The sequence below is a fragment of the Melozone crissalis genome, unplaced genomic scaffold, assembly GCF_028551555.1.
Source record: "Melozone crissalis strain CALT ecotype California unplaced genomic scaffold, PUWL_Pcris_2 ptg000027l_1, whole genome shotgun sequence".
Lineage (NCBI taxonomy): Eukaryota > Metazoa > Chordata > Aves > Passeriformes > Passerellidae > Melozone > Melozone crissalis.
In genome coordinates, this window is record NW_026535805.1 from 11,918,872 (window position 1) to 11,979,819 (window position 60,948).

At 40.3% G+C, this 60,948-nt stretch overlaps 1 protein-coding gene across 2 annotated transcripts; it reads left to right on the forward strand.

Moving 5' to 3' along the window:
* The first annotated feature begins 33,389 nt into the window (after positions 1-33,389).
* On the forward strand, positions 33,390-60,219 carry MOCS1 (molybdenum cofactor synthesis 1). Of its 2 annotated transcripts, none has more exons than XM_054279754.1 (11): positions 33,390-33,463; positions 41,235-41,367; positions 41,992-42,159; positions 47,069-47,233; positions 51,511-51,572; positions 51,818-51,929; positions 52,221-52,333; positions 52,968-53,078; positions 53,874-53,994; positions 55,257-55,304; positions 59,256-60,219. In XM_054279754.1, exons 2-11 carry the CDS (start codon positions 41,301-41,303, stop codon positions 60,122-60,124), a joined length of 1,836 nt encoding a protein of 611 aa, XP_054135729.1. In that variant the 5' UTR covers positions 33,390-33,463; positions 41,235-41,300; the 3' UTR covers positions 60,125-60,219. The 2 variants fall into 2 exon arrangements, with proteins under 2 accessions (XP_054135729.1, XP_054135730.1); XM_054279755.1 differs by lacking the exon at positions 59,256-60,219 and adding an exon at positions 58,863-59,249 and having other exon boundaries at positions 33,409-33,463; positions 55,257-55,319.
* The last annotated feature ends 729 nt before the right edge of the window (positions 60,220-60,948 follow it).

The following is a 60,948-nucleotide window of genomic DNA, read 5'->3' on the forward strand; positions in this document are numbered from 1 at the left end:
AAACCTATAAACGTCTCCTTAATTTGATAGTGCAAATATTCATGGCTCCGATAAGGGTATATACATGCTGATGTCTTTTATCTGTATTATTTCTTTCCTAGGCTATACAAGTGGCTCCCTGTGTCTCATCCTTCAATCCTTGAACCATATTTATGCACTGGGCTTTTTTATCATTTTTTACCTATTAGCCGTTCCCTAATTATCACCTTTTTTGGGGGGGTTTGTGGGTTGTTTTTTTTGGGGGGGGTGGTTCTTTTGGGGGGGGTTTTTGTTGGTTTTTTTTTTTTCCTTCTTTCTGCACTTCTTTCTTCCTGACAAGCCACCTAAATCTCTGGCTCTCAAATCACTATTCAGTTTGACCACTCAGATGTACCTGCCCCTCTAAGCCAGACCCACTGTGATCATCACAAAACCTGAGAGTTCATCTTTCTTGACCACTGAATCATCACCTTCATTGCTGAAACTGACAACAGGGGTGACAATTAGTGTGAATTACAGTAAACACTTGCTTGGGAAAAAAAATAGTATCTAGAAGATCTGAGAAGAAATTTTCAATCAAAATTGGCAACCAAAAAAAGCGGTATTGGGAAAACTGCAATGTGTGTAGATCATGAGAGAAAACAGATGTGCAAGACATTCTCCTCCCACTGTAGAAAATGCCTTCATCACTACAGCACCCAAAGGAAAGACAATGTAATGAAGGACACATTTGAGTCATTGCAACACAGTGTTCAGATTTAGAAATGTTGAGGATTCTCGTTCCTAGAGAGAACTGAAAATGAAACACTATGCTACATCTGAATTAAAAATGCAATGAAGTTTTGGTCATGTGGAAAAAGTTGAGATTTTCACCTTTTATAAATTCAGTGACACAAGGAATACAGGAATTTAATACAGGACTGAAGCTCTGATTCTTGCTTGGAGCTCTCCTGCCTTGACTAAGTACCTCCCAGAAACTCAATTCACAGAATAATTGCACAGGCATTAGATTAGCATGCCAGCTCTCCGCTGGCCTAAACTGAGAATCTGTGATGGAGAAGCATTCTGAAAATTTGCTTTTGTACTGATCATCTTGGAAGATGTTCTGGACTTTCGATTAATACAGGGAAACTGTCTTATCAAAAAATGACACACAATGCATTAAAGGCTGTAACTTCTTGCAGAAAGACATTTTAAAGGAAATTAAAGTGAATCTATGAAATCTGCTACACTGTGAAAATCTGTGAAACCAAGATTGTATCATCACTGAAGAAAGAATTGGGTATTTATATAGATGATGAGGACATTTGTATGCTTGATAACCAGACATGATAACCTACATAAGTTAAGAGGCACAGAAATCTTCACGTCTTTATTACCAGATCCGAATAGGAACGATGCTGTCCTTAGAGATGTGTTGTTTTCAAATCTCCATCCTTCAGACATTTGCATTACTCACTGCAGAATCCCATTTGACAGGTAACAGTGTTGAATGGACTGCCAAAATGATCAGGCCATGGTCATCCTCCATTCAGAGACATCTGGCTGGCTTGCCTCTGGATGGAGTGTGAGGACTTTCCTAATGGGTCACTTTGCTCTTACCTATCAAATGACTGTGAAGTTCTGTGTATGAAGACCAGATTCAGCCATCTGTAATGTCAAGTAGCAGAGAGTAGCTAGAAAGATTGCTATGCTCTCCTTACACCCACAGCAGCCCTCTTCTCTTCCTGGTACCAAAGGGAACATTAAAGAGAAGACATCTAGAAACCACAGATGATGACGACAGATGAGTCTCTTCAATTGAGGCATGCTGAATTGTGATTTGCCTCTCTGCACTGCAGCATGGATCCACCCTGCTGCAGAGAGTAGAATCACAAGCTTTCTCCTGGCTGACACCTCTGGTTAATGCAGAAATATATTTGTGTCTACTCAACAAGTATTTTAAAGCTTCCAGGGGGATCAGTGCAACTAACCCACCACAAGCTACTCTCTAGAGGTTTATTCTGCAGAGCCCTACATCTTTTTGACAGTGACTTTCTGGAAGGATTGCTGTGTAATTATCACTCTTGAAAAAACTGTTGTGAGTGCAGTCTGTAAACACTAGAGTGAAGCCCCTCATATGCATCACTTGGGCACTGGATTCACTTTTGTGAAGTTCTCAAAAAGGCAAAAAAGGAGTAGCCAGTGTTTCTGCTCTTCATTTGGCAATGATTTTGTGAGGGCTGCACAGAGTTAGGACATTCAGTAGTCTGCAGCTTTAGGCCCCAAGATGCGCTTGGAGACTCTGCTGAATCCTCATTTCACCAGACAGGAGGTATTTCTGGTCCTCATTCTAAATATTCTTTATCAAGATGTTTCCTGGGTATCACCCAAACAGTGCCTTTCTTTTTTGCCTGCTCTGTACTGCAGCCTGCAGATCTGCTTTACAGCACTATGTCAGGGGAGAGAGATATAGGGAGCAAGAAAGGAAAGATAGGGTAAATTAATTTAGTTTCAGGCAGGATCAGCACATACTGCACATTTTATAGGGGGTCCATTTTTCCACAGAACTGCTCAGATGGCATTGTGAAGGAAGAAGCTAAATCATACATGTTAGGATACATAGACAGAGAGATGAGAACATCCATTTAGCCCATGCAGTCTAATTTACAGTAACTTAATTCTAAAGCTCTGTATCATCTGCTGGCATTCCAAAAAACAAAAGAGTAAAACAAACCTAAGAACCACTGTACTTACCAGAGGCTCTTACTAAATCCATTTAGTAAACAGCCTGTATGATTTTCGGTGACTTGTGTTGCAACAGGAAATAGGCAGCAACAGGAACTGCCAAGATAGATTTAGGCTGTAACAAAGTGAAATTGACTGTTTTCATGATATTTAAAGTACATAGCAAGCCATCATAAATCCTGCTCTCTGTGTATATATATTGCCATGCCCAGCAGCCCACCAGCATCCCATATTTTAAAGAGCTCCAAAATTGGCCTATTTGTAATTTTTTTTTTATTTATTGACTGTATCACTGATTTTTTTTTTTTTTTGTTACCATGTAGGTAGGAAGCAATGCTGCTCAGTCCACAAGGAGCCTGAAACAGAGGAGTTCTGTGGCAGAGTGGGTATATCTAAACAGTGTGTCCTTAAAGCTGTGGGGTCTGCTGCAGAAGGTTTATGTAAAACCAAGCCTGCCACAGAGAAGCAAGAAATGTTTAGTGAGATTGTTTGATTGTTTTTAACTCCCTCTCGCATCCTTCTCCTCTGTCAGTCAAGAACATTAAAAGGGAATTTAAAATGGAAGTTCAGAATGGACAATAGCTAGTGGAAAAGGGTGGGAGAAATCTGACAAATTAAAAATTAACCTACATGCTGGAAAATAATTTTCCCTATAAGCCATAATTGCTGTTTCCCTTGTTTCTCTAGTAAATGAACTGTAAATATTTAACCAGAGAACTGGCATCACAATGCCTGCAGCATGTGCCATCCCCTGCCCAGGAGAGGCAGAGCAAATGTTGCAGAACTGAAGCATCCCTGCTGCTCTCCCTCCATGGGGCTGCCTGGCTCTGCAGTGCACCCAGCCCTTCCACTCGTGGCAGCTCTACTATCCCCAGGCAGCTGCAGGGAGTGCTTCCAATGCCATAGAGATGAGCCAGGAGGTACCAGGTGCTTCTGTTGATGCACTTCACATCAGATATGAGCAAAAGCCAGTGGGACAGCAGCCCTTCACAAAGAGTACCGTGGTCTACTACAGCCAGGTAAAGACATGAATCATCTGCGTGTTAAAAGACTAAAAAAATCCAGCAGCTCTTTCATGAACACAAAATTGGGAATGAAATCATTGGCAACCTGTTATTTTTCCAAAGAATTTAACACCCACAAGTCTTGCTAAAGCCAGTGTTAGAAATAGCCATGTGAAGCATTTAGGAAATGAGACCACAAACCAGGTAACAGCCAGGCTCCCTCCAAAGACAGCATGGCTCCTTGGGGTGTACTCAGTAACACTCTGTCCAGTCTGCTTTTTTAGATGGTATATGTAGCAGAGCCTCCATCACAGCCCTTGGTAACTGTCCCATAACCTAACAGCTCTATTTCCTTGCTGTTCTGCTAAAGTGTTCCCCCTTAACAGATTTATCCTCATGCTACTCTCTTGTACTCACTTTAAAATCACTTTGTGAGACTATTTGGACCTACACTTCTAGATACTCCAAGACTGCTTTTCCTACACTTGTTTAAAGATTAATTGCTTCCCTTTTGTAGGGACACTAGAAAGAGACACTGTAACACTCTCTCTTCTGTGCCTTTGGCACACAGTAGAGATCACGGCTGTGCTATGCTTGGCTAAGGAACAGGCATGGATAAGATGCTTTATGCAGGATATATTACTGTGGATATTAAAAGTGCATAAAAGCAGTGCATTATACTCCTTTTTCCAGGTAAGGAGTTCTGCTCAGTGATTCTCAACCAACATAAAAGCTTGGACTCTGTCCTCATATTTATTGATATCAGACTTACCAAGTCATCCTTAAGAAGCATAGGCAGCTGAGAAAGGCTTCTACCTGACCAGACCTCAGCCAGGGGACACAACACACCACACTCTAGGATGAGCTGAATGCCAACAGCTGAAGCCTGAGTGGAGCCTTTAAAATGAAAATCAAATCACAAGATGACAGCTTACTCTGATTCCAGCATTGCCTCACATTGGAGCAGAAGCCCAGACCTTCTGGGGCACAGAAAGCCACACAGAGTAACTATTACAGCTCATTCTGATATTAATACCTATGAGTCTCTAAGGATTCATCTCCTTCTCTGAAAGTGAAAATCTATAAATATTGACAACTCATTTCACAAGGAAGGAGCTATAATAAAAAAACCAAACCTTTTCTTCCTAGTGATAAAGAGCATATAACTAAATTTGCCTCTCTTTTGCTTCTAGTAGCTTGGTTTTTTGATGCAGGAAAAACACTCTGTCTCTGCAATAACCCCCTTTTTGCTTTTCTCTTACAAAAGGTGTCTGTAGTCAAATGAAATGCCAGAGAAGGAACACCTGAGTTCATAGGGTCTCTGCTCATCAGAGCCACTAGACAATCTATGGGGTCCTCCACAAGCAGCAATTGGTTTTGCAAAGTGTTTTTTTGAGAATGGCAATATGATTTTCTACAGTGCCATGTGAGTGAAGGGGGGACAGGAAAAAGGTGAGTTTTTATTTGATTTTCTTGGTTAGAATGCTAAGATTTTACTGCAGTGATTCTAATCAGAGGTAATTCTTTAAATAAAAGGTAGAGAGAGTTTGGGACTTCATTTGTGGCATTTGCTGATGGTTCCACTTACAGAACAGTGCCTTCTCTAGGATGCTGATATTTGAGCATGAATTTGCTCTGCCTTGTAGCTCCCTTAAACTTCTGTGGGAGGTGTATAATTTAGAAAGAAAAACAGCAACAACAACACAAACAAAACAAAAACCAAATAATCAAAAAACAACAACAACAAAAAAAAAGTGAGCAGACCAGTAGAGGTGGTGGGGAAAATTAAGGGGATGGGAGGAAGGGTTGTGAACAGTTTTGTCTAAATTCTTTAGTGTGAGGAAATTACTATGGCCAAAGAAGAGGACCAAAGTCAGTGAAGGGCTCAGAAAACAGGATTTATGAGAAATAGCTGAGAGAACTGGGGTGGTTTATTCTGGAGAAAAGACGGTTCAGGGGAGAACTTATCATGCTATACAGCTACCAGAAAGGTGGTTTTGGCAGTGGTAAGTTTATGGTTGGACTCAATAATCTTGAGGGTCTTTTCCAACCTAAACAATTCTATAGAAAAAGAGTTTGTCCAGTCTCTGTATGTGACAAGTATAAGGCCTCATCCTAGCCAGATTATCAGTGCATTCATACCCAGAATGAAGAATTCTTTAGGAAATAGATAATATCTCTGCACCCAAAGCAACTTCTAAATTAGCTAATCACTCTCTGGAAGTTCAGTTCCAATGTAACACTTCTCAAAGAGACAGTAAATTCTGACAGAAAAACCACACTCTTCAGGTCACCAAGCTGCTTTTGCCCTCATCCTCAGAAAGGTCAGACTTTGAGAAGAATCCAGGTGGGTGGAAGCCTAATGTATAAACTCACAATATAAGCCTGATTACAGTGATTATACAATATTGTACCCAGCTGAGTTTCTTCTCTTTTAGCTAATTCAGAAAACCACTTCGGATTTATTGTTGAAGTCTCCTAGAAAAGTGAGAAAAGTCTCCCTGAAGCTGCAGCCTGGAGCAAATACATGCTAATTTCAGAAAAAAAAAGAGAGAGGAGAAGAGGTGGTGCCTTAAAGCTTGGCACACATAAGTCTATTTCATCATTCTTTTTTGAAAAGGAGACAAAGTTTCTTCCTATAATATGATGATTGCTTTTGCAGAAACAAGGAATAAGTGTTCCATTGAGAACCGTTATACCTATTTTATCAGAAGAGTTTTCTTGTGTAGTGAAGATCCCCCAAGCTGTTTCACAGAGCTCTTCAGAGAATTCAGAGAATAAAATGAGGCAATCTTTTGGAGGAGTACTAATTTAGCAGGGTCATGTAGCACTCAAAGCGAAAAGTTAAGGACTCCTGAGGGTTTTGCTGGTTTTCCACCTCTGCTATTGATTTGCTGGGTATCTTTGGGCAGCAGAATTGATCACTGCAGGACCCACTTCTAAAAAAAAATGGGTCACTCAACATTCTCTTACTATGTGGAAACTGCTGAAATGGGTTGGGTAGAAGCACCTATATTGTGAAAGATAAATGCTCCTTCATTAAACAGAGTGCCCAGATCATGAGAAAGCTAAGAGAAGTTAAGGGAACTCTGTCAGCTCACGGTACTTCAGACAGAATCCTCTAACCTAGGACATATGAAAAATACAAATGAAAAATACTCATCTACCATCTTTAAATCTCTTGAGAAATTGCAGGCTTCAGATCCTTACCTCACTAAAATCTATCCCAAAGTGGCCATTGTGTAGACTGAGGATGAATTAATGTTTAAAAAAAGTGTATCTATAACTCAGTTCTGTCTCAGCAGCAGGACAAGCATGCTGTATGGTAGCTACTGATCACCTCTGCTGGCAGGGCAGGCTCAGTGAATCACAGCCCCTCCACCCTCTGTGCTGCTGTGTGACGGAGAGCTTGGCCACACCACAGAGAAGCTTATCCTTGTTAAAGTAGGGGGGTGCCCTGCCTCAGTCAGCAAGGGTCTCCCTGCACAGAATTAAAGGCCAGCATGTACCTAAGTGCTCCACGCCTTGAGGGTTTAAGCTCTTATCCAGCACAAGTCTAGTACTTCAAGAGTCATATTCTGCTTTCATTTAACACTGATGTAAGCATGAATAACTTCACTGAGATTAGTGGCATTACTTTAGCTTATACCACTGTGCAATAATACCAGAATTTTACTGTATTAACTCTTTCTTACTGTGCTTGGCTCTTCTGAGGATACTTTTGCCAGAAATTCTGCTGAACTGTCTATTATTTGGGGCAATTGAGAGATTTCCATCTCTGTAATATTAATTTCTTGGCTTCTTTCAGCATGGCCCTAGGGAGCCATCCAGCTTCTTTCAAGAGAGATATTGATAAATTCCCTAAGACGTATACTGCTTTCCTTTTCAGTGCTTGAACTGAATAGATTTATAAGGCAGATATTACTTTAATCTGGAAAATATTCCCCACCAGTGAACATGCTATTGTTCTGATGGCTTAGCTGAGATGCTAATGTTCCTTTCTTTGCCCTAGTAACAGCTTTGGCTGTTGATACAAATGTTGAATCAAAGAGATCTCCGGGCATCTAGTGGTTCACAGGGAAAACTGCATCTGCATGCCAGAGGCTCGGGGATGAACTGAGAGCAGGGAGAAGGAGATGAGGAATTCTGCAGGGGAACGTTGCCACCTGTTCCGAGCCCGGCCAGCCCTTGGGACTCAGGCACACAAGTTCAGTGTCTCTGCATGCATCGCTTCCCAACCCTCATTATCACCATTAGATGACGCTGATAGGAACCAGGCAGGCTGGGGAATGCAGGGATGTGATTGTTTGCTCTATTCATCCATTCACAAACAGTGATAAATCAGATCTTTCCTAATGGAGCAGCAAAAATGAGGACTACCCTTGTGATTAATGGAATACAAAGCCAAGAATGGGATACAAAGACATGCCTCCATTTTCCTTGTATTAATGGCACATATTAAAAATTGAGTGTTTACAATATGGAAATGCTGCTCACTCCCACAAAAACTGTCCCTCTCAGTACAGCAGCACAGGAGATTAAGTGCAGCTATCACAGTCACACGCATATCATTTAAATCCTTATTTTTGTCCATATAAGTGTAAATAGCTTGGCTAACCGTGATCATTTTGCAGGCTATTATCCACTTTTTTAAGGGTAATGTTTGGCCTAGAGCTAGACTACAAGGGGCTTCTTTCTAAACTCTGCATCTTGCAGGTAACAGTTAAAATTTAAATTTCCAGAGGGCTCAGCTGAGATCAGAGCTTTGTGCCAAGCATTGAGTAAATATATGAAAGAGAGCCCTGGGTACAAATTAAAATTCTGAGAGAAACTGAGGTGAAAGGAAAGGCAGTTCATGTGTAGAAACAGACGTTTTAGTGCAAGGAAATAGAACAGAGATGAGCAGGGAGGACAAGTAAATGGAAACCAATTGTCACTTCTATGTCCATCATCCTAAGATCTCCCCCCAGCCTTGAAGTGTTGCCTTATGTTTTAATGTAGTACAAAATAAAGCACAGGCTCTCTGATTTCAATGCCACAACTGAGAAAGCAACAAGTACATTTCTCCCTTGATTGTAAATTAGATCTCTACACTATAAGAAGTGAAAAACATTTTATTTGAGCTGTAACTTCACAGTGTGGAATTAGAAAGTGACAAAATAGTTGAGATACGCAGAATTTTGGTTCAGTCCTCTTGTGTCTCTATTACACCACACTTCAGTTTCTTGATTATATGCTATTTTTCTCAGTAGCCCCCTGACATATATTGCAGGCCTGGGCTGAACTGATCATCAAAATAATGCATAGCAACTAGCAGGGAAGCTGTCAGCTACTGGAGAGATTTACAACGAATTCAGTAACACCAGCAAAAATGAGATGCCTGTAGTTCACCTGAACAAGGTTAGAGTTCCAATCCATGTATATGCAGAATTTTCCAAAATTGCATTTGTGTGTCAGAAGTTCTCTAAAACTAACAGGAAAGACAAGTGCATGATCAATGTGCTTATCAGACAGTGAACAGCTTAATATGTAAATATGTTTGGAGGCCCTTAGCAAATGCATCATGCAGTGGCAGAACACATTTCCACATAAAGGAAGTCATGGTTGGTGTAATTTGGGTTCAAGCTACCACATAGAATGCTGCTGGCCATTGCTTTCCGGCAACATACAAATACTCTGCTATTTGGTGGTTGCAAAAGTAAAAATATCTAAATGGTGGTCCTGGGACAAGGTATATCATAGATGAATAGCCTGGAAAAAGAAAGCAGATTAAAGATGAGTAGCGATGGCTAATTCTGCCAGACCCACTTTATTAAAAGCAATTAGTACAACTTTTCTCAAGAGCAATTTGTTCTTGGAGAAGATAAATCAGTGATGTGATCTTTCTTTGAAATAATACACATCAAGACAGATGTCCTTGAATTCCCAAGGTGATGGTAGATTTGCATTTTCAGTCCAGGTTGATGCCAAGTAACTCAAAGACACTCAGTGCAATGTGAACCAGAGTGCTTGAGGTAATTTCAAAGTGGAAGTATTCAGGGCATTAAGAATGCTTAAAAGGATGAAGAAAAATAAATCCAAACATTCACCTAAAAGAAAGAAAGTTATTCTAGCTGTGCAGTGTTTAGTAATTCAATCACAGGAAAACTACTTGAGGAAAACAGAGATTTAAAATAGTGACAGATGTAATATAGAATGAGATCATTCAGAATTATTATGAAGAATAGCACTATTAAGAGGTGTGCTTTAATGCTGAATGTTCCTGCCAGGATGAAAACAGAGACAAAGGTTTGTGTCCTTGCTCCAAAATACTTAACAAAATTGTTTTTAAAAAAGCCCTTATAAGATCACTGAACAAGAATACTCATGTATGAGTACTCCTACCTATCCTACCCACAACTATTCATGCCTATTTAGCAGTTATCTTAGGAAGGCTTGTACATATCCTTAATATTGATATATTTTAGTGTCCTCTTCTTGTAACTCCAACTTGAATACTCTGCTAATCAGTTTCCAATAATTTTAGATAAAAACCAGCTCCCTGACAGAGCTGTTTGAGGAGTTCTGAAAAATGTGTCTGTGAAGGTTTGAATAGGTGCTCTGTAGGGCAATTTCTTAGCTCTTGGATGAAAAAAGAAAGTTGTTTGCACAGAGGTGTATCTACTTTTCCATAAAATTAAGGAAACAGACACTGGAGAAAAAGAACCTCACAATGGTTCTATTAGGAAAGGTAAGCAAGACCCATTTCTTTATTAAAACTGTGTTGTTTTCTCTCTTGTAAAAATGTAAACTGCATTATGCTGTTTATATTAAGCTTCTGGTATTTTTTTTCTGGAGTATATGAAACTCCTGATAGTAGCACGGGGAAAATGGAATTGTAGGAAAGGGACCATAATGCTGTACAACAGCATCAAAAGAGATTGCTTTAGAAGGCCCTCACAGCACAGGTTAGATGGATGCCATTGTTTCTTGATGACAGTCTTGTCAGGGGAATGAACTGACTCCAAAAATATGTCCTACTTGCTTCAGGTGAAGAACAGAGTCCTACATCATCCATTAGGGAAATCATGTAGATTGTTTTCTTTTTTTAATTTTCTTCTTTTTTTTTTTTTCTTTTTCCCTTTTTTTTCTTTTAGCTCTACAGCCTTAATGACATTCAGGGTAGCAGTCTGACTTAATCCATGATGCAAGACCCTGTCCAGTTCCTCTCTGTAACCTCATGCCAAAAATCTAACCAGTTCATCCCCTTCATCTTTTTTAAGACAAAAATCATCAAAACTGGTGAAAGGGAGAGAGCTGTGCAGCAGACCTGAGTGTCAAAACTGTTTTATTCTCTCTGATCGTGCTCTGATTTGCTGTGGTACCTTTAAAATAAGGTGGTTGGATCTCTCCTTGCCTCTCTTGCTTGAGCTCTGTGAAATGGAGGTAATTAACACCTGCCTCAGGGAATGCCTTACATTGATACTTAATGGATTAACATTTGTAAAGCTCTTTGAAAGCCTCAGATGCCGGTCTATATGGAAATTCAAAGCATTGTTATCTTGTGGGATAAACAGGCCAATTTCTCAAGGCCAATCCGGCTTAATGTGAGAGACAACAAACTGTGAGGGTAGATACACCAACATAATTCAGACAAAGCAAAGCCAGCTGGTTTGCCTGTGCATGTAATAATATCATCCTGTCTTCAGTATCATCTGCTTATATATTAGCCTGAAAGCCCCTGTGCATGTACGGGTAACTGGTATCTATGACAAAAGTCCATGGATTTTTAAAATTCCACGATAGGTGTTGGGAAAAGGCATATCCTGGTCAGAATCCAGAACAAATATGCTACAACTTCATGTAGTGAACAAGCTAAGAGAGAAGAAACTCTATCAGACTTTATCCACATGGCTGTGGAAGGATATCAATCCTTCTAACTACAAGTGACGCCCTCTCCTAGTCCCTGGTGTTATGAACAAAAATTCGGTTAATATTTTTTTTTGTGAGAAAAAGTTACAAAAAGGCAGCCAGATCACTGTCCCTGCCCAAGTTCTGCGTGGTTTGTTATTGCAATCACGGGTCGTTGAGGCTAATCGCTCCTTTTGTATTAGCAGAGCCTTGCCCGAGGCTAAGGTGTACTTTCCCAGAATAGTGAAGACACCTGAGAGGGTGAGGGGGGTTATGCAAAGTGACTCCAAGACCAGCATTCTTTGTGGGACCCCTACTCCAAACGCACGGAGAAAACCCCAAAAACAACAAGCCAAATAAGAGTTGAGAGACTGGAGTGATGTCTGGACCTGAGGAGCCGAGTGCTGAGCCTGCAGAGATGCGGAACACCTTCGGAGCCTCTCACCCTGAACACAGGAGTCGTCCCCAGCGGTGAGACCAAGCCGATTGAGGCAGGAGGGGTAACAACTGGAAGGGATCACCCCGCCCTAAAGGCTCCCACGAGGAGCTGATTCCCCGGCTCTGCCCCTAGTGCACAAAGCTGTGCATATCCTCCTCCTCTGAGTCGCCATGGGAGAGGCGACGGGGACTGCAGCTCTGCCGAGCTGCCCAATCCTGAGCTGATCGCTTTTCATAAAGGTATTAAAAAGGAGAAGAGGTCTCGTGGCCCTGTTTATTTCACCTGGCACCAAGGTAACTTTGATAACCAAAGTTAAAAGTTATCTCTTATTTCTAACAGCAAGGGCCTGTACACTTTAGAGATAATGGGAAAAAAGGTTTAATTCTAGTTTTTACTTGTTTTGTAGCAGGTTTGTCTGCGAAGGAGAGGCCTTCCTTCATAAAATCTCTCCAGTGTGTAATGGAGTTCATCTAGCAGGTCAAATATGTAAATAGCTCATCCAAGGTCTTCAGCACACATCAGATTACAGAACTGCAAAAAGAGATGGATACTGCATTGTCAGACCATAGCAATATATGCATTCCCCATATCTTGAGGGAAGTGAAAGCAACTGAGATTAAAATCAGGTTATCCTTTACATGTGTCTTGTGACTCTTCATAATAGATATTTTTGGAATACAGCTTTTAAGTATAGCAAAGTGTTCTCATCCCTGTTCTAATTCTTCTACTGCCTTCTTCCTTTCTTACAAAAATTGCACCTATCTGTTTGTAATCCTGCCAACCACAGGCAGAGGAAGTGAACCAAGTCTTTTTTTCGTTGTTGTTCATAACAAATATGATATTAATCCAACACCTTACACACAATCACAAAAACACTGATAATCTTAAATAAGGTAGTTGTGATGAAGAGAATAAAGGAGGCAAAATAAAACTATTTCAGGCTGAGAAAATAACTATGAGGAAATCTTAAATGTATATTTGTTTTCATCCTTTAGAAAAACATAGAGAGAGATATTAGTTTTATAATGAACAAAATATTCTCTCTTTATAAGCTGGGAAAATGAGAAAGTATTTCTTTAATTTTAGCAGAGATTTAGGTTGAATATAAGGAGTTGCACACTACGATATGGACTAATGATGTGCTACATTGGGCAGTCTAGAAATGTGAAATCTGCTTCATCAGTAGTTTAAAGGAGAAGCCAAACAATCTTAGGATGGTTCCCAGCTAGTTAGACTTGTATGAGAATTGGTGGTTGGCATGTTTTTGGTTTGTTACATACACACCCACACACACACATGATAGATTAAAAAGAGTCCTATGGGTTCTTTTCAACATCAGTAAGCAGTACAACTTGATGTAGATTGTGTGTTAGTCAGCAAATCTGCATTCCTATAATTTCAACTTGTGAAATCAGTGAAGTGAAGTGAAATCCTACTGACACCCCTAAACTTGCCCTTCCTGACACCCCTAAACTTACCCTGGAGTGGTATCTGACTCAAGAGGTGACCAAATAGGAGTGCAGTGTACTCTAGAACTTTGATCTGATGAGGAAATAATCAGTTAGTGCTTGGAGCTCCTGTTCTGTCTGCATGCTGGTTTTGCACGGGAGCAATTTCTTGATTTCATTGAATTTGCATTCGAATCAAGCTTGTCCCCTCTTATTGCATATTTGGATACATTAATAAATGTTTATTTTACAGGCAGAACATTGCTGGATTTCAGTCACTTTCTCTCTCTGGGATTCCATGACTAACAGAAGCGGGATCCTGGCCACATGCAGCATGAAGCAGCATGACTGTAACAGCACAGTGTTAAAAATGAATCACTTAACAAAGGCAGGGAGCGATCAGTACAGAACAGAATAAATGGTACTCAGCTAAAAATATTTTTCCCTGCTCCATTCTTTCAACTTATTTTTTCTTTGAATTACATGGATTAGGGAAACCAGGCTGAAATATTTCATCATAAATTTCCAACCTGAATGTTGTGCTAACACATAACAGCGTAAGTTAAATGTGCAACAAGTGACTCTACAGGGACTCATTTCAAGTTGAACTGGGTGAGGATCTGCTCTGACAGGGGAATTTTAAGTCAGCTAATGGTGACTCCTAGAATACTGGACAGTCAAATACATTCTCTCTTGTACGTCTTCACAAGTGTCAGCCATTTATTCAGAGACAAATCATAAGGAAAAAATCAGGTGTATTAACATAGAAATAAGGAAATACTAAAAATTTACAAGTTTATGTATGATGCTATCATATATCCTATTTCTGACAATCAAAGATTAATATTTTCCTCTTCCTTCTGATTATTGACTTACAGATTGCTTTTATGTATTTAAATTATTGTACTCTGTTTTGTACTTCTTGTTTTCTGTCTGAATCTGAAATAATCTCATCATATTGTGCCAGGTCATTTAGTAATTTCTTGTGCCATTCTTCTATTAAACTAAGCCAGGCTATAGGCTTAGCAAGCTTAGCAAGCTTTTTCTTTCCCTTACTTGCACTTCTCATTTCTGCTGCCTCTTTTGTTGATCATCTCATTACTGACCACAGCTCACTGAAATTTTTTTCTTAAAAACTCAGCAAATTCTGTGTACTGTCTTCTTGATGGTCCATGTTTCAATTATGAAGAAAACAGGATCATGATCAATGCATTTGGTCACATGAGCCTCCTCTCAAGGGTTTATAGGGGCAATCCTCTGCTCTCCACTCTGCTGATATTCTCCACCTCTAAAATGGAGATAAAAATTGTAGTCTACAGGAGGGGAAGGTTAAAAGAGTTTATGGATGGTTTCAGTCAGATGACAGGAGTTACTTTTACTGCAGAAATAACAGAAAAATGCAAATCACAACCAAGGCAGAGAGAAATCCCTGGACTTGAATAATAAAATACTGTAAGACAAGGATGGAAGATGCACTATAAAGTAACTTGAAAACTTCCATGCAGTACAAAACTGAAGCCCCACTGACCAGTCCTCTTTTTTACAAGTAAAATTCTGTCATAAGATGAATGTTAATAGGAACACAAACAACTGCTTCTGATAAGCTTCTTATGGACTCTGATGTATCCACAGGAAATTTAGAGCAAAAGAGAATGTGATTAGAGGCAGCTGCTAAAATTGGAGGGTAGATGGAAACAAAACTTCAGTGTTACATAGGAAATGAGGTAAAATGAAATGAACTAGCCCAGCTGAGATAATAGAATGGTATATGCATTTGCCACACTTATAAATAAAACATTGACTTATTATTGCACTTCTAGGGTGTACAGATCCCAGGGAATTTAACATAGCATGATGCAAATGTGGGGGCAAAAGGTAAGGCCGTATACAAATATGTGATGCCGAAAATTACTTTCCTGGAGTCTGTAGGGGGAGGAAAGGAAAAAAATAAGAGCAAGGACCATTCAAACCTGATTATTGTTTTTCCCTTTAAAACAAAATTCTAATCAGGGCTTGAGTACAGAAAATACTTTAGCCTTCTAACAGAGTTGTTCAAATTATAGAGGTAGAAGGGTCCATTTATTACTGTTTCTAAATCTCTTTCAGTTTTTGTCACCATCTCAATCCACTGGAGCATGTTATTCTATTCATTTCCAGTTGATTCTCCTTCCTGGTAAACAGGAGAAACCATCCAAGTAATGTGAAGTGTCTTGTTGAAAACATACAAACATTTGGACTTTAAAAAACAGGTTCTCTGTCTTTCTCTGTCTTTAACTCCTAATGTTTTGAAAGGAAGGAGAAACTCAATAGTGTATGTTCCAAACGGAGTGGGCGAGTATTTGATGAATGATCAGAACATGAACACAATACAGAGGTATCCTGTGGAGTGTCTTTGATGTAAATGTGATTTCAAGTCCTTTATGGAATTTAAATTGGGTAGAAGGATGGAGAAATTCAAAGCCAGGGAGGCAAGGAGATTAGGAGAATTTTTTTTCACCTGATGAGATGGAAAGATAAAAACCAATTTTCAGCTCTCACATGGTGGTAGAGAAAATTTTTGCACTGAGGCAGCAGAGATAAAGTAAAAATTAATAAAATATATATGGAGGGAACTTCTGAATGTGTTTATAAAATTATTGTATTTGTAGGGTTCCTTGTGGCAGGAAGGAATGATGAATCTGACTCCAAGTTCTCAGAAGGCTAATTTATTATTTTATGGTAATATATTATATAAAAGGATACTAAACTAAACTATTCTAAAGAATACAGAAAGGATACTTACAGAAGGCTACAAAGATAATAATGAAAACTCGTGACTCTTTCCAGTGTCTCAACACAGCTTGGCCAAAGAGTGAAAACAACCCACAGCAGAAACCAATGAAACAATCACCTGTGGATAAACAAACTCCAAACACATTCCACATGTGAGCACAACACAGGAGAAGCAAATGAGATAATTATTGTTTTCTTTTTTCTCTGAGCCTTCTTAGCTTCCCAGGAGAAAAATCCCGGGCGAAGGGATTTTTCCAGAAAATGTGAATGCCACATAAAATGTGTGTTTAAAATTCCCTAATGTTTTTGCACAGTCAATTGGAAACCCAGAGCTTTAGTAGAAGGAAAAATACGAAAGATTTTTTAAGAGAAATAACTTCATAGCCTCTCAATAGGTGTGCCAGAAAGACAAAAGAATGTTTGCTGCCGCTCCACAAATATTTTGGAGAAGGCAGAAAAACTGGCTCTCTATACAAATTGAACAGTTGTCACTTTTTTTACAAATCCTATATTGTAAGCAACTGTTAGCTTTTCCATACCTGTTTCTTTGGGGTAGTTTTTCTGGTTTGTTTTTGTGGATTTGCATCCTCTCCTTCAAGCAAGAACTGCCTTTGGCAGGGTTTTGTTGGTCCTCTGAAACACTATAGATGTGAAATTGATTCTACCTTCTTAGCAGTCATTCCCTGAAAGTCTTTCAATGACTCCATTACTGCTGACTTCAAATATTTGTCCTTGTGGGCCAAGGAGGATACAACAGGTATGACCTCATGTGCAACACCTTGTTGCTGCCTATTACTGTATTCCTGCTGCCTAGAAATACAGGCTGAGGAATTCTGCCTTCAGTTCATTTACTTTTTCATAAAAGTGCCTTGGTCATCTTGGCAGACACTTCTGTGTTGTGGGCAAGATGTGATACAAAGGAACTCTCGAGTCTCAATTCTGCTTATGCTGTGCAGAGTGTGATAATCCCAAATGCTGGACAGAGTGAGGCAAGTTATGTTTGTCATTCCTTGTAATTTTAGTGCTGGAGAAAAACAGTACCTGTCATTCAGACATATGGACTGCTTTTGATTTATTTAAGGTATGTACTTTCCAATCAGTCTTTTTATCATTATTTATAGCAACAGTGTATGTACTATTGTGTATCTAAAAGTTTGCTCTAAAGGCTTACTAATATTTACAGATATCCCAGACATTTGCACTACAGGGAAATTGACTACTTTAATGCCAAAATGGCTCAATGCATTTGGCCAGGTCCATTAAAATAAGTTAAAATTAATCTAATATCATATTCAGAGAAGCAAGGAAGGTCATTTACAGGGCACATTGCCAACGATCGGACTTCCCAGATGGTTCTTTTCTTTGCAAGAAAAAACAAAACAATATAGTCCTCTTTGTCCATTTTTTCTTGAGCACATTGAACTGACTTACTCTGTACTGACAGCCTTACATTTACAATTAACTCCTTCAAATCAGCTTGCAAAAGCTCATGGAAAGCACAGTCTTATGAAAGACCTGGCATAACCAATGACCCAGCCATCTGACCAGCCTGCCTGTGTGATGACAGTGAAAAATAGTCCTGCTGAGAGAAAGAGCATCATCCTCTGGTGTCTACATGGTGATGAAGAGGCTCCGAGAAGGGCTCAATACATGCTCTGCTTGACGCTTCATGAGCCTGCCACCTCAAAGATGGATGTTTTTATAAGAGTGCCCAGCAGGATGCTAGCACAGCACTGAACTCTGTGTTCTGGCTGTGGCTGAGAGCATTTTTGCAGAGTTGCTACAGAAAAGAGGGGCAGGGCAGCCTGTCACAGCCCACAGAGGTATATCCCATCCTACTGAGACACACGAAGGGCTGCATTCCACGGTTTGTATGCACCACATCTGCAGAGGTAAAAGCCACTGGATTGAGCCTTCTCAGAGTAAGGCATCAGGGGAACTGATTGTCACACATTAGCTTGCAAATGTGATTATGAGAAATATTAATGGAAACTTTCCTCATTCCTATTGCTAACCTGTCTGGCTAAGGTCCCCTGTGATGATAATAATATTGGAGTTTCTCATGGCATTAGTCATTTCTCTATATTTGGTGAGTTTTGACTGGTAAAGGCATAAAAATAAACAAGACACAATACAGATAAGCAGTTGGTAACAATTTTCCATACAATTGCTCTGTACACATTTTCACTGAAAATGTCACTGTAAGAACTGTATAATCAAGGCACAAATAAGCCAAGAGCACAGAATAAATAGAACAGCCCCCTTACTGTAACTTATACGACTTGTACTTATTGAACTGCAAAGAGTGTACTGAACGCTAAAGCACGGATCACCTGCAGTAAGCTAAATTGTTTTTCTGCTGACGATACAGTTCCACATGGTGTGGTGATTCAAAGGGAAGAGGAGAGTAAAAGAAGTAGAAAGAGGAGGAAAGAACACAACTCTCTAAGAGAATGAAATGCATAAACTAGAGGAAAGGCAACTCAGCTAAGAAAGTCAGTAATGAGTGATGGTTCCCCTCTTCAAGTGCAGGGGGAACGCAAAGATTTTAATCCATTCAGTGATTTCAAGGTTAGACTATAAAGGTCCTTCTTGTGGCACAAAACAGGGGCATAATTTTCAGGTAGCACTTGAAGTCAGATGGTCACTGAATCTTTTGGCACCTAAATTGCAGACAAGTCTCAGTTCAGATGGAGTCGCCTTTCCTAGTCTGCCTCTTTCCAAAGGCACTGTGACCATGTGAACTGCAGTAGGCACTGGAGCAACAGCCAAAATGAACCAGACTTCTAGACAGATGCATGTGTTATGGAAAGAGATTCAAGAAAACCACATTGCCTACTTCAGCTGAACGCTACATTGCACTAATACTGTGCTACTGGGTTCAAGCTAGCGAGCACACAGTTCTGATGCTCTGTCAAATGCATTCATGTAGTGATAATGCATTTGTAATCTGTATCATTTATACTGTGCCACACAGTAATGTAAAAAATAGAAATTGACCTCAAAATCTACATTGTTAGGAAGCACAGGAGAGATTCATCTAAATTAGTTCTGAGAAGCTCAAGAGTGGTCTGAAAGTATGCCATCTGGAAAATAAGTCTTGTAAATGTACTTAACTTGTCATTTCCCCCAGTTATGTAAGATTTCTGTGCAAGTTTCATAACAAAATACTTGCTATTTTTCAGATGTTTAGGGGAGTCAAGGAAAAGTAAAGGAAAGAAGTGGATTACTATTTAAGGGTAAATTATAAAATTTGAATATAGTATTCAGGAGGTTATCACTAGAGTATGTACTACCACTACTAGCTGAAGACACCAAGCATTAAATTGAATTATCAATGTCGGTAATTTCTCCAAGAATTTTGTATTGTTCAACTCCAGTCTATGTGTCATGTGGTTTTGGTAGATCTTATTTCATATTTAGCACCTGTATGCACGAGTTTGATGAAAAGCTCATACAGAATTTCATTATATGTAAGGAACACATTACTACCTAAATTCTGGTGCTCCACATAGGATCTTGTAATTTCTATTTGATTTAAGGGTGTCAGGAGACAGGAGAAAATTCTGAAGTGACTACTTTTCCTGCAATACTAGAGACAGCAAAACTCATTCTCTGAAGCAGCTTCTGACTCCTAGATCACAGCCTGCTCTCATAGACCACCATGTGTAGAATGAAGTCCTCTTATACAGCATCCCTAATTTGATTGGGATTGCATAAACCTATGGCACCACCTAGCTGCAAACACTTGGGACTTATTATTTTTTCACTTCAAACCCACCATTTTAATTTCATTAGCACTTAATTAAGAAGGAGGATATATATTTACAACAAATGTACTTATCATCTGATCTATGGTTCCCCAGACCCGCTCCAAGTCTTCTGCACGTTCTGGATTATCTCACTGGTTTTTTATAGGATGGTGCCTTAGTGCTGATCTACAGGCACTGATTTGGAAAGAACTTGGAAAACTTGGAGTTGTTGAAAAGAACTCAGGTGTCTCAGGCTCATGTCAAAGTACAAGTCTGAGCTGAGATCCTAACTGTATTTCCTCCTTCTGAACTAGAACACTTGCTGAAGTTATTTCATTAAATTGTGTTATCACCCTAAACAGGAAAAAAAAAACAAAACAAAACAAAACAAAAAAAAAAAAAAAAAAAAAAAAAAACAACAAACCTAGGGATCTAAAACTAACCACCAAGAAAATATATTTATTTTACAGGAATTACAGAAACTACAGGAATCTGCAGGAATTACAGTAGGAATTACAGATACACTTTGGGGAAAAAAAAAAGCTGACAAATTAGTGCACCAAACTGTCTCTTCTGCAGCATCTTAAAAACATGAAAAACATATTTTTCTACAAAAACAAACACTTTTTTCAAGTTTATATGAAAAATGAAACAAGAAATTACACAATATCCTCAATATAAGTGTCAAAAGGAACATTCTTACTCTATACAGAAGTGTGTTTTGTCTGTTTTCTTTAAAAATATAGTAATTTCTATGTTAATGTAAGCCAATATGTCTTCATTCTCTTTCCTCGGATGTTTGTCACAACCATTGAACAAAATCAAATACCTTGTCATTTGGTCAGCTCCACAGAGCAGTCTGGAGACACATTAAATGCATTAATATCTTCATTTCTTTATATGTTTCCCAGAAACCTTGGCATAAAAGAAGTGGAATTTGACATTTACAAAATGAGTCTTTTATGAACTTGATGGCTTTTTATACACTTACATTCAGAAAAGATGCTTGAGTTGTAATGGAAAAGTCTTCATGACTGAGTGATCATTATACCATTAATAGTTATATTTGGTCAAAGAACAGCAGGCTGATGTTTTCTTTGTTGCTGTTCATCTCAGGCGGAGTTTAGAAAAATGCCTTTGAGAAAAATGCAGTACATGCTTTAGAGAACAGAGAATACCTTGGGTGTGTTTTTTTCCTTAGGGATGGCATTTTAGATATATCAGCTTCCTTGTCTCTTTGCAATATGCACAGAAGATTTGCTTATGCCATTGCCCAGAATTACTTAGCCTTATGAACTGTACAGATGCTTCTTTCTGTACTATTATCAAAAGTCTTGTAGAAAAGTCAAAATGACAGATACCGCACAGTCAGCCATCCTTTCTCAGCACGCAGCTATCTCCTTCACATGTCCTCTGGTTGGTACTTCACAAGATTTATTTTAGAAGCTGAAAGAAGGAAAAGCAGGTGAAAAGGAGCTCACAGTACCAGCACCTTCAATCTTATTCTCCATGCCTGAAAGAATGCTACCACAGACATGAGCAAGATGCAAACTTTCTCCCCCAGAATGTATTATATTAGCAATTAACCTGAGTGCTATGAAATTTTTACTAAGCACACCAATGTTTTTGCAGTATGGCAAGGTGAGCTGTTTGAACCAGAGAGGTAACACTACTCTGCATTTCAACGTTTCCAATGAATTGGAAACTTAGGTGCTGATTTCCCTTAACTGCACTGTACACAAAGGCTTTTCTAGAGCTTAGGGAAGTTACTGCATCCTTCTTAATGCAATATTGCATTAAGCTGTCACTTTCTTGACAGCTCTGGGAAGCTCTGGACTCCTGCTTCCTCAGGCCAGAGAAGCAATGTGCCAGAGCACCCTAAAAAACAGTATAGTTGAGGGAAAGGGTAAGGGGAAATGCATCATGTCCCCACCTTCTTTTTTTTTTTTCTTTGTGTTGTCAGAAAGTACTTTGATATTTCATTTCCTCCACACTGCATTACCAGAATCTTCTTTAATTAAAAAAAAAGAATAATTCCAAAGAACCAAAAAACCAAAACAAAACAAAAAGAAAACAAAAGGGAAAAAACAAACAAACAAACAAAAAAACCAAAAACCAACAAAAAAAAAAAAACAACCAAAAAAAAACAAAGTAAAATTTTATAAAAAAGATACTTGGCCATGAGAGTTGGGAAGAGATTTTGAATCTTTGTTAGAGGAATATGCTGACCAAAATGTCAGAGTACACTCTCCATTGAAAAGAGCAACAGGACCTAAATATTAGTTTGTTCTAGAATTCTTAATCTGGTGCACAAGAGATTTAATTTTTTTTTTGCCACAAGTCCCTAAAACAATAATAATGGCTTCTAGTTACAGTTTCTTTCTATATGGATATTATAAAATAATCTAATAACTGTTTATACTGATCATTAAGGAAATTATTTAAAGTCCTTAATTATTTAGTTTAATAGGACAGATTTTGAGAGATAAATTTGCTGAAGCACAGGCATACAATATACTGAATAGAAAGGATTCTTTTTCCTATTTAAAAAAATGAAAAGTGATTTACTCATGGAAGTAAGACAATTGTTATTTCCCTTCTGTACCTACTCCTGCAGTACCTTACCTGACACATTTGTTTTTGATGAGTTTGGATAGCTCTTATCCAAACTGGGTCATTTACATCCCAGTAAAGGGGAAAAATCCATAAGGATGACCTTTGAAGAAAAGATTTGCAAGAATATTAGGAATAAGAATTTTGTGAGAAGGAAAGCTTTGACCAGAAAAGAAAGTTATGCTTTGGAAATCCAAAAAATGAAAGTAGAAAATGAGTTGGAAAACATTAATGTGCAGTGTTTACAAAACTAAATGGAAAAATGTAGCTTATTTGTATCAATAAAAACTAACACATGAAACAAGTGGTGCTGCTATATATAAGGATAGTATGAACTGAAGATAACTGATACATGAGCAAACAGTCAGTAATATGTTGCTCTCTGTTCTAAGTACACATTCTTATAGAAAGTGCAGTAAGGGCAAGACTATTAATATGAAATAAATCTAGAAACTGCATATTCAACAGGGAAATAGTTGATCTCAGGCTGGTGGCAAAGTTATTTAAAATGCTATCCATTCTAGTCTTAAATGGTTCTATGAGATTTTAGAATAGGTTATTTATATTTTCTATATAAAAAGGGAGTAGAGGTATGATTCAGACAACTGATCTGTTAGTCTGATCTCAGCTCATTAAGCGCTATGTAAAAACAACAAACAACATCTTGGTGAAAGAAAAGGCATAGAAAGAGATGGCTAGTGGGGTTTTCCTTGATCTGTCTTCTAACTTCTCTGGTTAAATATTTTCACCAATAATATTGGCTCTGTAATCTGGTGCTCTGATGAAATTTGTTGCATACATTTGCAGTGATTAAAAAACCATAGGAGATATTGAATAATAGAAAAGAAGAAGGAAAAACTGGATTAGCATGTGGCCCTAAGTACTAGAAATGAGATTAAATCACAGAAAATGGCAGGTCGTACTTTTATATCATACATCATCACACATACATCATTTCTTTAGTGCTGAAATGACAGAAGATCTTGTGTTAACTAGTTAGTCATAGCCTGTCCAATGTGATATGGTCTTCAAAAGGAAAAAATACTTTTTGGGATCATATCAGAAAAGATATTTCCAGCAGTCAATGTATTGTGAAATAATGTTTTTTTAATATATAAGGCAAAGTTTGGACTTAAGTTTTTGGAAGGAGGTATCTTAGAATGAATCTCTAACCAGTTACCAAGGTGCAGAAGAGGATTTTCTTCTCTCTTAATACTGGATAATGTGCAAGGAAATTACTGGATCATGTAGAAAGTTGATGAAAATATGTTCCATGTATAACAGCATTGAGAGTTTACAGCCCTGTTGGGCAGCTGAGCCTCCAGGACTCACTGTAAACAGTATTAAAAAAAAAAAAAAAAAAAAAAAAAAAGGAGGAGGAAATATGTTGCAGGAAAAACTGCAAACACTCACAGCATTCAAAGTGTCACTACAGACATGAGCAAACCAAATACTGTCTCAAGGCATCCAGCTTTACAGTCCAAAGATAACATATTCAAATGAGATAAGGTCAGAATGTTTCATTTAACCCTACAGCTCTGTTTTATCCTTTTTAAGTAACAGAGGCTTTGTTTGGTATTGATTTTTCTCACCTATTAATTACCTTAGAGGGAGTGCTTTATTAAGGACATGTTCTAGATTAGGATTTTCTGTTACAGTCAAGTGTTTTGCTAGCACAAACACACTACATGGAAGTAACAGTCATGACTCACTATTAGTTTGTGATTACAGAAGGTGGTGCCACTCCAGTTGGGTGGAAATACAGCGATTATCACCAGATCCTGCAGGTTTGGAGGTCACTCTTTTTTTTTTTTTTTTTTTTTCATTTATGTCTCCTCCTCACTTCCCTGGCCCTTTTTTTCATCCTGCATTTTGCTAAATCACAACTACATTCTTCATGATAGGTACTGAGTTCTCTGATATGGGCATAGAGTGCTATAGCAAAAAAACTTCAGTATGACTTTCCCTGTAATAGGATTTTAGCAGGACTTGCTCTGCTCTTGCTTGGATCTTTCTTCTCTGTGGGAGTTCTGTGTGCTGCTACCACCAACCAAGAGGTCAGTCTCTTTCTGCCTCCTCAGAATATGTCCAGATAGCTACTCAAAGTACAAGCCCACAGACTAAGGTCCTGCAGGCTGATGTGCTATAGTAGGTCTACACTGCAAGGTCATTAGATCACATTACCAATGCAGGAAGTGAAGGATGCAGACAGTGACACTCTGTTCCCTGCCCTGGACTCTCACATATCTAGCTGCTGGAGCAGTGAAGCATTAGGATACACTTTGGCTCTGTGACAGTGCTTTGGCAGTTTTTCTTCAACATTACTTATTCATCATCCCTAGGAGCTAAATAAATGAATGGCACACTTGACAAGTGGGCCAGGGGCTGGAGGGATCCCACATGTCAGGTCACAATGATGAGAGCAGGCAGCAGCAAGCACTGCAGTAAAATTAAGCAAGTATTCCTAGTTCACATCCTTAATGAGGATCATTTTACAGCTATTTTGTCAATCTATGCTAGCAGCACATAAGCACAATTCAACAATTCCTGGGTTAGCAGTCAAATGGTAGCTCCAGAAGCAGAACAATTTAATCAGAGTATAGCTGCATGCACACAAATTATCTTTGCTAGGATGCAGGTGCTGTGACATTATGTCTGTGCTTCTCTTGATCTGATCTGATCTGATCTGATCTGGTCGCTCTGCAGATCCAGGCAGTGTACCCTATGATTGTATCTGCTCCATTAGCTTCAGCTTAGCAGGGTCCTGGCCCTGCTGTGTTGTGCAGTATAGATACCTCTCTAGCCTGTAAAGGGTAGAGTTTCTCCTTGGAAACCCTGCCGACACCACAAGCTGCTTTTCAAGCCAGTTATCTTTCTTAAGATGTGTAAACTGGAAAAGGAGTTCCTCTGGACTGCTGAGAAATGATACATAGAGTTACTTTCTTGTTTGTCTCAAAAAGACATATTGTTCAAAATTCAGTACTGAAGGAGTAATCTGAACTAAATTTTCTTTTAATTTAATTTAAAAGGAAAATTTTCTTTTCTCCTTTTTCTCTTCTTTCCTGCCATTCTGTGTTCAGAGTGCTCAGCTTTCTTCATGGGTATCTCATGAGTGCATGTGGAGATGGAGGACTTGCACAACTGCAAGATGCAGAATGTCTGGCCAGTTCTGCCAAACTTTGTTGGATGCTTTTTGGAACAGAAAGACTTCATCAAGACAAAGCTATTTTCTTCTTTTAGAGGAAAAAACAAACTTGCAAAGAGCAGCCACATAAACCCCCTTGATTCAAAGTGTCAAGCTTAAAAAAAAAGTAAAGGTGTTCCACTGGCTAAGATGGAAGACTTTTCTACAAAAAAGAGCCCATTCAGGTCAGCATCAAATCAGTCTGTTCCACTTTTGTGCTTTGTTTTGTAATTAATTTTCTTTACACATACAGCATTTGAAATTGAAATAACTGGGTCAGGAGACCAGATTTCCAAGGTTGGGATTGCGATGAAAACTTCACTATCCATGTGGAAATAAAAGGCCAGTAGAGTGTCCTGTGTGCTTTTTTGCCATTCTCATTTCCCCACAAGAGAGTATTTCAGATGCCCAGGGGTCAGCCAGCCAAGGGCTGAGCAGCTACCACTGTAGTAAGAGAAAGACTTAAAAAAAAAAAAAAAAAGAAAGAAAACCTGTGACAAAAAAGCCTACCCCTCTCCAATGCAGTGGGGCATAGCTGTCATAACCTTTGAAACCTCAATGCCTGTTGGCTTCTCTGAGGTTAGTTTGAATGCCATTATTCAGACACTACAGATACCTCTCAAGGGCTTGATTTTCTGTTATCTTAGAGGTTATTTGTAATCACTGATGTGAAAGTGAGTGGAAGGAATCAGGAGAGCAGAATTCTCTTCTTCTCTAGGCCCACATTTCCACTGTCTAAGTAACTAAACAATGCAGAGCAAAGTAACAATCCCCCCTCCAGAAGCTCAAATTAAATTCTTGCAAGGCATTGTCACATTTTCACCTTTATTTTTTGGAAACACAGCTGAGAATCTGGCAATACTGAAAACACTGGGAAGAGGAGATGAGAGAACAGAGTGAATACGCAAACAGCTCCTTTCTATTTTCTTTTACATTATCATAGCCAAAGATGTGAAAGAGGCAAACAGTGAGATTTGGTTTATGGAATCACAATTCTTTATTGTGATTTGCAAGAACTCAAAAGAACTGAAGTGCTTAAGGAATCTGAAATGACAAAGAGAAATTAAAGCATGATGCTAACTCTGGAAGTGACTTAACAGTGTCTGGAAAAGTCATTGATATAAGCATCAAGAAAAAAAAAGCCAACAGACCAAAAACATGCTGTGATATTTTTTCTTTTGTTGTTTTGGGGTTTTGTTTTGGTTGATTGGTTGAGAGTTTTTTTGTTGGGGTTTTTTTGTTTTGTTTTGTTTTGGTTATTTTTGTTTTCTTAGTTGTTAAAATTTTGTTTTGTTCCAGTTTTCTGCCTTCTGATTTTTTAACATGGTAAACCTCTTTGCATAAAAAACTAACTTTCTGAGTGATTTTTATTACAGATTCACTTACCTTGTTTAGATGCTTACCAGCATCTAAACATGGAAATCAAGGTATTTTATAAAGTAATTTAAGTCAAGAAACAAGAAGAAAAAAGTCTCCTAGGTAAACTAAAAATCTGGCCATAAACACTACATAAACCTAGTTGTGAGAGGCACAATGCAAGGCAGGTATACTGTAGAGCTTTAATGGAATTTAATTGATTTCCAAGTCACATAAAACTCTTCCATCACAAGAAAGTCCTGGATGTCTTTGATCTTGCTTACTGTTTTGTTGGGATTTGGAGGTTTTTTTGTTGTTATTGATAAAACTTCTTGCTTTGATGCGAATTAAATGAGAAATGCTAATCACATTTCATCAGGTCATATGTCCCACTGTTTATCTAAATTAATTGCTGTTCCAAATCCAAGAGTAGTTTCAAGAGAGCAAGACAATACCAGTATTGAAAAATATTTTTTTTTTCTTTTTTTACATAATGCTTAAATGTTTCTGTTGGAGCAGTGAAGGCGTATTTCCTTCTCTTAGAGTGGATGAAGACCAAAAGCTGGATCTGCACTTCAAGGAAAATGGAGGACCATGATTTTTTTTGGTCCAAAATACTGCAGAATTCTCAGTATTGCGAATCATCTTTCTGACCCTGTGCCTGACTGCTGGAGTGTCGCTTGTGCTGCTACATGGAGGATCATCACATACAACCAGTAGAGTTAACTTCAGTCCATTAAGTTAAGCAGGATTTCTTTAACATGGAAGGGAGCAATGGGAGTTACTCGTGTGATGAGAGGGCAGAGCATCAGAAGTAGAGGTCATCTGTAGAAAAGCAAAAAGAGTCTCCTGGTGTTTTCTAACTCAGGTACCTCCTTTTACCATGCCCTTAAATTCTGTCAAATACAAGAAAATATAGGCATGCTGACAGATTAAACACAATCCCACATCTGGAGCTGCCTGGGCAGAAGAAGCCCACCAAGAGTTAGGTTAAGACAATGTACAGGTTTGTCAAAACTTTCCTTTGGTTATGTCTATGTCAATCTGATTGGATGGGGTGGTTCTGTGACCCTACATTCTTCTCCCAGTACTTGGGCATTAAATGCAATAAGCACACAGTTAGACCAGCAAAAGTGTTATCAGCCCATGAACAGTCTGTTTAAAAGGAATGTTGAGTAAGGGTGGAACTGTGTAATCCTGCTCCAGATAAACAGAAGTTTTGTAGATGTCCTGCACACAACCCCCAGATTAAAAAAAAAAAAAAAAAAAAAAAAAGAAAAGAAAAAAAAAAGCAAACAAAGTGCTAAATTTTGTAATAATGAAGGTGAGATGTTGACATTTCATGTAAAGGAAGGAAGCCAAGAGAGAAGGGTATGGTCATGCATAAATGATAAGGTCAAACTCACATCAAAATCCTTTCCTTCCTCCTTTCCTCTCTCTCTCCCTTTCCCTCCCTCTCCCTCCTTCCCTCTCTCTCTCGCAAAAATCTTTCCCTCCCTTCCTCCCTTCCTTCCTCTCTCTTCCTCTTTCCTTTTCTCCCTTTTTGCTCTTCTTTTCTTCCTTCATTTTTTCCCCTTTTCTAATTATATCAACCTCTGCTTTTTACACATTTCTTAATTCCCTTAATCCTCTTGTTGTGTGCCTTTGCAAAAGCATGGAAGAGTAAACATATTATTTGCTTTAATGTGTAGGATCAGTTGGATTTCTCAGTATTATACAGACTTTTACTCTGGACACCACTAGATACTGCTCAAACAGAGAATGCAAACAATTTCAACACTAGGTTTAGCAATATTAAATTTCCAGTTTTTCTTTTCTCATGATTGTGAGCAGAAAAGATTAATGATATCAAAGGAAATGCAGAAAAGGAGGAGGGTAATAAGCTGAGGGAAGAGAGGGTTTCTCCAGCACACGGAAGGTAAGGAGGAAAAGGTGAAGACATCATTGACACATATTTGCTAACCAGCATGGCTGGCTCCATACAAATTGTTTTCAGACCAATTTGTTCTGATTTCTTCTGCATCTGTGCGAGTGCATCTGCTTTTGTGGCAGCCTTGGCAGTGGTATTTACCAAATCCCTGTTTCTAAGTCTGTGTGCTTTGCAACACATGCTTTTTAATTCCATGGAAGCAGCATGTTCTAGAGAACTGCAGATGTTATTTTGTATCAGCTACCAGGAAGAAACACTAGGAAGGCTCTCACTCCTCTTTGCGTGTAATGAGGAAAGCAAACAGAAGCCTCTGCTGTATCAGCTCCCTAGGATTTCTAAGCAAAGACAAGAATGATGCAGTGGTGTGCTTTGAACTGTAAAATGCCATGATGATCCCGAGCAACAGTGAGACATTCTAAGGTAGTCATTTGTACCTCACATGTGCCCTGAAGTTTGACAGTGAATCTCTTTGTAGTAGTTTCATTTAAGAAGGGCCTGTGCTGTTCACAAGTAACAAATGTGGAGAGGGATATGTTCTGTTGTTCTGCTCTTGCAAGAGATAGACAAAACAGTGAATTTGTGTTGCAAGTTTTGTTATTTCATGCTCAGTTTGCAGGAAGCTGGATACAGAGGCTTTCCCTTGGCTTACACCCATGCAGTCTTTCCTAACAGCAGTCGCAGCATGAGTCCTGACTGTGTTCCAGCTCCACGTGAGGACAGGATCAGGTCTTCCACTTTGCCCCAGTTTCTGTTCAGGCATGTGGCCCAAAGTTTCAGAAAGGTGTTGAGTAACTCTTGATGGATGTCTTGTCTCTACAATGAGGCAGTTGTGATTCAGCGTGGCAGATGCATCCAGCTCACAGCTTGAACTCTCTCTTGAGACTTCACAGCTTGAACTCTCTCTTGAGACTTTTAAGTCATAATTATTTTATTAGTAACATATCTCTAAAACTTTGTTCAGTGCTTATTTGAAGCATGAATAACACTGGAAGTAGTCCAGTACTTTGCATTTTTATATTGTTTTAGTATACACTCCCAGAGGATATGGACAGGACTCTGCCCTTTAATTGCCCATGTGAGTTTAACATCCCTTGGCAGGCACACAGACCTTTACAAACAGCACAGTGCAGAGCCTTTTGGGGAAACTTAGCTAATCCCTGGATGTGTAGGAGTGCCAAGAGAAACCCACCCCTAAGGTATTAAGTGTGAATTCAGCAAAATCTTGAAACAAATAAGCAGGTAAATAAGACAGGGCTAATCTAGGACCCCTGGAAGTCAGAAAGGAAGGCAGCAGCAGCAAGAGCAGGAAATGTCTTTCTTTGAAATTTGGACTAAACAAATACCTTGTGTCAAAGACAAGTGAATGTCTTCATGATGCCTAGAAGACAACTGAAACACCAGAGGGAAGAGTTTGCTTTGCCTAAATGTCTCAAGCCTCACTAGTGTGGGCCCTGCAGATAGAAGCAGATAGGCCTTATCTTGCCAGGACAGAATGTCACACCCAGCTTTGGTTACAGCAAAAGGGTATGACACCACACAGCACCTTGGAGTAGATACACAAACCTCAAACCCTTCATTATTTTCTGACTACCAGTCCTTTGGATAGCTGCTGAATAAAGCAAAGAAATCAAACCTCCAGCTGCTGTCTCAGGTGCTTACTCTTCATGATCTGTGACATGGCATGGCATGGCATGGCATGGCATGGCATGGCATGGCAGTGCCCCAGTGAAATGAAATGAAATCATCTCTTATGCAGATGCTCTTATTTCATTACACTTATTTCATGGCTTCATTTAATGCTGGGCAAGTGTTTCTGAAAACCAGCAGTAGATATTCCTGAGAGTAAAAGTTTGCCTTTGGAGGTATAAAAGCTAATTTTATGCTGGTTTAATGAAACATGCCTATATTTGTACAACCTGAAAACTGAAAAAAATATAAGGCTTCAAGTATGCAAAGACAATTAATTTCTTAACTTTCCAGATATGCTGAGCATCAGCATATTCAACTAGACTGCAGATTCTGATGAAGCCAGCAATATTTTTTTTCTCTTGATGAGTTTATAACAAATTTTCATCTTTACTGATTGCACATCTAATTAAACCTCTTTTGCAACTGAGAAGTTCACTGAATTGAACAATTATTACATTTAATATGAAGCTAAAGTGCCTTCTGTATTTCAACTGTCATTATCACTTGCTCTTAAATAAATCCAGAAAATCCTTTAATTACAGTTACACTTCTCCAGTTCTACAGGGAGAAGTGACGCTTCATAAAGCTACTGTAAATGTCAACATCAAACTTGTTTCTGCACCTTTTGAAAATTGTAATTTGAACAAAATTTTGTCTACTGTTTTGGTCTGTGCATGTGTTACCTTGACATCACACTGATGGACATGGCTTCAGACTGGATATTTAGCCACATTGTAGATCAGTCAAGTCTGTATTTCTTTTCAAATGGTTTAAGCTTCGGGGAGGAAAAAATAGCAATACAGTATTAAGTTTTCCTGTTAGTCTGTAACCAATCTAAATACTGAATAAAGTCTAAAGTCTAGAGTGAACTGGACAGCAGAAAGGGTTTTGCTACAGAGCAAAGATTTAAGTATAACCTGACTAAACAGTTGAACCTGTACCAGCACACATAATTTTGTCTGGAAATAATGGCTGACACAAGCAATAGTTACTCAAACATCAACAAGTAATGAACAGGTCAAACACTAAAGGATTAAGACTGTGCAGAGAATTGCTAATGTGTTTTTAATCGGTAGCTGCAAATTAAATACCACTGACACAGCAATTTTGTAATGGAAAACAAAATTCTTTTAGAATGGAAGTGTGATCATGCAGTAGCATGATGTGTAACACTGTGAGTTTAACACTTAACAGCTGCACAGTTCCAAGTCTGAGAGCAATAAAAGTCATTCAGGGGATCACGTGTCTTTTGGAAGAATAGCTGACATGATTCAGGGAAGGTGATCCAGGGAAAATTTGGGCACCCTGCCAACCACTCCTTTCCGGTGTAAAGTATGTTCAGAACAAGTGGCTCTGGCTCAGCTTGGCAATGGGCGTCCATTGCAGACCCTCACCTGGAGATGGACATCAGGGTACTGGACTTTTCATCATGAGCCCCTTGTCTGTGAAGCACTGAGAGCATGGGAAAAACTACATAAGGCAGGAAAACTGAAATATTGCTTTCTTAGGCTCCGTAAGATCCATTATGTTTCATTTAGTCACTGTGCCTATCTTCTGACAAGGTTGTACAGATTTCACTTGAGACTGGTGCTGACTAGAGGAGTTGTTTCCACCACAGATGTTCCCCAACTAATGACATTCATGATTTCCATCCTCTGGCAGCCTTGCTGGGATAACTTTCTCACATGCATGTCCCTCAATGCATGCGTTTCCCTTGATGGCAGCCAGCAGTCAGAGCTCAGGCTCCACACCTGGCTTTTGGAGGGCTGACGTGAGGGTGGGGAAAGGCAGAGAGCAAAGGCTGACAGTGCAGGTTTTGCCCTTGCTGCTGAGGGACATGGGACTTGGGTCACCAACAGAGATGGTGTCCTGGTTTTGCATTCCTGGAGGAATTTGGGGAAGTGAAACTGCCACAGATGGTGACAGGCCTTTGACGGGAAACCATATGACGAGTGGCTGAGGCCACTTGGTCCAATCAGCCTGGAGGAGACAAAGGGGAGACCTCATCACCTTCCCCGAGAGGGGAGGCAGGGAAGTCGGGCAGACGCTGATCTCTTCTCCAGTGACCAGTGACAGACCTTGAGAGAATGGCATTAAACTGTGTCAGGGGAGGTTTGGGCTGGATATTAGGAAAAGGTTCTTCCAGGGTGGTTGGGCCCAGGGAAGTGGTCATAGCACCAAGCCTGTCTGCATTCTAGAGGCAATACTCTTGGGCACATGGGGTGACTATTGGGCGTGAGCCTATGTAGGGCTAACAATTAGACTCGATGATCCTTGTGGGTCGCTTTCAACTTAGGATATTCCGTGATTCTGTGAATTGCCCGGTACCGCTGCCCCGGGAGTACAGAGCGGTGCCGAGGGACCTCGCGGGAAACCTCCCCCCTTCCCTCGGCTAGCTCGCCGGAGGAGGGGAGCGAACTACAACTCCCGGCGTGCAGCACGGCACCGGCCGCCGGCCGCCGCTCCGATTGGCTGCCTCCCCCTGCTCGCCCTCCCCGCGTGACGGCGCGGGGCTGGCGGCGGCGGCGCCCCCCGCGCGCTCGAGCAGTGGAGCCGCATGGCGGCGGCGGCGGCGGCGGCGCGGTGGGGGCGGCTCCTGCGGGGGGCGCGCGGGGCGGCCTCGCGCCGCGCCTGCAGCAGCAGCGGGGCGCGCGCCAGGGCCGCCTCGGCCGCCGCGCAGGTGAGGCGGGCCCGGGGTCCGGCGGGGCCGCGGTGCGGGCGGGGGGCGAGGGGGAGGTGAGCCGTGCCGAGCCGAGCCGTGCCGTGCCGTGCCGCGCCGTGCCGTGCCGTGCCGTGCCGTGCCGTGCCGTGCCGTGCCGTGCCGAGCCGTGCCGTGCCGCCGGGGGTCGCGTTTGGGAGTTTGGGTGGCGGGCCAGTGCCTCGTCCCCGGGAAGGTGTGTTTCGTGGAGGGGCGCTCTGGTGACAGTGGCAGCCCCGGCGGGGTGAGCAGGGGTCTTGGGCACCGCGGGCGGAGGCTGCCGGCGCGTTCCCGGGAAATGCAACCTTTCCATGGAATTTTGCAAGGTATCCCGGACCGACCGGTGGTTGTGCGGTGAACACCACCTGATTGTGTATAGGGGGGAGGGAAGAGTCAACAAAACGTGTAGTAATACATAATGCTGTGTATGCTTCATTTGTTGAAATGTCACCCTTTCTGTGGAAGTACGTGGGACACCCGTCTGATGGACCGAGCCGGTCCTGTGCTCCTGCCCAGCCAAAGGAGAGATTACACAACACTCTTTGATCAGCCTGGGTCAAAACCCGGGTGGTTTGGCAGCTTTCGGTGGTTGTGCTCCGATGGTCATGCGAACTTCGCACTGAACCTGTTTGTGCTGGTACTGGCGTGAAGTCAGCTCAGGAAGGAGTTGCCCTGATACAGCTTCTCCCGGTTTAACTTTTGGTCCCTCGGGTGGATTCGGTCTCTTGGTGTCTCTTGTTTTTGAGAAGAAAAAGCTACACGGAAAGGCTAGGTTCAGTAACTGCCTAGCAGAAATAGGGCATGGCACACAGAGCAGTCCCAGCTGGAACATGATTTATTGAGTTACTTGCAATTGCATGGCTGGCTTCAACAAACAGAAAATAAGCTAAAGCTACTAGTGACAGACTCCGTGTCGCCAGAATTGAATGAATTCACTGCCACTTACTTATTTACAGGAAACGAAATGGATTCGTGCGTTGCTTTATTGAATGCTTACTTGACTCCGAAAACTAGAAAGGTTATTGAATTTGTTTTGTTTGGTTGTTTTCCTAGACCATAAACGTTTTTATAAATTCGGATCAGAATTACTTTTCACTACTTTCTTTACATCGGGTAGTTCAGGAATAGTTTTGAAGGAGCTTGATTACAACACCCGTCTGAAAGTCCCTTAGGGGCAAAAAGCCATGGTACCTGGAAGAATGGGCTGGGGGATACACATTTGTGGTACAGTAAATATTAGAAGTGTGCCAGGCCACTGGCTCATGTCCTGCAGGGCTTGAGAAGCGAGCTAGTGTAAAAAACAAAGGCACTGCAGACTTAGCAACTATACAGTGATAATACACTCATTGCTCCTTTCTGTTCTCAGTTTCTCCTGGGATTCATCTGTAGAGAGAAGTAATTAGCGTTACAGCCATAGGGGGCAGTGAAATGTGCTTTCAAATGAGAGAATATTCAAACATTCAAAACAGTTGTGAATACTGCTTGACTGCTTCCTGTGCTGGAGCTGCAAGTATTCATGCGTTCTGTTTAGTTTCCTGAGGTTTTGGGGAGGAGGTGTCTGCAAAGGGGAGAAGAGAGCAGTAGACTATATTTCAGTCCCCTTTAAAATGGTCATTCCAGCTACGGAAGGAAGAACTCAGGCAGTTCAGGAGACAATTGGGAGGCTGTGTCCAAGGGCAACCATTTGAAGTCTTTCAGTTGGGTTGCAAACAGTGGGGTCAGTACAGCTGTTGTACCAGTGGTGTGTGGTGAGCAATTTACTTGTTTGAATCTTGGTTTTTGAGATGCAGTTGTCAGTCTCGGAGTGTGCATGGAGTGGAGTTCCTTTTTCTAAGACTGGAACAGGGCATGAAGCTACAGGCACTCTGAAAGCAGCATTTTCACAGTTGTTCTGTTGTGTGCAAGCATGTCATTGGATTTTTCGTGACTAGTTCACAGTTAACGAAGTTTGATGCCATCCTGCCATCTTTTACCCATGATAATCTATGTCCAGAGTCTATTCTTGAACTAAAATGATCAGGTAGGATGACCTGTTTCTACTACAGAACTGGAAATCAGCATGGTTTTTTTTTTTTTGATTCTGCTCTAGATGTATCATGTCCAGTAAGGGTCTTGCTACAAAGTTTCACTTAATCTTTCTTCATCTGCTCTTGTAGAGCCTGTAATCCAGACATCACCACCTGAAAATTTCTGTGGCCACAATGAAGCCTTCAGTGCTGGGATAAAGTGGAGATTCCAGCTTGCCCAGAAGGACCTCACATGGCCCTGATTCTCGGCCAGTCGTGTCTGAAACGCTCTGTGTGCTGTTGCTCTGTTTTGTGGGCAGCCAGTGGCAGTCCCTGGGCAGGGCTCTCCGTGCCAGTACCCGCAAGTGGAGCCTGCTGTTTGGGGTCAGCTGTTGGGCAGCAGCTGCTGAGCCCTCACAAAAACATTTGTCTTGGACTTCTCAGCTCAGACCTCATTCTGGCACTTGGCCTACTTAGACCCATTTCACCCTCTGCGGTTGTCTGATTTCCAGGTTGAAGCAAGGACATTATGTCACCACTTGCCTGCAGACTAAGATGCTAAAGGTGAGGCAGGGAAGAGCAGAGCTCTTGCTGAGCTGTGTCTGTGACACTGCAGCAGTGTTAGGTGCCACGCTGGGACAGCAGCACTGTGCACAAACCCAACGGGATTGCAGGAGCTTGAAGAGCCAGTGGGTACAGGAACAGCACTAACAGTGTCATGGGTACACAGGTTGTGGTAGTCCCTGAGGTCTGTGCAGAAGTCTTTGCAAGCTTTAGAGTGCACAAATATCACTGGAAATGAAGTGAACGTGGAAGAGTAGAGCAAGGATAGTACTTGATCTTCAGCTTGATTAGTAGGTAAGAATTCTGTTGTCTGCCCCCTTGTGTTTAACTGAGCCTTTCTAGCATCTGTCAGTTTGTGGTGTTCCTGGTAGTTACTGATACCTCTGCTGACAGCTTCCAATTTTGCTGCATTGTTAAAATAGTTCTCCTGGAAATCACAGGTGACTTGTCAGGTCTGAAGGGTTGACAGCTTGTCAAAATATAGCTGCTAGGTGCAGTCATCTAAACTCATTCTTTCAGTACTAGTATAGAGCATGTGATTGACAGCCCAGAGAATGAACCTGGTTTTTTCATGGATCAGATAAAGCGCACTGTGTGACAGGGCATACACCTCCCATGTGCACAAGTGTCTCCTGTCAACTATGGAGAGAGGAGAGTGGGGACTTGTGGGTTACAGACATCCCTTTTGAGTGAAAAAGTTATCTAATTGAGCATTGATACGTTAAAATACCAGCACCCATCTACCTTTTCCTACTCCAGGAAACTGAATAACCTTTTTCCTGTAGCCTGAGAATTGTAGCAGGCTTTTGCTTTCTTCCTGTTCCAATAACTCTCACAAAGGCTGCAAGTGACAAGGTTCAGCCTCAACCTATTCTTCCCCTTTGGAGAATCCTACTTGTGCAACAACCCCAGGGAATGCTTCATCCTTGTCCTGAGTTACCAGGAGGGCAGCTGAGTTCTCATCTTTGATAACTGGCCTTTTCTGTGGTATTGATAAAAATATGAGCTGGGGCTGGGTGCAGTAGCAGTTTTGGTAGTACAGGATCTACCTCTGCTGGAGTTCAGGCCGATGGGTATCAGCTATTATGGCTTATGGGTATCTCCTAATTCCTCTGTGCTGAAATCTAATTGGTCAGAAACTGAATAGCTTAAAAATTCCATCTCCTGTCATTCTTTTCTCCTAGACAAACTCATTACTATACACAAGAAAATGATGGAAATAAGTTCTAGTAGCTGTGTAAAACATTTTTCTTTCCCCTGTACTAAAACTTTGCAGCAAGAGTTACTTATTTCCAATAGAAACTTTAAAGTTTCTTGAGACCAATCTTTGCTGAGTGCCTGTTCTTTTAATGCTGCTTCTTTACAGTTCACTTTAGAGGAATTAATGAAGAGCAGTGTTATTCCTCTTACTTTAGCTACCTTACCTATAGCAGCCATGCAGATGGATGACAGACCAGCAAGAGAACTGGTCTCCTGTGTCTCACTCCAGTGGGGGCTCTTTCCTGAAAACAGGAAATTATTTTAAGCATTTTACTGTCTTTGAAAGTGTGCAATTTTGTCTTTCATTGCATAAAAGCATTAAAGTGCCCCTCATTTGCCCCTGCCTTTCTTCCAGGGAGAACGACTTTTCTCTTCTTTCCCTGCCTGTAATGCACACTCTAAAACTGGGAGGTGGGAGGTTTATACTATTCTGTCTTCAAGTGGAGTGGTAAGGAAGCCCAATCCTGAAAAAGATGCAAAAAAGCATTGGTGGGAAAGAAACAGGAGAGGAAGGCTCCCACAAGAGTGGCTCAGATAATTTTAATAAACTTGGGAGTGCTTTCCCTCTCAAATGTGAATACCTTTCCAAAATAATAGGAGAACATCAGATATCCAGCCAGGCCAGAAAGCAGCATAATTTTCAAGAAAAAAAACCACTTTTTTGTGTTGTGTTTTTTCTGAGTTTGGCAGATTTAAAATATCCTTAGATTTAGTCTGTTCAGGGTTGAGTTTTCTGACTGAGGAAGATGAAGAAATGAAGTCTGGGTATTTACCTGGGCTCTTTGAGTTAACCTGGCTTGTATTTGGAGAAACACTTACTTTCAACAAGTGGAACAGAGCCAGCATTTCTATCAAAACAAAGGATTCCCAACTTAGGATTTTTTTGGTAACCTAAAGCTGCGCAGAGCTCTGCCGCTACCCACACACCCCTAGGCTGGAGCATTTTCCAAGGGAGTTTAAAAACCAGATGACTCGTTCAGAATGCTGCAGGAAGGGGAGGTGAAGTGTGTGAGCAGTGGGTGTGGCTGCAGAGTGGTTGCTAGCTACACTTGGGATGCTGCCAGGAAGGGAAGGCCAAGTCTTGGCAGGGCTGACCTTGCACCCCATGTGACTCTGCTGTTGCAGCCCCTGAAACTGAAAGGCATTGCTTTCTTCCGCCACAAAAGCAATTTCTTGGAAACTACTACTGCAGTTTTATCAGGGGTAAACAGATGTTTTCTGGGCTTTGAAACAGCCACTTTGTATCTCTCTTGTCTCCTCACTGCTAAGGATGTTCTTAGAGTAAGGTCTTCTTATCTTACCACAAAGCTGTTTGGATCAAGTATAGTGGATTGTTTAAAGCTTAGGGAAAAGATTGTGCTGCCAAGAATGACTACTCCTGCTTGTAAGTTTAGCAGGAGCCTGGTGTTAGCGCAGCTGGAAACAAAATTGCTGCTCCTGCTGCTGGTGGCTGGTCTCTCCCCAGATAACCTTTGCTGTCTGGCTGATTTGATCACTGAGGGTCTCCTCTATGGCTTCCATTCACCCAAAAATGTTTCTTACAAATGTTTTCACAATAAAATGTTTTGAGGAGGCATACCTGGGTAGTTCACCATTTTAGCTGGCCATTTCTGGATTTCTTGCAAGAGCTGTAGGGAAATCCTGTGCAGGACTAGCTCCTTTGGTCACTAGTGATAACCAGAACCAGGGAGCTGATGGCTGTGGCTGTGTGTGTTCCTGCCCAGTCCCTTGGCATCATCCCATACATTCTGATTTTGGTATGTCTGGAGATTTCATGTCTGTTTTTCACTGGATGCGAGTCATGACTTATCTTAGATATGCAGTTTAAATACCCACTAATGTGTCATTTCGTTTGGTTCCTAATTCTGGATCTTAAATTCATGTCAAAACTTTATTTAATCCTTTGCCTGTTGCAGCCTATTGAGACTAATGAGCACAATTTTAACTTGAGGCACAGTGCTGCAGCTGATTCAGACATGCACACCAGCACGAACTTTGTGAACACCATGTATACAGGAAGTGGTTTTGTATGTGCGTTTTCTTCACTAGATGTGAAATTCACTGACATGTGCCTTTTCACTTGATATGAAATTCACTGACTGTTAAATGTCTGTATGTGGTTAACTAACGAGGATCCAGTGAAGGTGGTTCCCTTAATTATTTTGTTTTCTCTGGTTTATATAGTGATGCTAGGCAGCTGGCCTCATTCATGACTTACCAAATTGACCTCCTATAAAATGTTAATTTAACTCTGATGTAGTACATGAAAATACTTAGCAGAGTTGGTTTTGGATGTTTGTATGTAGTGCCTGAAGCAAGTATCCACCAGCTGATAAAAGTATGTTGGTAAACTCTTGTTTTTCTGCAGTACTGTGATAAGAGTTTATCCAGTTACTGTAAGTTTCACTTAAGGTACCAAAATATTATCTGAAAGTAGCAGAGTGGTTTCAGCTGTGCTTTACAGGTGCAGAAAAAGAGAGCTGCAACATTGTAATTGGAAAGTCATGGGCTAAAGGCAGTAAGACTCCCTGCATTTAGACCTTGCTGTAATTAACCTTTCTGGCATTGATGGTACTGATATTTTGAAGTTACTTGGTATAAACTGAATTGTATTTGTTTGCAGCTACTATTTGGGATATTTGTTACCTAATGTGGCCATAAAATCCTAGAATGGTTTGGGTTGGAAGGGGCCTTTAAGATCATCTAGTTTCAGCCCTCTCCTATGGGATGCCTTGCACTAGACCAGCTTGCTCAAAGTCCATCCAACACTTCCAGGGATGGGCATCCACAACTTCTCTGGGAAGCCTGTTTCAGTGCTTCAGTGCCTCACCACTCTCACAGTGAAGAATTTCTTTCTAATATCTAAATCTAGTCTTTTTCAGTTTAAAACCATTCCCCTTTGTCCTATCACTACAGACCCTTGTAAGAAGTCCCTCTCCAGCTCTCCTGTAGTCCCCTTTAGGTACTGGAAAGTGATAATGTCTCCCCAAAGCCATCTCCTCCTCAGGCTGAACAGATCCAGTTCTCTCAGCCTGTTTTCTTAGGAGAGGAGCTCCAGCCATCTGAGCAGCTTTGTGGCCTCATCTGGTCTTGCTCCAGCAGCTCCTTATCCTTCTTACTCTCTCATTCTAGAGGGCAAATACTCATACTTCCTAAAAATCATGCTGCTCTAGAATGTATTACATTGTGTCTAAAAAAAACCCCCAAAATTTTAAGTAGAAATCACTTGTAATATTCACTTCATGACAGTTAATAAAGGAATTGTTTTAATTCTGATATTTTTTATTCAGTTTGAACAGGTGTTCAGAATCACACACTTCTCTTCCAGTTCCGCCATGCCCTGCATTATATGTAATCTCTTAACTGAGACAAGCCTTTTGGAGGTATTCTGTTACATGGTTTTAGGCAGGAAGCCTTCGTTGGAAATTAAGACAGATGTCATGAAACATAATTGTGTATAGCAATAATTCAGTTTTGCTGTTAAAAACATGTTAATATTGCACATGGGATATGGTAGGAACACAGGCAGAGATGCAGTGTTTCATCACCTTCAGATTCTCTTGTGCTGAAGTGCAGGAAGGGCCTCTTCTCTATAATTTCATTTACCCAAGGGCTGTAGTGAGCATAGGTGATCCTGGATCATTGATTCTTGGAAGAGACAGGCAGTTGAGCAAAACCACTTTCCATTCTGCACAAAAAAACCTGAAGCACCTGTGGCAAAGACAGGGAAAATTGTAGAAATGGATTAAGGTAGGGTGTGAAATTAATTAAATGCCCACTTTTGACAGTGGTTTTTTTTGGGCAGCTGTCTGTGTGGGGAAGAATGGAATAATAATTATCAGTTGGGTTCAAAGTTGATATTTATACAGCAAGTTGACAGGGTAACTGTTCAAATATTTAACACTTGCTTGTTTTTGTTGCAGGAATTACAAAGCTCAGGAAGAGAACGCTTTGTGCTAGAACATGCTGCTCCATTCTCTGCTTTTTTGATGGACAGCTTTGGGCGGCAGCACAATTACTTGCGCATTTCGTTGACTGAGAAGTGCAACCTCAGATGTAAGTGTCTGCTCTTTCCTTGCACAAAACTCCTGCACATATTGTACAAAAGCCAAGGTTTGGGTTAGGGTATTATTGCTGTGTTGGCCCTGTGCTGTTTCTTGTCTTCACAAAGTAACAATAAATGACAGATAGAGACTAATTGGGGCTGAGCTACTGGTGGGGCGGGAAACCTGGAGCAAGCCTAGGGATCTACCAGAGACAGGTGGAAGTGACAGATCTTTTATCAGACCTGGTGTGGTTTAGATAATGATGCCTGTGTGTCCAAAATCTCCAAAAGCAAGAGAGCTCATACCTAGGCATTCCCACAATTATGTCTGCAAAGTCTGGTGATATCCCAGTGCTTGTGCCTTGAGCTTGGTATCTGTGCTTGAATGCAGTTTAGATAGAAGTGAGGTCATCTTTTTCTTTAGAGTGGATCCATTGTAATTTTGAGGCACATCAAATTAGTCTTGGGTTTTCCTCTTAAGTAAACCAGGAAATTGTTAGAAGATTGTAAAATTTTTGCACAGTTGGTGTCATTTGGCATCCATTAAAGACAGCTGCCCTTGGTGCATTTTGCCCATCAATATTAGATTTATTATTGCAGGTTATTCTCATGTATTTCTGTAACCTTTGTTTCAGGTCAGTACTGTATGCCTGAGGAAGGTGTTCAGCTGACTCCAAAATCAGAGCTCCTAACTACCCAGGAGATAATCACCTTAGCCAGACTGTTTGTGAAAGAAGGTGTGGACAAGATCCGACTGACAGGTGGAGAGCCACTTATCCGTCCCGATGTGGTGGATATTGTGGGTGAGTCCCAGATCAGTACAGAGTGTTTCAGAGTGACTTGGTACATGTTGATGCAAAAATTGCTCTTACAGCTACCCACTGACACAGTCTGGCAACTGGAAGAATAATTACATATTTACTGTGGTGTTTTTTCCCAACATTGTGAAATGCAAGGTGCCTTTCAGAAAATTTCCAGTTCTGCTCTGTTGCTTGGATGGAGCTTACGTGTCTTTGTATTATACCAGCTTAATTTAGCGTTGTTTTTATATTCAATATCTATTATAGTAGCTTGCAATAATGGAGCCTGATGGTGAAAAATCAAGAACTTATATGATCAAGTCCTCAGTGAGGAGGAACAAGTGATATGTGTTTACAAACAAAACAAGCTTTCTATTTGATTTATTAAGAGTGTGTTTTTTTGGTGGTTTTGTTTTTCTGTATTGATAACAAATGTTACTTGCTCGTGTTTAATAAGGAATGGTGGAAAAACCTGTTTTTAAACTTGTTGATGAACACTGTTACTTCAATGGAGGGTAAATTACTGGGTAAATTTTAGAATTCTGTTTGCTTTGATTGGTATTATGTTAAACGACACTGCCTGGATCTTTTTTCTTGAGTCAGGTGCTTTTTCCTCTGTCCAAAGTCTCATATCTTGAAGTAGATTTGTGTAGTGGCAATGAATTAGATTAAGGCTGTGTAGGTGGGTGCACTTTGGTGTATTATACACAATTGAACTTGTTTATTTCTGGGCATACACTCTTCTAAGTACTGAAGATAACAAAAGGTCTTCTTTCAAGACCTCCTTCTTATGTGGAAGAAGAGGGTCTAGAAAGAAGAAAAAATGCCTACCAATGCAGTGAGCTTTTATGCAGAAAATGTTCCCTGCCTCTGGTCAGTTTTGTTCGGGATTTAATGGAAGACCTTTTCCAAAGAAGATGACCTTCTAAAGGAACCAGAAAAGCTGTTGTAGTTTGTAGAACTGACCTGTTCAGTGCTGGAAAAGGGGTGACGGGAGTGAGCTGGGGTGTGTCTTTTTGAACTTTGATTGTGAATTCTGAAATTGCATTAACTTTTTAGAATTCTGAAATATCATTGTCCAGAACATTTTGCCCATGCATGATGGGTTTGGGGTGGTTTTAGTACTGAGGAAGCTATATGCCTTTCAAAAGACATGTTTCTTTCAAGATAATAGATTCTTTCCAATAGTAATAGGTATAATTATTGGCTCCTGTAAAAGGGAACTAGATATATAAATTAGGTTGCAATTTAAAATACAATAAAGCTTTGCAGTTCAGCACATAATATTGGCATGAAAACGAGTTGAAACCAACCATATCATCAGTTCAGTGCAGAGCTTTCTTTCTTACTGTATTGTAGGCAGCTTTTTTATTTATCAGTGGTAGCTGATGACTTAACACAGCTCTTATGATGTTGATAGTCTAAGTAGAGTAGTCAGGTCACTGCAAAATCATTATTGTATTGCTGCAATCCAGAAGTATTGGTAATGGAAGGATAGACATCTTTTTGTTTTGGTTTACTCCAATGATAGAATTCTCAAAGGTTTATTTTTGTGCCTGAAAGGAAGAAATGGATCTTTTTGAACCACTGGATTTTCATTATTCCGCCTGTGTTCCTGTTCACAGCTGAACTTTGACAGATTCATAGTGATCATTTTAGTGGATAACAGTAGTGCTCTTGGGGTGAAGGTAAGGGATGTCAAGATGTTTGTCATGTTGTATTAGTTCATTCTGTTTGGATTTGTATTAGTCTGGCTGGATTTTTTTAAGGCTATTGAAAATTGTTGAGTTAGGTCCACAAACACTCTCTGTTTACTCAGACTTTGGTGTTACTCTATGGTGCTCCAGTCCAGGATCTAGATGTGACTCAAAAGTAAATATATCAATGTAATAACTGTGGGAAAACTCATTGAGGGAAAATCAAGCCCAAAAATGTCTTCTGCAAAATTTGAGTAAAGTGCCTTTATTGAAGCCATCTTAGCACAATGTACTGGTTTGGTCTGGGATAGAGTCAGTCTGGTTTTCTAGATGGTTTTGGAGAAGCTGCCTACAATATCTCTCATGCTGAATTGGGTTGGGTTTTAAATTAGGTTTACTTTCAGCAAGTCTTTCTCCAAACTATAAATGATCTGTGAAATACCCTTGCTCTTGTGAGTAAAGATCAAAAATGTTAATGCTGGATTTCTGTTTCCAAATTTTTTAATACACAAATTCAAGTTTTTTAGTTGTTTCAATGAACAGATGCAATTTGAAGCTACTGTAGGAGACCATGCTATTCAGAGACTTGCTACAGTTCTTTATTTAAAGTCTTTTAACGGATGCACGTACATAAACTGTGAGTCAGCATCTAACACTTGCTGAAAGCTAAATTATGTCCTGGGGACTACTGAAAACATATGTTTGAGACTTTTCTGAAGCAGCTGATAGGGGAATATAGAATCCATCCCCTCTGAGATACTCAAAGTTCAAATAAGCATCGGATATAAACTCTCTGAGAGCTATTTGTTATTAGTAGTCTGAGGAGTACACATCTGCACTGATTAAATAATTTTCAATGGGATGGAGGGTGGAATATTGGATGCCTTTTCATAGCAACTTTTTATACCCATTTCAAGAGTGAAGTGATGTAGGATAGACTTAGTTCATGTGCTAGGAAGCATGCACACCTTTTCTGGAGTCAATCGGGAGAAGTGCAGTTAAGGAAATGATTGGAGGAGAATATGTAAGAAAATTGTCTATTTAAGAAGAGGGTCCATATCCTAAAGGAAAACGTAAATGTAAATTGGTTTATTTCATGGCTCAAGCTTGACATAAAAGTTTTCACTTCATGCTATGGACTTACAGCATCTGTTTTCTACTTGTTAGTTTTTGTCAGTTGCTTTTGCTTGTGCTGATTGGTGATAAGGCAGTGAGCAAAGGTCAGCAAACAGGTTTAATACAGGTACAAAGAGAGTTACAGAGTTATGAAGTATCTTTAATCCCTTTTAATTTTAGATGTTAACAAGCCAAGAAGCCAAGACCCTGTGAAGGTTACACTTACTGGTCCTTTTTAACTTGTTGCTGTTTGTGTTAAGCCTCCATCTCTAACTTCTCACAGTTGTCTACTGTCCAGCTTGTTACTACAGTTGATTCCACGAATTAGTGTATTTCCAGTGCCTCATCCTGTATCTCACCCTATCTGATGAGGAAAAAGATGCATGGACATTAGCTGCTGCCTGTGGTGATCTAATCAAATAGTGCTGCTTCTTAATTTTTTTTCCCTTTTAGGCTGCAGAATGACATTAGTTTTATTCAATACCTTTATGCATTTATTTTGTATATTTTTTATTTATAATAAATATTTATTTATAATATTTTATATATTTGTAAATGTATAATTTACATTTCTAGCAATGAAACCTGTATGGCACCTAGACTTTTTTTCCCAGTCATTCTGAGGTTGAGCATTTTGTGTGTTCTGAGGCTATAAATAAAAGTAATAATGTTCCCAAACTATTCTCTGGCTGTAGCATGTATCCTTTGCTCTCACAAAGATTAGGCTGCTAGTGATAGTTAGTGTTAAATAATCTTTGGCAAAATTGAGCCACTAGCACTTATCCACTAGGAAGAGATTATTCTTGGTCATTTGAGAGGACTTTAAGAGCTGAAGGTCAGGAAAAAATCTCTCTTAGTAAAGATTAGTCTTTCCCTACAACCTCATGTTTCTATGGAGCTCCTAATCATGTTCCAAAATGCTGCTGCTGTAAACTTCAGCATCTTTGCTGTGACCTAGCTTGACCCATTCCAGTGTTCTGGGCTTGGCTTAGGGTGAATATTTTGAAAAGAGCTAGGCAATGAGATAAAGCAGAAATAAGGCCCTTATCAACTTGAATAAATAGTGAGGGATGAAGGGACTATGAAATATTTGTGCTGTAATTACAGCTGTCTCAAGAGTAAGGGTTCTTCAAATATTTCTTAAATAATTAGGGTGGAGGTTATGAGGGAGGGAGGGAGTCAAAACCAAAGTAAATTATTTTGCTGTGGCTCTGCTTCTGCGAGTTGTTTATGAGGGTTTTTTTCTTGTTTGTTATTGTACTGATAACTGGAGGTTTGAAAGCTTGATCTCTGGAGATCTGGTATGCTGATGATTTCTGCATTTGGCTTGTGAGGAGGCATTTCTTTTCTAAATCTTAATCTCATGATATTAGCTGTTTCTTATGCTGTTTTCTTTTGTTAGCCATTTTTTAGTGTCTTGCGTAAGCCCTCTCCAGTCGGCTGGGCTACCACTGGTAATGGAAATACTTCAGTTGTCAAGTACAAATGTTTTGTCCCTTTGGATATTGTTGCCTTGGATTCTCTGTAATAGTTTAGTATGTTGACCTTTTTCTGTTTAGTTAGGACTGCATGTGGTATTTCTTTCATAAGTTTAAAGTTCTGCTGGCAGCTACCTCTGGGTTAGAGCTGGTTTTTGGTAAAGCATTGTAGGATAGAAGTTGCTAAATAAACAGATCAGGTGTCAGTTGTGAAAGGGATGGTTTGCTGCTTATTATTATTGCAGAACATAAAATTCAGTTTGCAAAGGTGGATGAGGAAAAGAAAGTACACAAAATCAGGGGCTGTCTTTCAACAATAAAGTAGGTATTTAAGAAATTAGGAACAAAACTAGTGTGCATGTTAATAAAACAAAACTTCACCACCAGTTTCGCTTGCAATAAACTGTTCTTTCATATCTTTTGAAATGGATATGTGCTAAAATCGGTCTCTTAAACCAATACAACTGGAAGAAGGCCGAAGCACTAAATGTTCACATTTTCTTCACACATTGAGTGATACATTTTTCTTTGTTTCAGAAATCTTTTGGGTTTTCTGTGTAACCTTTAAACATTTTAGTTTAACTACTTTTTTAAAGTGTTCTTTTTACTTTTCTTTCCTAGGTGAACTGTACAAACTGGAAGGGCTGAAAACCATTGCTGTCACAACCAATGGGATCAACTTAACCAGACTGCTGCCCCGGCTGAAGGAAGCAGGACTGAATGCCATTAACATTAGCCTGGATACTTTGGTGCCAGCTAAATTTGAGTTCATTGTCCGAAGGAAAGGTACAAACTTGTCTTCTAAGGCAACTGTGTTAATGCTGGCAGGAATGTCGAGGGTAGGAAAAATAGTCTATACTAGATTATTCAACAGTGACTGTTTTTCCTCCTTTCTGTAATGCTTAGCAGGTAGAGCCTTTTTCGTTGGAGCTGGTGAAGTGGAAGATGCTCAATTTACCACAGTTAGTCATGTGGTTAGTCATATAGTCTGTAATTGGTTAGTCATAGCTCTCAAGGTTGGTCCTGTGTGCTGCTCTTCTTTTATACTGTTCAAAAAACCCAGATGTTTCTGCTATACCACCTTGGGACAAAGATGCCACAAGAACTGAACTTCATGTCATGAAAAGTGGCAGTTTCTGGAAGTTATATTTGGGGTGTTCTAGCAGTGGTCTCACTTGTGGTTAGTGATGTTCTGTATCCACTTCTTTTTAATAGGAATAAACATAAACCATGCCTGAGGTAATTTGAGGAGGTCTGTTGGCTTTGTAACTTCTCTCCTACTGAGCAAGTAATTGCAAGTAAAATTTGAGAAACACTTGGATATGCCCAGTCTTACAGATTCTGGTTTAAATGAATCCTAAAGCTGATGGAGCTCAGCTTCATGGTTTGGCTTCCTTCCAAACTAAAACTGATTTGATGTTGTATCATTCTCTTCCTGTCCAGCACTGTAACTTCAGCAGTGTGTGAACTTCTAATTCTGACAAAACCTCTAAGTAGCCACCAGATGGTGCAACAGCCTCAGGTACATGTAGGGAAAGGATTGTAGAAATCTGGAGTGCTGTGGGAAGTAAAGTCAGCATTTGAATCACTGCTAGCAAACTGAAGTTCTGCTGGCAGGTGCAGGAAGGTGTCCTTGTCAACAGTCTGTGGGAGCACTGCTTCATGTTTCTGTGTCATGGTGCAGAAATCAGTTCCTGTCATAAAGCTGGCTCTGGAGCATTATCCTTCCAGTGTAGGCTGTTCCTTTGATCTGGTTGTGTCATGGCACAGTTGGCTCCCAGAGTGGTATCTGGGAGTAACTAATCACAAGCAGGTGTTGACTGTGCTCTTTCCTTCTGCTCTCTGTGTTTGAGTATTACATGGTTTGTGACATTGATTAGGAGCAAGCCCTTCTTTTGCCACTGAAGGGGCAAACCTGAGCCTCCAGCTTCCTGAATTAAAGGCCAGAGATCTTCATATCTGATTAGAAGCTGTTAGGAATGTGCTGCCTATAAAGTAAACTAAAAGTTATTAGGGGATGAAGGTAATTTTATTTATATAAATGTTCTTTTCTGCCTTTAAAGAGGAAAAGGTCTTTTACCAACAAAGAGAGAAATTGCTCAACTGAACAGCATGGACAATGAACATGGAAATTTCTGTTACTAAATATTTTTTAAAAGGAGAAAAAGTCTCTAAATCATAGATATTATTTCCAAGCAGAGATCAGGTAAAAATAGTAACAGTGAATTCTATAGCTTTGGGGGTTTTTTCCCATTTTTTTCTTTTGTTAAGCTTAAAGGCTGAAATTATGTAAAATGCCTTTTTTTTTTTTTTTTTTTTTTTTGAGGGTTTTTATTTAATAGGAGATTTCCAAGTATGGAGTGAGCAGAGAATAGAGTGCCTGCCCTACTGAGTTACCCTGTCTCCTATGGCAGTTCCAGAGGCAACAAGGTTTAGCTCTGTTAAGGTGAGAGGGATCCCTGGTCTTGGCTGATAACTACTCTGGAAAGTAAAGGTGGGATCTGATTATGGAGCTTACCAGGAACTTGAGAAACTTGGAATAATTTCTCTCTTTTGCTGGAAAGTTGATGTAGGGTTTTTAGAAGATGCAGAAAATGTGTATCTTTGTTGCAGGTGCCCTGCATCACATCTGCTCCTACTTGCAGATGGTTGGGATAGACAGAATGACTGTGAGATCATCAGAGATTTCACTGATGTGTGAAAGCATTTTAGAGTACTGTAATCTTTCTACCTTTTCCAATCTACCACATTCTAAGGGATGAACAAATGAAGAATGCTTTCATGCAGGTAGCCAATCTAACCTGTTTCATGGCTTGTCCTTTTTTTTTATTTGTTTTGTACAAGGAAAGTGAGGTACTGCTGTATTGTATCATTAAATGTAGGCCTGAAGCCTTTTTTCCTGTAAGGATTAACTGATGGGAGGTTTTGTTCCATATAGGATTTTTCTGGGTGGCTCTAAGGTTCTCTATACTGTAAAGCTGGCTAAAGTTCTGACTTCAGAAGAAATCAAATATGATGAAAGTATTGAAATTTTTCATTGGGTAAAAGAGGAGAAGTGGTTTCCTCCTGGCCTTTTTAGTTACGTTGAGTTTCTCCTTTCTATAATCCTGTGGTTACAGATTAGATTTTCTGAGCAGTAGCAGAGATTTTTGATCCCATTTATGGCTCTGGTTTGTGTTTACAGCAGTATATCGTTATCTCTGTTGCCATAATCTGCCTGCAATCTTGCTTAATTGGAGTGAGACCTACCACAGGTGCTGGAAACTTCCTGGGCACATGCACAAGTAGGTGGTGATTGAGAAGGGTGACAGGCCATAACTGCAAACAGTTGTTTGCAAGAGTTATTTCACTGTGTCAAGTAACATTGCTGTTCACCACTTTTGCAGCCAGGATTAGGATTAGAACTGGTTTATTAAATAATTGTATCTTCTGCTTTCCTATGTCCATGCTTTATGATGCCTTTACTAGCCAGAGAGCAGTGAAGTGAATTTTTTGTCTCTTTAGTTTTCTTTTTTACTGATGCATCCCATATTAAATATGCACAGAATACTACTGAGTTACTGCTTGGATCTGCTAAAGCACCTACAGAGTAATGAAGGTGTGACCTGTTCACTAGGGAATCTGAGTTTCCAGTAGATCATAGATAAGGAAAGGGAGGGTGATGGACCTGTGCAGAAAAATATAGGACAAGGAGCAGCATGGGGATTGTTATCAAAACTTCTGAGACATACTGCCCTTTTATTAGCACGCATAAAGTATTTGCTGTTGAAGATGACAGCTTTGGAAGAAGGAGCTCAGTCTCATACACTGTTTGGTCTCTCATATCTGAGTTTCATGTGCAGAATGAAACTTAGTCTAGAACCTGCCAGGGTGGAAGAGGCAGTCACAAACATGGGGCGAGCAGCTCAGCACCCCACTCACCAGAAATGTGTGCCCAGAGCTCGGGAATTTGCTGTCTCATTCTTCTCACCTCTGTTCTCTGCCAGCTGCTGGGTGTGGCAGGGAGGGAATAATACACAAAATATGGAATGGATGTCCTGATGAAAGGTCTTAACTTTAAAGAAAGTACAGAGAAGAGGGGGTTTGAATGAGATCGTTAAGAGGCTTTCTTAAGTGACCTTGAAATTCTGAAACTGCATTGTTAGTTTCTTTCAGCTTTAAGAGGTACATGTAGGGGCAAAGACACTTGCCCTAAATTAACTATATATTTCTGTTTGAGAGCAGCTGGCAGGTGTAGGCCACACCAAATGGTAGGATGAAACTGGGTACTTCATTCCTTGAAGTTACTGTAGTTTTTTATCTTTGTTTTCAAGGGTCAAAGGCCAATTGAATTGCTTTCCTAAATGCTCTAATCCCTGCCACATTTTGTTCACTAATTTCCTGTGTTTAGTCACAAAAATGATGATCCTGAAAAATGCTGCCTCTGATCTTCTGACTAATGGATAGTCAGTAGCTTTGGGAAGCCAATTACATCTGTAGCCAGGGTTGAACAGGGAATCAAGGGGCTTTTTGTTGTTCCTAAACCCATTGCACCCCAAATGTACTTTAAAAAAATGCTTTTAAAATTCACTTAGCAACATTGCTGTCTGATTCAGAACAGAGAAATTCTGTCATTGTAGAAAAGACACAAGCCATTACTATAAAATAAACATTAATTTATTATTCCTTCTTCAGTGCATCTGGAGGCAGTTCATAAATTCTTTCCACTCCCTTTAAGAAGAATGTAACACAAGGAAAGCTGTCTTACAGGGGAGTGCAGAATCTTATGCTAATAATATGTGGATATCTAAAGATATTAAAAAATCATACCAGTATTGTTGATTACTCAAATATCAGTTAAATATTGATCTCACTGACTTGAGTATAGTAACTTGGTAGTCTTTGAGGGTTGTGGGGGGGGGGGTATAATTAAAGTCTTTTTTTGCAGCTGTTCTTACTTGCAGCCCTGTCTACTGAATCAGATTGATTTTTATTTGTCATCCTTTTGTCTTGTACTAAATAACCACCTTTTGCATTCTGCTTTGAAACAATAAAAATTATTTTTCACTCTTTTTGTATCTTAGGCTTTCACAAGGTAATGGAAGGAATCCACAAAGCCACTGAACTTGGCTACCATCCTGTTAAGGTAAAGCCAGTGTTATTTACTCTGAAACTGTTTTGCTTTACCATACATACCAATCACCTGATAAGGAATTTATTATATTCCATCTCACCTCCCACCCCACCCCATGAATAATTTTTAGTAAAACTGGAGAAAAACTTGAAGATCTCATCAAGAAGTAATGAGCAGAATTCATGTCATCTCCTTGTGCAGCTGGGGGTGCAGGTCACACTCGGCTCACTGATTTCAGGTGTGTGCTTTACCTGCAGGTGAACTGTGTGGTGATGCGAGGCTTCAATGAGGATGAAGTGCTGGATTTTGTGGATTTCACAAAGGATCTGCCCCTTGACGTGCGGTTCATAGAATACATGCCCTTTGATGGTAAGTACTGCTGCTTTGAGATTCTTCTTGGACACAGGTGAGCTGGCTGGTAGATGTTCACCCCATAGGTTTGTCTCTGGAAGTTTTGGTAAGCTCTTCAAGGAAATTAGGAATTGCCTGAAGCTTTTTGCAGGTTAGCTTCTTCCCTCCATAAGGTGTAGAAGACTCGTTGGGGCTGGGACACCTCAGTGTCACCTTAAGTGACACTTACAGAGAATGTGAAGGTGGTTCTCTGCTAATTAAGAAAATAAAATCCACATTCTAAGGTTAGGCTGGTTTTGTTAATTCTAGGCAATAAATGGAACTTCAAGAAGATGGTGAGCTACAAAGAAATGCTTGATACAATTAAACAGCGATGGCCGGAATTGGAGAAATTACCCTGTGAGACTTCCAGCACAGCCAAGGTGGGGTTGGACAGAGAATGTGTGAAACATGCCCTTATTCCTTCCCTGCCCCAAATCCCCAAATTATTCCAAGTTCAGCATTGATATTTGACAACCAAAGTAATAAATACTCAGTGTGGTAACTCGTAGGTTTTGGTCAAGCTGCCCGCAGGAGACTTGATCTTATGAAGTCCTAGTCATAGTCTGTACCTTTATAAATACAATGTGTTTTCTAGATGTATTTTTAGTCAAATATAAAGAATGCCAGGCCTGTATCCTGTATTTGCAGCTTTTGAAACTTTTGTCAGTCTATGTCTGCACATTAACAATCCTGATGGAAGAGTTGCTCAGTGAAAAAATTATTGTTTTAGAGTGTAAAGTGCCAAATGGGGAATTTCTAGCTCATGCTCCTAGAGGCATCACCTGTTAGTTGATAACTACAAGAGCAAGCATTTAACAAGTTTGAGATTTCTAGGACCGGGGCAGAATAAACTGGGATACCTGAAAAAACTGACTTTTATTTTTTCTTTGATAGGATCTTAGGGTTGAAGAAAATCTATGTTAAAAAAGATTTTCTGGTCTTTAGGCAAGTGGAGCTATAAAAGCTAGGAGTCTGTATTTGACTCTCTTTTTTTTCTCTTCTGTGTTTCTGTAGAGTTACAAGGTGCCACATTTCCAGGGACAAATCAGCTTTATCACCTCCATGTCAGAGCACTTCTGTGGATCCTGCAATCGCCTGAGGATAACAGCAGATGGGAACCTAAAGGTTGGTAGTGAAGCAGGATTCTTTTCCAGTTCATGCAGGGAAAATAGTGTTGAAATTCGTGCCCTAAAAGTAGCTGGGATGTAAAGATGCATAATTATTACCAGCTAGCTCCTGTTTATTTATTCTGTATGAATTCTTGTTCCATCTTGTCAGGCTGTTAGGGAGATGTTACGTCACCTTTTTTTTGTTTTCCTAACATAGTTAACTTCAGTTGTAAAACATGGTTGCAAGGCCAGTAAATATAAACATTTATTCTAATCTTTGATTCAAAATCATCTTAAACATGTGACAAGCAGATGATTTCTCATTAAAAAAGGGTCCAAGCAGCTGTGAGGGCTTGGCTTTTGCATTCCACAAGGATCTTGTCTTGTTTCCCAAACAACTTGTAGCTCTTTTCCTTCAAGAGCAGCCTGTACATTTGCTCAATGGCTGTAGAACAAGGAGGGATAACCATTTCCTGCCACGTTGAAACTGGCAGTTTCTGGGGGAAAATTAAAGTTTTCAATTAAAAATTGGCACTTATGCATTGTCACCTGATATTGACAACAGCTGTGCTGCTGCCTAACATCGGATGACCGAGGCAGCCTGAAGGTCCAATGAGCCTGGGCTGCATAAACATCCCAGGCTGTCTGCGTGTACATGAGAGATAAAGAAAACAATCTCCATAAATGTTCCCTTCAATAGGGTATGCCTCTTCAAAGCTCTTCACTCTGGAGTTAGTACAAAATACTTGTAAAAGTAATTTATTTTATTCTTTCTCATTTCTCCTCCTCTGCTTCCCCGGGTTGGCTGCAGGTGTGCCTTTTTGGGAATTCAGAAGTGTCCTTGAGGGATCACCTACGGTCGGGTGCTTCAGAGGAGGAGTTAATTCAAATTATCGGAGCAGCAGTGGGCAGAAAAAAGAAACAGCATGCTGGTATGTTTTTTATACATTGTTGAGAAATAACAGCAGTGGTAGGGAAAACAATGTCCTGGTACTTGTAACCTTCCATGAGAGTTAGAATCCAAGCTGTCTGAATGACTTTTGGACTGACTTCTGCTCTCAAATATATGCGAATACCACTGCTTAAAAGAGCAACAGCAAAGTGCAAAGCTAAGTAGTTGTGTTGGATCCCTTTTTTTTTATTAGTTTACTGTAAAAGAAGGACTAAATTGAGCTGTCAATCTAAGTACTGCATTAACATGTTTCTAGAAGTGACAAATCTCTTTGCCACCATTCAGGACTTTTTGGGTACTCATCTAGTGCTCTGCATAAGGTTGTGACTCAAGGTCCATGATGTCACATTCTTAGGCTACATTTGTCTTTTCTGAATTTATATTAATATAAACATTAACATCTGAACCTGAATTTTTGTAATCTGGCTCCAGCTGGGAATGCTGACCTTTTGTACATGGACTGGTTTTATAATCATGGATTAGTCCCCTGTACACTAAAAATATGCTTTGGCCCTTTTGTTTTCTTGCAGATTCTGACAGATTAATAGCAGTAGGTTTTTCCCTTTTCTCCTAATGTGTGAAACAAATTTAAAGGTAGCTTTTAAATCTAAGTGTAGACTAACTTCCAAAGGACATTTGGTCTGACCCAGATAAAATAGTGCCTTATAAACGTAAGGAAAGGGGAGGGATTTGTTCCTTTATTTGTAGACCGTTTATTTATGAATTCTGGTTTGGGAAAGGAGGGAGTGGATGGGGAAGAGTCTATTAAAGTCATTTTACCATCATCAGCATTTACCTGACATTATCTTCTCTCAGTTTGTGTTAATCTCATTATTGTCCCTGGGGCTTTCTGTGATTGAACTTCTTTGAACAGGAACACTTATTAACAGCTTATCTATGGAACTAGAGCAGAGAAATGCTGTTACAGACAAGATAGTCTCAAATAGATTGAATTCTGTAGTCGGTAGGCTGTAATTCATATTAAGGCAAGATTTCTTGGAAAGAGTTCTTTCGTGTGTTAGACCCACAGCAGCTGGATGCCTGGAGACTCAGGCAGATATTAGTTTTAAATTATACCGTGCTGGATTTCCCTTCCTCTGGTTCCCTTGGTCTTTACTGAGCTTTGTTTTTCCTAGTATGCAGGTTGTACTCTGAAGAGCAGAAAACTAAACATGTAAACCAGATGCATGACTTAAAGCCTAGAAAGCTGGGATTCTTATGTGTTCCTTATTTTATTTCTAGGCATGTTTAACATTTCCCGGATGAAAAACCGGCCAATGGTCCTGATTGGTGGGTGACAAATCAGTACGTAAAAAACATACAGTGATTTTGTTGGGTTTCTGTCTTTGGGGGAACAGAGAAAATTTGGCTTCTAAGTCTACCTTTTGGTTCTGCCCTAGGTTTAGGCAAAGAAAAGGGCTTCTTAATTAGCCAGTTATAGTCAACATGCTGAAGTGGAGGAGGAGGAAAGGTTTAGTGTCCCTACTGAGCCTTACCTGGTTTTCCAATTGACAGTCCTGGTTTTGTCTGCTCTAATTAAGACACTTCATTACTTTTTCCAAAGGGGTAATCAGCCTTCCTACCATCTTTCTTTGTACTTAAGTAAAACAGTGTAGTTGCTTACAAAACAGTTTGAGGTGAGTCTTGACTGTATTGCTATATAAATATAAAGGATGTAGAATGGAGTTTGTCCATGGATCAAGAAATTCAGCTTTGTTTATAACATATATAGAGCCATCAAGCTGACAGAAGTGCAAGTGTTCCTACCTCACTGCTACTTCAGAATCTGACATGGGGGGCTTCATTCTTTTAAAATTGCCTTTTATTGCTGCAAAGTCTCAGAACATAATCATCAAAGACCTATGAACCAAGAGCCTTTCCTTTCCTTCTAGTGTCTATTGAAGGTGTTTGCTAACTCTCCCTTCTGCCTGAAGCTCTGTTCATGAGTGATGTAGCACTGCTGTGTTTCTCTTACTGATTTTTAACATCTCCTTCCGTGTGATTTTACCTTGTCCATGCCTATGTTTACCTCTTCTTTAAGAGCTGTCTTTCAAAAAACCTTAAGAAATGGTTACAAGAGTTAGCTTTGTGAGGTTAATTGCAAGATGTCATTGTTCCTTATCAACAAGGTGTGGGGGAAAAAACAAACAAGGGTGAAAGACATGAATATTACATTTCAAATCCAAACTTATCCTCCCATTGGTGTTTTGGAACAGGTTAGCTGCTGGGCAGCTTAAAACACAGGTTTTAAAACAGGTACTCTGGAGGAGGGGAGCATGCATTAATTTGCAAGTCTTTGCAGCAGGTGATACTATAATATCTTTTTTTATAATATAACTTTTTTTACACCAAGTCCCCAAGGCTTGTACTTATGTTGCCATTATTAGGATATAGGATCCACAGAGATCTTTAACATAGGTCTTCACTGGGAATGTTTTTCACTTGGTGCCTCACTTTAAAGAGCCATAATTTTCCCTGTTGGCTGCTGCAAGATTGTGCGTTTGCTTGCTCGTATATGGCCACTGCTTGCTGCATTGTGTTCTAGAAAAAGGGTAAGGAGGACCCTTTGTTTAAAGTGTATATTGATGCATGAGGAAAAATTTTGTTGTTTTATTTTTTTAAGATGAAAAATACTTTATTAAACTCTTGACAGCTCACTGGGACCTACATAATTTTTCAAGTTCTCTTTGAAAGAATTCCCATACTCCAAAGTTAGCATTCATAGCAATGTTTGGATGTCTACAGATCAGAACAATCCAACTTCCTTTTGAAAAGTGCTTTTACATTGTCTTACATGCAGTGAAAGAGGCAGCCTGTCCAGGTCCTCCTCCTTCAGCTGTTCCATCTCCCTTTGAGACTGACTGCTGGCAGTCACCACATCAGTGGAGAGACTGGAGATGAGTGGAGAGTATCCCACTGTGTCACATGGGGAATCATTAGGAGATTTCCTAATTGTGTTTTGAGTTAGTTACAAACTTCAAATAATGCTGGCGTGCAAGTAGTCAGTGGGGGAGTGTGTGTATGGAATTAATTTAATGAAATTTAATGACTGCTGTGGAAATCACTGATTGGTTTTGCTAGATGCAGTGAGCCAAACCTGGCGTCTTCTCTGCACTGCTGTTGTCTAATCTTTTGCTATATGGTTTGTATCTTATTTCCCTTAATCAAAATATTCCTTTCAGCAGGTTCTTTTTCTCCTGGGTTCACTTCAGTTATGGGAATTTCCTCATTAGTTTAAGTATCTCTGCCTTCTTTCTCCCCCTGAGATTGTCCTAGTTGGAAACTGACACAATTAAACTTGAGGTGCAGTAATAGTATATAAGGAGATGGAATTAATCAGATGGTTTCAGTATATGGTGAAGTAGAAAACTATTACTTTTTTTTTCTGTAGTTATATGAGCAATTTGGTTGCAAATAGAGATGACTAGATAGAGAACTTCAAGAAGTGTAGGTTGCTCAGAAAAGCAAAGATGCTTTGCCCTCATTACTGTCTCTTGCAGTCTGTTTATTTCCTGCTTTACTTGAGCAAACTTTTCTCCCTCTTCCCACCCATGTGTGTTTACCCTGTGGAAGGAGGTACTTGTCTGCCTTTGCAGTCTGGCTTCTCCTGAAAACAAGACACTTTCACAGGGGTTTAGCGTCAGCTTTAAAGCTTATCAAGGAGTCCAGAAGAACAGAGTGTTTTGAGTTCCTGGATTTTAAAAGGAATATTCAGGTTAGGCCCCACTATGGAAAGAGAGAGCAAGAGAAGAAGAATAAGAAAATAATTTTCTATGCTCTTCTAAAGCAGAGAAATGTTTCACTCGGCACATTTATGTCCATTTAATCCCATTTCTCTGAGGTAAACACATGCCTTCAGACTTGCAGGAATCTTGCTTATGGGCCATCAGCTGTAGATGAAAAAAGGCCTTTGCCTGAATTTAAGTTATTGCAGCGATTATAATAGTGAAATCTGTGGTTGATTTAAGCTTCAGGAATGGTACTTTCAGACCAATGTTTGGAGGGTACTCTGGATGACAGTGGTGCTAAGTGCATCAGTCTTGTTTTAGCAGAGGCTGGAACTAACAAGGAAGAGTTTGGTGAGTTTCTTTTTAAAAAAGATGGAGGAGCACAATTAGACTTAGTCCACACTGTGTCTATTACTGTCATGTGGACAGTCCCTGGGCAGCAGAGGTAGCTTAGCAATGTGCAGAGGGGCAGGAAGCTGCTTTGATGCACCTGTGGATAGGCTGAAAAGGGAGTCCTTGAATACCAGAGCTACCAAAGGAGGTTATTGAGCACAGCCTAATGCCACATTTCTTCAGAAAAAGAGAAACATGCTTATCAGTGGTGCTGTTAGACCAGGGCTTAGCCACTTACCTCTATGCTGCTTTCTTTACTTACAAAATGTTTTATTCACTTTTATGTGAAAGAGACTCCTTCTGTCTTCACAGTTGGCATTTAGCCCAGTGCAAATGCCAAAACCAAAGGATTAAATGGCGAAAAGGGGCAGGAGGGCTTACTACCTCTCTGCCAGCTGGGAGCTCTGCCAGCTTAACTTGGAACATGCTTCTGAGTAGATTTAAAATCTGTCTGTCAGTGAGGGGACTGTGGTTTTTCCAGTGCTTAAACTTCAGCTGTCATTAACGTGTTAAGTGCTGGCAATAATGAGAGGTTCCCATCACCCTCTGAGATTGTAGACAGTGCAGTTGCAGTGCTTCTGGTCCTGCTGTCCTCAAGTGCTGGCATGACCCTTCCCTGCAGAAGGAGATGAAAGGAGGAAGTGCAGCTGCCTGTGCTGGGAGGGAGGTGTTTGAAAAGGCAGAGCTGAGAATCTGAGTGTAAAAATTTCCTCTTAACCCTGCCAAGCTTTTGAAAGAAGGCTGGTGCTGGGATGGTCCCAAATGGATGCTGAGATGCTGTGATTCACTTTTCTTCAGAACTGATGCTCCTATAAGCTTTCTTGGATGCTGTTTCTCAAAAGGTGTTGATACATTTAGAAAGTAAGTTGTTTCTTTTTGTCAGGGACCTTGAAATGAGTCTGAGTCTTGTCTTTTTTAATAGCAAACCAGGAAATGCGGGGAACTGATGAGAGAGAAGAGAAGGATGTAGGGGGAAAAAAGTGGGTGTTTGCAGGCTTATTGAGGTTTTTGCATCACAGATAGTCCAAAGCAGTTCTCTGACAGGGTTCTCAGCTGCTACAGGCAGTTTAGCTTTCCAGTTAGTAAGATGTTCTTCTCATCTTACTTTTTTTTTCCCCAGAGCCTACATTGATGTCATTCCTACTATGCCAAGATGCCCTACAGAATTCCCCAAATTCAAAATGGTGGGGCCACACATTTAGCCATTGGCTGACTTTGAGAGCAAGTTTACCCAAACAAAATGGAAAAGCATCAATGAAAAATAAATTCACAGGACATATTTTCCTACCAGGATCTCACCCAGAGAAACAATGGCACATAGCAACAGAAATTCTACAAACTCAGCTCCGAGGCTACTGTGTCTTCCAGAAGGACCCAAGCTCCACATTTGATACAAAGTGCCTTGATGCTTCTGTTGGCCAAGTTCCTGTGGATTGTCAGTCCAAAGAGGCATGTTCAGGATCTGAATTTCATAACAGGGATTCAGGATCTTGCACCAGGGTACCTCATTCCTCTGACAACTTGACTCACACTGATGAGGAAGGACGGGCCACAATGGTTGATGTTGGAGGGAAGCCAGATTCCAGAAGAAGTGCTGTTGCTGGTGCCGTGGTTCTCCTGGGTGAGAAGGCATTCGGGATGGTGAAGCAAAACCAGGTGAAGAAAGGGGATGTGCTGGCAGTAGCCCAAATTGCAGGAATTCAGGGAGCCAAGCTGACCAGCCAGTTGATCCCATTGTGTCACAACATCCCTCTGTACCACGTTGAGGTGTCTCTGAGCCTGGATGAGGCCAGACATGCAGTGGTGATTCGCAGCTCCTGTCACACCTGGGGGAGGACAGGTGTGGAGATGGAGGCTCTCACAGCTGCCAGTCTGGCTGCGCTGACCGTGTACGACATGTGCAAAGCAGTCACTCATGACATTGTCATCCAAGAGCTCAAGTTGATTAGTAAGACAGGTGGGCAGAGGGGAGACTTCTCAAGGGTCTAGATAATATTCAGATACCTCCAGCCCTCCAAGTGACCACTGTTTCTGTTCAGCCTCTTACAGAAGTCCTTTTGCTCAGCTGGTGGGCTTGGAGACCTCCACAGGTGTGTACAGTGCAGCAACCCCATGCCTCCAGCATTGCTTTACTCTGTCAGCTCACTTGAACAGTGGAGCCACTTATCCCTGTTGAAAACCATGTGTATTTTCTAGAGGGCAGACTTCTCCATTCTGCCAGTACCTCCATTTCAGTGTTCTCATGATCAGATTGAGAAAAGATTCCTGCTTATACCACAGAGCTTTTTGGTTTTGGTTTTTTTTTTTCCTTTGTGCTGTGAAATATACCTGCTGTCATCATACCATGCAACTGTGAGCTCTGGAAATTAAGCCACTGCTGAAAGTGCTGTTATTTGAAAACTATTTTTAAGTCAAGGATGAAGATTTCAGAATTGTGTTTGTCAGTCTTTCCCCTGACCTTCTTCATTGAATTTAGAGGGTGACAGTGAGAAGAACACAGCTGGGGAACTTCACCATACAACAGAGATTATAAACATGGAATAGTTGGAGTCAAGGGGCAGCTCCCATCCCTTTGCAGTGCTACTGCTTCCCTTCACAGAATCAAAGAATCCCAGAATGGATGGCTGAGGTTGGAGAGGACAACAGTGGGTCACCTGGTCCAACCTCCTGCTGCTCAGGCACCCAGAGCACAGTGTTGTGTCCAGACTGGAATATCTCCCTTGAGGGAGCCTCCATAAATTCTCTCAGCAGTCTGTTTCAAGTGCTGAGTCACCTGCAGAGTAAAAAAGTTCAGGTGGAACTTCCTGTGCATC

Bases quoted from the DNA above. Each gene is read 5' to 3' on its own strand.
- MOCS1 (XM_054279754.1), top strand. From the start codon at position 41,301: ATGGACAGCTTTGGGCGGCAGCACAATTACTTGCGCATTTCGTTGACT. The intron at 41,368-41,991 runs GTAAGTGTCTGC...CCTTTGTTTCAG, and splicing joins TGAGAAGTGCAACCTCAGAT to GTCAGTACTGTATGCCTGAG. The intron at 55,305-59,255 runs GTGGGTGACAAA...TTTTTTCCCCAG, and splicing joins CCGGCCAATGGTCCTGATTG to AGCCTACATTGATGTCATTC.